This window comes from Heterodontus francisci, unplaced genomic scaffold, assembly GCF_036365525.1.
Source record: "Heterodontus francisci isolate sHetFra1 unplaced genomic scaffold, sHetFra1.hap1 HAP1_SCAFFOLD_561, whole genome shotgun sequence".
Taxonomy (NCBI): domain Eukaryota; kingdom Metazoa; phylum Chordata; class Chondrichthyes; order Heterodontiformes; family Heterodontidae; genus Heterodontus; species Heterodontus francisci.
Window position 1 is genome coordinate 690,282 of NW_027140389.1, and position 72,089 is coordinate 762,370.

Below are 72,089 nucleotides of genomic sequence, written 5' to 3' on the forward strand. Positions count from 1 at the left end.
ACCAATTAACAAAGACATGCACTGACACCAAGTAACAAAGACATGCACTGACACCCAGTAACACAGACATCCAATGACACGAAGTAACAAAGACAAACACTGACACCAAGTAACAAAGACATACACTGACACCCAGTATCACAGACATACACTGACACAAACTAACAAAGACAAACACTAACACTATGTAGCAAATACAAACACTGACACCAAGTAACAAAGACAAACACTGACAACCAGTAACATAGACGCGCACTGATGCCAAGTAACAAAGACATACACTGACACCCAGTAACACAGACACTCACTGACACCAAGTAACAAAGACAGACACTGACACCAGTTAACAAAGACATACCCTGACACCAAGTAACAAAGACAAACACTGACACCAAGTAACAAAGACATACACTGACACCCAGTATCACAGACACACACTGACACCAAGTAACACAGACATACACTGACACCCAGTAACAAAGACACACACTGACACCAAGTAACAAAGACATACACTGACACCAAGTAACAAAGACATACACTGACGCCAAGTAAAACAGATATGCACTGAAACCCAGTAACAAAGACACACACTGACACCAAGTAACAAAGACATACACTGACACCAAGTAACAAAGTCATAAACTGACACCAAGTAACACAGACACACACTGACACCAAGTAACAAAGACAAACACTGACACCCAGGAACACAGACACGCACTGACACCGAGTTACAAAGACATACAGTGACACCAGGTAACACAGACACACACTGACACCAATTAACAAAGACATACACTGACACCAATTAACAAAGACATGCAAATACACCAAGTAGCAAAGACAAACACTGACACCAAGTAACAAAGACATACACTGGCACCCAGTAACAAAGAGAAACACTGACACCAATTAACAAAGACATACACTGACACCAATTAACATAGACATGCACTGACACCAAGTAACAAAGACAAACACTGACACCAAGTAACAAAGACATACAATGACACCAAGTAACAAAGAGAAACACTGACACCAAGTAACAAAGACACACATTGACACAAAGTAACAAAGACATACACTGACACCCAGTAACACAGACATACACTGACACCCAGTATAACAGACACACAATGACACCACGTAACACAGACATACACTGACTCCCTGTAACAAAGACATACACTGACACCAAGTAACACAGACATACACTGACACCCAGTGACAAATTCACACACTGATACAAAGTAACAAAGACATACACTGACACCCAGTAACAAAGACATACACTGACACCAAGTAACACAGACATACACTGACACCAAGTAACAAAGACATACACTGACACCAAGTAAAACAGTCATACACTGACACCCAGTATCACAGACATACACTGACACGAAGTAACTAAGACAAACACTGACACCAAGTAACAAAGACAAACACTGACACCAAGTAAAAAGACATACACTGACACCAAGTAAAAAGACATACACTGACACCCAGTATCACAGACATGCACTGACACGAAGTAATAAAGAAATACACTGACACCAAGTAACAAAGACATGCACTGACACCCAGTATCACAGACATACACTGACACGAAGTAACAAAGACAAACACTGACACCAAGTAACAAAGACATACACTGACACCAAGTAACAAAGACATAAACTGACACCAAGTAACACAGACACACACTGACACCAAGTAACAAAGACAAACACTGACACCCTGGAACTCAGACACGCACTGACACCGACTAACAAAGACATACACTGACACCAGTTAACACAGGCACACACTGACACCAAGTAACAAAGACATGCACTGACACCAATTAACAAAGACATGCACTGACACCAATTAACAAAGACATAAACTGACACCAATTAACAAAGACATGCACTGACAACAAATAACAAAGACATAAACTGACACCAATTAACAAAGACATGCACTGACACCCAGTAACAAAGACAAACACTGACACCAAGTAACAAAGACAAACACTGACACCAAGTAACAAAGACAAACACTGACACCAAGTAACACAGACATACACGGACACGAAGTAACAAAGACAAACACTGACACCAAGTTACAAAGACAAACACTGACACCAAGTAACAAAGACATACAATGACACCCTGTATCACAGACATACAATGACACGAAGTAACAAAGACAAACACTGACACCAAGTAACAAAGACAAACACTGACACCAAGTAAAAAGACATACACTGACACCCAGTATCACAGACATGCACTGACACGAAGTAATAAAGACATGCTCTGACACGAAGTAACAAAGACATGCACTGACACCCAGTATCACAGACATACACTGACACGAAGTAACAAAGACAAACACTGACACCAAGTAACAAAGTCAAACACTGACACCCAGTAACAGACACGCACTGACACCAAGTAACAAATACATATACTTACACCAAGTAATGAAGACATACACTGACACCAAGTAACAAAGACACACACTGACACCAAGTAACAGACAAACACTGACACCAAGTAACACAGACACACACAGACACCAATTAACAAAGACATTCACTGATACCAAGTAACAAAGACAAACGCTGACACCCAGTAACACAGACATGCACTGACACCCAGTAACAAAGACAAACACTGACACCCAGTAACATAGACGCGCACTGACACCAAGTAACAAAGACATACACTGACACCCAGTAACACAGACACTCACTGACACCAAGTAACAAAGACAAACACTGACACCAGTTAACAAAGACATACACTGACACCAAGTAAGAAAGACATACACTGACACCCAGTAACAAAGACAAACACTGACACCAAGTAACAAAGACAAACACTGACACCCAGGATCACAGATATGCACTGACACGAAGTAATAAAGACATGCACTGACACGAAGTAACAAAGACATGCACTGACACCCAGTATCACAGACATACACTGATTCGAAGTAACAAAGACAAACACTGACACCAAGTAACAAAGATAAACACTGACACCCAGTAACACAGACACACACTGACACCAAGTAACAAAGACATATACTAACACCAAGTAATAAAGACAGACACTGACACCAAGTAACAAAGACACACACTGACACCAATTAACAAAGACATTCACTGATACCAAGTAACAAAGACAAACGCTGACACCCAGTAACACAGACATGCACTGACACCCAGTAACAAAGACAAACACTGACACCCAGTAACATAGACGCGCACTGACACCAAGTAACAAAGACATACACTGACACCCAGTAACACAGACACTCACTGACACCAAGTAACAAAGACATACACTGACACCAGTTAACAAAGACATACACTGACACCAAACAAGAAAGACATACACTGACACCCAGTAACAAAGACAAACACTGACAACAAGTAACAAAGACAAACACTGACACCCAGTAACATAGACGCGCACTGACACCAAGTAACAAAGACATCCACTGACACCCAGTAACACAGACACTCACTGACACCAAATAACAAAGACATATACTGACACCAGTTACCAAAGACATACACTGACACCAAGTAACAAAGACATACACTGACACCAAGTAACACAGACATACACTGACACCAAGTAACAAAGACATACACTGACACCCAGTAACACAGACAGACACTGGCACGAAGTAACAAAGACATACACTGACACCAAGTAACAAAGACATACACTGACACCAAGTAACACAGACATACACTGACACCAGGTAACAAAGACATACACTTACACCCAGTAACATAGACACACACTGAAACCAAGTAACACAGACACACACTGACACCAAGTAACACAGACATACACTGACACCCAGTGACAAAGACACACACTGACACCAAGTAACAAAGACAGACACTGACACCAAGTAACACAGACATACACTGACACCCAGTAACAAAGACACACACTGACACCAAGTAACAAAGACATACACTGACAGCAAGTAAAACAGACATACACAGACACCAAGTAACAAAGACACACACTGACACCAAGTAACAAAGACATACACTGACACCAAGTAACAATGACATACACCGACACCCAGTAACAAAGACATACACTGACACCAAGTAACACAGACACACACTGACACCAAGTAACAAAGACAAACACTGACACCCAGGAACACAGACACGCACTGACACCGCGTCACAAAGACATACACTGACACCAAGTAACAAAGACACACACTGACACCAAGTAACAAAGACATACACGGACACCAAGTAACACAGACATACACTGACACCAATTAACAAAGACATACACTGACACCAATTAACAAAGACATACACTGACACCAATTAACAAAGACATGCACTGACACCAAGTAACAAAGACAAACACTGACACCAAGTAACAAAGACATACACTGACACCCAGTAACAAAGACAAACACTGACACCAAGTAACAAAGTACAAACACTGACACCAAGTAACAAAGACAGACACTGACACCCAGTATTACAGACATACACTGACACGAAGTAACAAAGACAAACACTGACACCAAGTAACAAAGACAAACACTGACACCCAGTGACATAGACGCGCAATGACACCAAGTAACAAAGACATACACTGACACCTAGTAACACAGACACTCACTGACACCAAGTAACAAAGAGAAACACTGACACCAAGTAACACAGACATACACTGACACCAAGTAACAAAGACACACACTGACACGAAGTAACAAAGACATACACTGAAACCAAGTAATAACAGACATACACTGACACCAGGTAACAAAGACATACACTGACACCCAGTAACATAGACACACGCTGAAACCAAGTAACACAGACACACACTGACACCAAGTAACACAGACATACACTGACACCCAGTGACAAAGACACACACTGACACCAAGTAACAAAGACATACATTGACACCAAGTAACAAAGACATACACTGAAACCCAGTAACAAAGACATACACTGACACCAAGTAACACAGACATACACTGACACCCAGTAACAAAGACACACACTGACACCAAGTAACAAAGACATACACTGAGAGCAAGTAAAACAGACATACACAGACACCAAGTAACAAAGACACACACTGACACCAAGTAACAAAGACAGACACTGACACCAAGTAACAATGACATACAGCGACACCCAGTAACAAAGACATACACTGACACCAAGTAACACAGACACACACTGACACCAAGTAACAAAGACAAACACTGACACCCAGGAACACAGACACGCACTGACACCGCGTAACAAAGACATACACTGACACCAAGTAACAAAGACACACACTGACACCAAGTAACAGAGGCATACACGGACACCAAGTAACAGAGACATACACGGACACCAATTAACAAAGACATGCACTGACACCAAGTAACAAAGACAAACACTGACACCAAGTAACAAAGACAAACACTGACACCCAGTAACAAAGACAAACACTGACACCAAGTAACAAAGACATACACTGACACCCAGTAACACAGACATCCAATGACACGAAGTAACAAAGACAAACACTGACACCAAGTTACAAAGACAAACACTGACACCAAGTAACAAAGACAGACACTGACACCCAGTATTACAGACATACACTGACACGAAGTAACAAAGACAAACACTGACACCAAGTAACAAAGACAAACACTGACACCCAGTAACATAGACGCGCAATGACACCAAGTAACAAAGACATACACTGACACCTAGTAACACAGACACTCACTGACACCAAGTAACAAAGACATACACTGACACAAGTTAACAAAGACATACACTGACACCAAGTAACAAAGACAAACACTGACACCAAGTAACAAAGACATACACTGACACCCAGTATCACAGACACACAATGACACCAAGTAACACAGACATACACTGACACCCAGTGACAAAGACATACACTGACACCAAGTAACACAGACATAAACTGACACCCAGTAACAAAGACACACACTGACACCAAGTAACAAAGACATACACTGACAACAAGTAAAACAGACATACACTGAAACCCAGTAACAAAGACACACACTGACACCAAGTAACAAAGACATACACTGACACCAAGTAACAAAGTCATAAACTGACACCAAGTAACACAGACACACACTGACACCAATTAACAAAGACATACACTGACACCAATTAACAAAGACATGCACTGACACCAAGTAACAAAGACAAACACTGACACCAAGTAACATGGACATACACTGACACCCAGTAACAAAGACAAACACTGACACCAAGTAACAAAGACATACACTGACACCCAGTATCACAGACACACAATGGCACCAAGTAACACAGACATACACTGACACCCAGTGACAAAGACATACACTGACACCAAGTAACACAGACATACACTGACACCCAGTAACAAAGACACACACTGACACCAAGTAACAAAGTCATACACTGACACCCTGGAACACAGACACGCACTGACACCGAGTAACAAAGACATGCACTGACACCAGGTAACACAGACACACACTGACACCAAGTAACAAAGACATACACTGACACCAATTAACAAAGACATACACTGACACCAATTAACAAAGACATGCACTGACACCAATTAACAAAGACAAACACTGACACCAAGTAACAAGGACATACACTGACACCAAGTAACAAAGACACACACTGAGACCAAGTAACAAAGACAAACACTGACACCAAGTAACACAGACACACACAGACACCAATTAGCAAAGACATTCACTGATACCAAGTAACAAAGACAAACGCTGACACCCAGTAACACAGACATGCACTGACACCCAGTAACAAAGACAAACACTGACACCCAGTAACATAGACGCGCACTGACACCAAGTAACAAAGACATACACTGACACCCAGTAACACAGACACTCACTGACACCAAGTAACAAAGACAAACACTGACACCAGTTAACAAAGACATACACTGACACCAAGTAAGAAAGACATACACTGACACCCAGTAACAAAGACAAACACTGACACCAAGTAACAAAGACAAACACTGACACCCAGGATCACAGATATGCACTGACACGAAGTAATAAAGACATGCACTGACACGAAGTAACAAAGACATGCACTGACACCCAGTATCACAGACATACACTGACACGAAGTAACAAAGACACACACTGACACCAAGTAACAAAGACAAACACTGACACCAAGTAACACAGACACACACTGACACCAATTAACAAAGACATTCACTGATACCAAGTAACAAAGACAAACGCTGACACCCAGTAACAAAGACAAACGCTGACACCCAGTAACAAAGACAAACGCTGACACCCAGTAAAAAAGACAAACACTGACACCCAGTAACAAAGACAAACACTGACACCCAGTAACATAGACGCGCACTGACACCAAGTAACAAAGACATACACTGTCACCCAGTAACACAGACACTCACTGACACCAAGTTACAAAGACATACACTGACACCAGTTAACAAAGACATACACTGACACCAAGTAGCAAAGACATACACTGACACCCAGTAACAAAGACAAACACTGACACCAAGTAACAAAGAGAAACGCTGACACCCAGTAACATAGACGCGCACTGACTCCAAGTAACAAAGACATACACTGACACCCTGTAACAGACACTCACTGACAGCAAGTGACAAAGACATACACTTACACCAAGTAACAAAGACATACTCTGACACCAAGTAACAAAGACACACACTGATACCCAGTAACAAAGACATACACTGACACCAGTTAACAAAGACATGCACTGACACCAAGTAACAAAGACATACACTGACACCAAGTAACACAGACATACACTGAAACCAAGTCGCAAAGACATACACCTACACCAAATAACAAAGACATGCACTGCCACCCAGTAACACAGACAGACACTGGCACCACGTAACAAAGACATACAATTGCACCAAGTAACAAAGACATACACTGACACGAAGTAACAAAGACATACACTGAAACCAAGTAACACAGACACACACTGACACCAAGTAACAAAGACATACACTGCCACCAAGTAACAGACATAAACTGACACCAGGTAACAAAGACATACCCTGACACCCTGTAACAATGACATACACTGACACCAAGTAACACAGACATACATTGACACCAAGTAACAAAGACATACACTGACACCCTGCAACAAAGACAAACACTGACAGCAAGTAACAAAGACTGACACTGACACCCAGTATCACAGACATACACTGACACGAAGTAACAAAGACAAACACTGACACCAAGTAACAAAGACAAACACTGACACCCAGTAACATAGACGCGCACTGACACCAAGTAGCAAAGACATACACTGACACCTAGTAACACAGACACTCACTGACACCAAGTAACAAAGACATACACTGACACCAGTTAACAAAGACATACAATGACACCAAGTAACAAAGACAAACACTGACACCCATTATCACAGACAAACAATGACACCAAGTAACACAGACATACACTGACACCCAGTGACAAAGACATACACTGACACCAAGTAACACAGACATACACTGACACCCAGTAACAAAGACACACACTGACACCAAGTAACAAAGACATACACTGACACCAAGTAAAACAGACATACACTGAAACCCAGTAACAAAGACACACACTGACACCAAGTAACAAAGACATACACTGACACCAAGTAACAAAGTCATAAACTGACACCAAGTAACAAAGTCATAAACTGACACCAATTAACAAAGACATGCACTGACACCAAGTAACAAAGACAAACACTGACACCAATTAACAAAGTCATTCACTGATACCAAGTAACAAAGACAAACGCTGACACCCAGTAACAAAGACAAACACTGACACCAAGTAACAAAGACAAACACTGACACCAATTAACAAAGACATACACTGACACCAGGTAACACAGACACACACTGACACCAAGTAACAAAGACATACACTGACACCAGTTAACAAAGACATACACTGACACCAATTAACAAAGACATGCACTGACACCAAGTAACAAAGACAAACACTGACACCAATTAACAAAGTCATTCACTGATACCAAGTAACAAAGACAAACGCTGACACCCAGTAACAAAGGCAAACACTGACAGCAAGTAACAAAGACAAACACTGACACCCAGTAACATAGACGCGCAGTGAAACCAAGTAACAAAGACAGACACTGACACCAGTTAACAAAGACATACACTGACACCAAGTAACAAAGACATACACTGACACCCAGTAACAAAGACAAACACTGACACCAAGTAACAAAGAGAAACACTGACACCCAGTAACAAAGACATACACTGACACCAAGTAACACAGACATACACTGACACCAAGTAACAAAGAGAAACGCTGACACCCAGTAACATAGTCGCGCACTGACTCCAAGTAACAAAGACATACACTGACACCAAGTAACAAAGACATACACTGACAGCAAGTGACAAAGACATACACTTACACCAAGTAACAAAGACATACTCTGACACCAAGTAACAAAGACACACACTGATACCCAGTAACAAAGACATACACTGACACCAGTTAACAAAGACATGCACTGACACCAAGTAACAAAGACATACACTGACACCAAGTAACACAGACATACACTGAAACCAAGTCGCAAAGACATACACCTACACCAAATAACAAAGACATGCACTGCCACCCAGTAACACAGACAGACACTGGCACCACGTAACAAAGACATACAATTGCACCAAGTAACAAAGACATACACTGACACGAAGTAACAAAGACATACACTGAAACCAAGTAACACAGACACACACTGACACCAAGTAACAAAGACATACACTGACACCAAGTAACACAGACATAAACTGACACCAGGTAACAAAGACATACCCTGACACCCAGTAACAAAGACACACACTGAAACCAAGTAACACAGACAAACACAGACACCAAGTTACAAAGACATACACTGACACCAGTTAACAAAGACATACAATGACACCCAGTGACAAAGACATACACTGACACCAAGTAACACAGACATACACTGACACCCAGTAACAAAGACACACACTGACACCAAGTAACAAAGACATACACTGACACCAAGTAAAACAGACATACACTGAAACCCAGTAACAAAGACACACACTGACACCAAGTAACAAAGACATACAATGACACCAAGTAACAAACTCATAAACTGACACCAAGTAACTCAGACACACACTGACACCAACTAACAAAGACAAACACTGACACCCAGGAACACAGACACGCACTGACACCGAGTAACAAAGACATACACTGACACCAGGTAACACAGACACACACTGACACCAAGTACCAAAGACATACACTGACACCAATTAACAAAGACATGCACTGACACCAAGTAACAAAGACAAACACTGATACCAAGTAACAAAGACAAACGCTGACACCAATTAACAAAGACATACACTGACACCAAGTAACAAAGACAAACACTGACACCAATTAACAAAGACATACACTGACACCAGGTAACACAGACACACACTGACACCAAGTAACACAGACACACACTGACACCAAGTAACAAAGACATACACTGACACCAGTTAACAAAGACATACACTGACACCAATTAACAAAGACATGCACTGACACCAAGTAACACAGACACACACTGACACCAAGTAACAAAGACATACACTGACACCAAGTAACACAGACATAAACTGACACCAGGTAACAAAGACATACCCTGACACCCAGTAACAAAGACACACACTGAAACCAAGTAACACAGACAAACACAGACACCAAGTTACAAAGACATACATTGACACCAAGTAACAAAGACCTACACTGACACCCTGTAACAATGACATACACTGACACCAAGTAACACAGACATACATTGACACCAAGTAACAAAGACATACACTGACACCCTGCAACAAAGACACACACTGACACCAAGTAACAAAGACATGCACTGACAGCAAGTAAAACAGACATACACTGACACCCAGTAACAAAGACACACACTGACACCAAGTAACAAAGACATACACTGACACCAAGTAACAAAGACATACACTGACACCCAGTAACAAAGACATACACTGACACCAAGTAACAAAGACATACACTGACACCCAGTAACAGACATCCAATGACACAAAGTAACAAAGACAAACACTGACACCAAGTTACAAAGACAAACACTGACAGCAAGTAACAAAGACTGACACTGACACCAAGTATCACAGACATACACTGACACGAAGTAACAAAGACAAACACTGACACCAAGTAACAAAGACAAACACTGACACCCAGTAACATAGACGCGCACTGACACCAAGTAACAAAGACATACACTGACACCTAGTAACACAGACACTCACTGACACCAAGTAACAAAGACATACACTGACACCAGTTAACAAAGACATACAATGACACCAAGTAACAAAGACAAACACTGACACCAAGTAACAAAGACATACACTGACACCCAGTGACAAAGACATACACTGACACCAAGTAACACAGACATACACTGACACCCAGTAACAAAGACACACACTGACACCAAGTAACAAAGACATACACTGACACCAAGTAAAACAGACATACATTGAAACCCAGTAACAAAGACACACACTGACACCAAGTAACAAAGACATACAATGACACCAAGTAACAAACTCATAAACTGACACCAAGTAACTCAGACACACACTGACACCAACTAACAAAGACAAACACTGACACCCAGGAACACAGACACGCACTGACACCGAGTAACAAAGACATACACTGACACCAGGTAACAGAGACACACACTGACACCAAGTACCAAAGACATACACTGACACCAATTAACAAAGACATGCACTGACACCAAGTAACAAAGACAAACACTGATACCAAGTAACAAAGACAAACGCTGACACCAATTAACAAAGACAAACACTGACACCAAGTAACAAAGACAAACACTGACACCAATTAACAAAGACATACACTGACACCAGGTAACACAGACACACACTGACACCAAGTAACACAGACACACACTGACACCAAGTAACAAAGACATACACTGACACCAGTTAACAAAGACATACACTGACACCAATTAACAAAGACATGCACTGACACCAAGTAACAAAGACAAACACTGACACCAATTAACAAAGTCATTCACTGATACCAAGTAACAAAGACAAACGCTGACACCCAGTAACAAAGGCAAACACTGACAGCAAGTAACAAAGACATACACTGACACCCAGTAACATAGACGCGCAGTGACACCAAGTAACAAAGACATACATTGACAACAGTTAACAAAGACATACACTGACACCCAGTAACAAAGACAAACACTGACACCAAGTAACAAAGAGAAACACTGACACCCAGTAACAAAGACATACACTGACACCAAGTAACACAGACATACACTGACACCAAGTAACAAAGTCATAAACTGACACCAAGTAACACAGACACACACTGACACCAAGTAACAAAGACAAACACTGACACCCAGGAACACAGACACGCACTGACACCGAGTAACAAAGACATACACTGACACCAGGTAACACAGACACACACTGACACCAAGTAACAAAGACATACACTGACACCAATTAACAAAGACATACACTGACACCAATTAACAAAGACATGCACTGACACCAAGTAACAAAGACAAACACTGACACCAAGTAACAAAGACACACACTGACACCAAGTAACACAGACACGCACTGACACCAAGTAACAAAGACATATACTTACACCAAGTAACAAAGACAAACACTGACACCAAGTAACACAGACACACACTGACACCAATTAACAAAGACATTCACTGATACCAAGTAACAAAGACAAACGCTGACACCCAGTCACAGACATGCACCGACACCCAGTAACAAAGGCAAACACTGACAGCAAGTAACAAAGACAAACACTGACACCCAGTAACATAGACGCGCAGTGACACCAAGTGACAAAGACATACACTGACACCAGTTAACAAAGACATACACTGACACCAAGTAACAAAGACATACACTGACACCCAGTAACAAAGACAAACACTGACACCCAGTAACAAAGACAAACACTGACACCAAGTAACACAGACACACACTGACACCAATTAACAAAGACATTCACTGACACCAAGTAACAAAGACAAACGCTGACACCCAGTAACACAGACATGCACTGACACCCAGTAACAAAGGCAAACACTGACAGCAAGTAACAAAGACAAACACTGACACCCAGTAACATAGACGCGCAGTGACACCAAGTAACAAAGACATACACTGACACCAGTTAACAAAGACATACACTGACACCAAGTAACAAAGACATACACTGACACCCAGTAACAAAGACAAACACTGACACCAAGTAACAAAGAGAAACACTGACACCCAGTAACAAAGACATTCACTGACACCAAGTAACACAGACACACACTGACACCAAGTAACAAAGACATACACTGACGCCAAGTAACAAAGACATGCATTGAAAGCCAGTAACAAAGACACACACTGACACCAAGTAACAAAGTCATACACTGTCACCAAGTAACAAAGACAAACACTGACACCCAGGAACACAGACACGCACTGACAATGAGTAACAAAGACATACACTGACACCAGGTAACACAGACACACACTGACACCAAGTAACAAAGACATACACTGACACCAATTAACAAAGACATGCACTGACACCAATTAACAAAGACATGCACTGACACCAATTAACAAAGACAAACACTGACACCAAGTAACAAAGACACACACTGACACCAAGTAACAAAGACAAACACTGACACGAAGTAATAAAGACAGACACTGACACGAAGTAACAAAGACAAACACTGACACCAAGTAACAAAGACATGCACTGACACCAATTAACAAAGACATGCACTGACACCAATTAACAAAGACAAACACTGACACCAAGTAACAAAGACACACACTGACACCAAGTAACAAAGACAAACACTGACACGAAGTAATAAAGACAGACACTGACACGAAGTAACAAAGACAAACACTGACACCAAGTAACAAAGACAAACACTGACACCCAGTAACACAGACACGCACTGACACCAAGTAACAAAGACATATACTTACACCAAGTAACAAAGACACACACTGACACCAAGTAACAAAGACAAACACTGACACCAAGTAACACAGACACAAACTGACACCAATTAACAAAGACATTCACTGATACCAAGTAACAAAGACAAACGCTGACACCCAGTAACACAGACATGCACTGACACCCAGTAACAAAGGCAAACACTGACAGCAAGTAACAAAGACAAACACTGACACCCAGTAACATAGACGCGCAGTGACACCAAGTAACAAAGACATACACTGACACCAGTTAACAAAGACATGCACTGACACCAAGTAACAAAGACATACACTGACACCCAGGAACACAGACACTCACTGACACCAAGTGACAAAGACACACACTGACACCAGTTAACAAAGACATACACTGACACCAAGTAACAAAGACATACACTGACACCCAGTAACAAAGACATTCACTGACACCAAGTAACACAGACATACACTGACACCAAGTAACACAGACACACACTGACACCAATTAACAAAGACATTCACTGATACCAAGTAACAAAGAAAAACGCTGACACCCAGTAACACAGACATGCACTGACACCCAGTAACAAAGGCAAACACTGACAGCAAGTAACAAAGACAAACACTGACACCCAGTAACATAGACGCGCAGTGACACCAAGTAACAAAGACATACACTGACACCAGTTAACAAAGACATACACTGACACCAAGTAACAAAGACATACACTGACACCCAGTAACAAAGACAAACACTGACACCAAGTAACAAAGAGAAACACTGACACCCAGTAACAAAGACATACACTGACACCAAGTAACACAGACATACACTGACACCAAGTAACAAAGACATACACTGACACCCAGTAACAAAGACATATACTTACACCAAGTAACAAAGACACACACTGACACCAAGTAACAAAGACAAACACTGACACCAAGTAACACAGAGACAAACTGACACCAATTAACAAAGACATTCACTGACACCAAGTAACAAAGACAAACGCTGACACCCAGTAACACAGACATGCACTGACACCAAGTAACAAAGACAAACGCTGACACCCAGTAACACAGACATGCACTGACACCCAGTAACAAAGGCAAACACTGACAGCAAGTAACAAAGGCAAACACTGACACCAAGTAACAAAGACATAACTGACGCCAAGTAAAACAGACATGCATTGAAAGCCAGTAACAAAGACACACACTGACACCAAGTAACAAAGTCATACACTGACACCAAGTAACAAAGTCATAAACTGACACCAAGTAACACAGACACACACTAACACCAAGTAACAAAGACAAACACTGACACCCAGGAACACAGACACGCACTGACAATGAGTAACAAAGACATACACTGACACCAGGTAACACAGACACACACTGACACCAAGTAACAAAGACATACACTGACACCAATTAACAAAGACATACACTGACACCAATTAACAAAGACATGCACTGACACCAAGTAACAAAGACAAACACTGACACCAAGTAACAAAGACACACACTGACACCAAGTAACAAAGACAAACACTGACACGAAGTAATAAAGACAGACACTGACACGAAGTAACAAAGACAAACACTGACACCAAGTAACAAAGACAAACACTGACACCCAGTAACACAGACACGCACTGACACCAAGTAACAAAGACATATACTTACACCAAGTAACAAAGACACACACTGACACCAAGTAACAAAGACAAACACTGACACCAAGTAACACAGACACAAACTGACACCAATTAACAAAGACATTCACTGATACCAAGTAACAAAGGCAAACACTGACAGCAAGTAACAAAGACAAACACTGACACCCAGTAACATAGACGCGCAGTGACACCAAGTAACAAAGACATACACTGACACCCAGGAACACAGACACTCACTGACACCAAGTGACAAAGACACACACTGACACCAGTTAACAAAGACATACACTGACACCAAGTAACAAAGACATACACTGACACCCAGTAACAAAGACAAACACTGACACCAAGTAACACAGACACACACTGACACCAATTAACAAAGACATTCACTGATACCAAGTAACAAAGACAAACGCTGACACCCAGTAACACAGACATGCACTGACACCCAGTAACAAAGGCAAACACTGACAGCAAGTAACAAAGACAAACACTGACACCCAGTAACATAGACGCGCAGTGACACCAAGTAACAAAGACATACACTGACACCCAGGAACACAGACACTCACTGACACCAAGTGACAAAGACACACACTGACACCAGTTAACAAAGACATACACTGACACCAAGTAACAAAGACATACACTGACACCCAGTAACAAAGACAAACACTGACACCAAGTAACAAAGAGAAACACTGACACCCAGTAACAAAGACATACACTGACACCAAGTAACACAGACATACACTGACACCCAGTAACAAAGACAAACACTGACACCAAGTAACAAAGACACACACTGACACCAAGTAACAAAGACAAACACTGACACGAAGTAATAAAGACAGACACTGACACGAAGTAACAAAGACAAACACTGACACCAAGTAACAAAGACAAACACTGACACCCAGTAACACAGACACGCACTGACACCAAGTAACAAAGACATATACTTACACCAAGTAACAAAGACACACACTGACACCAAGTAACAAAGACAAACACTGACACCAAGTAACACAGACACAAACTGACACCAATTAACAAAGACATTCACTGATACCAAGTAACAAAGACAAACGCTGACACCCAGTAACACAGACATGCACTGACACCCAGTAACAAAGGCAAACACTGACAGCAAGTAACAAAGACAAACACTGACACCCAGTAACATAGACGCGCAGTGACACCAAGTAACAAAGACATACACTGACACCCAGGAACACAGACACTCACTGACACCAAGTGACAAAGACACACACTGACACCAGTTAACAAAGACATACACTGACACCAAGTAACAAAGACATACACTGACACCCAGTAACAAAGACAAACACTGACACCAAGTAACACAGACACACACTGACACCAATTAACAAAGACATTCACTGATACCAAGTAACAAAGACAAACGCTGACACCCAGTAACACAGACATGCACTGACACCCAGTAACAAAGGCAAACACTGACAGCAAGTAACAAAGACAAACACTGACACCCAGTAACATAGACGCGCAGTGACACCAAGTAACAAAGACATACACTGACACCAGTTAACAAAGACATACACTGACACCAAGTAACAAAGACATACACTGACACCCAGGAACACAGACACTCACTGACACCAAGTGACAAAGACACACACTGACACCAGTTAACAAAGACATACACTGACACCAAGTAACAAAGACATACACTGACACCCAGTAACAAAGACAACCACTGACACCAAGTAACACAGACACACACTGACACCAATTAACAAAGACATTCACTGATACCAAGTAACAAAGAAAAACGCTGACACCCAGTAACACAGACATGCACTGACACCCAGTAACAAAGGCAAACACTGACAGCAAGTAACAAAGACAAACACTGACACCCAGTAACATAGACGCGCAGTGACACCAAGTAACAAAGACATACACTGACACCAGTTAACAAAGACATACACTGACACCAAGTAACAAAGACATACACTGACACCCAGTAACAAAGACAAACATTGACACCAAGTAACAAAGAGAAACACTGACACCCAGTAGCAAAGACAAACACTGACACCAAGTAACAAAGAGAAACACTGACACCCAGTAACAAAGACATACACTGACACCAAGTAACACAGACATACACTGACACCAAGTAACAAAGACATACACTGACACCCAGTAACAAAGACAAACACTGACACCAAGTAACAAAGACAAACACTGACACCCAGTAACATAGACGCGCACTGACACCAAGTTTCAAAGACATACACTGACACCCATTAACACAGACACTCACTGACACCAAGTAACACAAACACACACTGACACCAATTAACAAAGACATTCACTGATACCAAGTAACAAAGACAAACGCTGACACCCAGTAACACAGACATGCACTGACACCCAGTAACAAAGACAAACACTGACACCAAGTAACAAAGACAAACACTGACACCCAGTAACATAGACGCGCACTGACACCAAGTAACACAGACATACACTGACACCCAGTAACAAAGACATACACTGACACCAAGTAACAGACATACACTGACACCAGTTAACAAAGACATACACTGACACCAAGTAACAAAGACATACACTGACACCCAGTAACAAAGACAAACACTGACACCAAGTAACAAAGAGAAACACTGACACCCAGTAACAAAGACATACACTGACACCAAGTAACACAGACATACACTGACACCAAGTAACAAAGACATACACTGACACCCAGTAACAAAGACAAACACTGACACCCAGTAACATAGACGCGCACTGACACCATTAACAAAGACATACACTGACACCCATTAACACAGACACTCACTGGCACCAAGTAACACAGACACACACTGACACCAATTAACAAAGACATTCACTGATACCAAGTAACAAAGACAAACGCTGACACCCAGTAACACAGACATGCACTGACACCCAGTAACAAAGACAAACACTGACACCAAGTAACACAGACAAACACTGACACCCAGTAACAAAGACACACACTGACACCAAGTAACAAAGACATACACTGACGCCAAGTAAAACAGACATGCACTGAAACCCAGTAACAAAGACACACACTGACACCAAGTAACAAAGACATGCACTGACACCAAGTAACAAAGTCATAAACTGACACCAAGTAACACAGACATACACTGACACCAAGTAACAAAGACAAACACTGACACCCAGGAACACAGACACGCACTGACACCGAGTAACAAAGACATACACTGACACCAGGTAACACAGACACACAGTGACACCAATTAACAAAGACATACACTGACACCAATTAACAAAGACATGCACTGACACCAAGTAACAAAGACAAGCACTGACACCAAGTTACAAAGACACACACTGGCACCAAGTAACAAAGACAAACACTGACACGAAGTAATAAAGACAGACACTGACACGAAGTAACAAAGACAAACACTGATACCAAGTAACAAAGACAAACACTGACACCCAGTAACACAGACACGCACTGACACCCAGTAACAAAGGCAAACACTGACAGCAAGTAACAAAGACAAACACTGACACCCAGTAACATAGACGCGCAGTGACAAAAAGTAACAAAGACATACACTGACACCAGTTAACAAAGACATACACTGACACCAAGTAACAAAGACATGCACTGACACCCAGGAACACAGACACTCACTGACACCAAGTGACAAAGACACACACTGACACCAGTTAACAAAGACATACACTGACACCAAGTAACAAAGACATACACTGACACCCAGTAACAAAGACAAACACTGACACCAAGTAACACAGACACACACTGACAACAATTAACAAAGACATTCACTGATACCAAGTAACAAAGACAAACGCTGACACCCAGTAACACAGACATGCACTGACACCCAGTAACAAAGGCAAACACTGACAGCAAGTAACAAAGACAAACACTGACACCCAGTAACATAGACGCGCAGTGACACCAAGTAACAAAGACATACACTGACACCAGTTAACAAAGACATACACTGACACCAAGTAACAAAGACATACACTGACACCCAGTAACAAAGACAAACACTGACACCAAGTAACAAAGAGAAACACTGACACCCAGTAACAAAGACATACACTGACACCAAGTAACACAGACATACACTGACACCAAGTAACAAAGACATGCACTGACACCCAGTAACGAAGACATACACTGACACCCAGTAACACAGACACTCACTGACACCAAGTAACACAGACACACACTGACACCAATTAACAAATACATTCACTGATACCAAGTAACAAAGACAAACGCTGACACCCAGTAACACAGACATGCACTGACACCCAGTAACAAAGACAAACACTGACACCAAGTAACAAAGACAAACACTGACACCCAGTAACAAAGACATACACTGACACCCAGTAACACAGTCACTCTCTGACACCAAGTAACAAAGACACACACTGACACCAAGTAACAAAGACATACACTGACGCCAAGTAAAACAGACATGCACTGAAACCCAGTAACAAAGACACACACTGACACCAAGTAACAAAGACATACACTGACACCCAGTAACAAAGACAAACACTGACACCAAGTAACAAAGACATGCACTGACACCCAGTAACGAAGACAAACACTGACACCAAGTAACAAAGACAAACACTGACACCCAGTAACATAGACACGCACTGACACCAAGTAACAAAGACATACACTGACACCCAGTAACAAATACATTCACTGATACCAAGTAACAAAGACAAACGCTGACACCCAGTAACACAGACATGCACTGACACCCAGTAACAAAGACAAACACTGACACCAAGTAACACAGACATACACTGACACCCAGTAACAAAGACACACACTGACACCAAGTAACAAAGACATACACTGACACCCAGTAACACAGTCACTCACTGACACCAAGTAACACAGACATACACTGACACCCAGTAACAAAGACATACACTGACACCAAGTAGCACAGACATACACCGACACCCAGTAACAAAGACGCACACTGACACCAAGTAACAAAGACATACACTGACGCCAAGTAAAACAGACATGCACTGAAACCCAGTAACAAAGACACACACTGACACCAAGTAACAAAGACATGCACTGACACCAAGTAACAAAGTCATAAACTGACACCAAGTAACACAGACACACACTGACACCAAGTAACAAAGACAAACACTGACACCCAGGAACACAGACACGCACTGACACCGAGTAACAAAGACATACACTGACACCAGGTAACACAGACACACACTGACACCAATTAACAAAGACATACACTGACACCAATTAACAAAGACATACACTGACACCAATTAACAAAGACATGCAATGACACCAAGTAACAAAGACAAGCACTGACACCAAGTTACAAAGACACACACTGGCACCAAGTAACAAAGACAAACACTGACACGAAGTAATAAAGACAGACACTGACACGAAGTAACAAAGACAAACACTGACACCAAGTAACAAAGACAAACAATGACACCCAGTAACACAGACACGCACTGGCACCAAGTAACAAAGACAAACACTGACACCAAGTAACACAGACACACACTGACACCAATTAACAAAGACATTCACTGATACCAAGTAACAAAGACAAACGCTGACACCCAGTAACACAGACATGCACTGACAGCAAGTAACAAAGACAAACACTGACACCCAGTAACATAGACGCGCAGTGACACCAAGTAACAAAGACATACACTGACACCCAGTAACACAGACACTCACTGACACCAAGTGACAAAGACATACACTGACACCAGTTAACAAAGACATGCACTGACACCAAGTAACAAAGACATACACTGACACCCAGTAACACAGACACGCACTGGCACCAAGTAACAAAGACAAACACTGACACCAAGTAACACAGACACACACTGACACCAATTAACAAAGACATTCACTGATACCAAGTAACAAAGACAAACACTGACACCCAGGAACAAAGACAAACACTGACAGCAAGTAACAAAGACAAACACTGACACCCAGTAACATAGACGCGCAGTGACACCAAGTAACAAAGACATACACTGACACCCAGTAACACAGACACTCACTGACACCAAGTGACAAAGACATACACTGACACCAGTTAACAAAGACATGCACTGACACCAAGTAACAAAGACATACACTGACACCCAGTAACAAAGACAAATACTGACACCAAGTAACAAAGACAAACACTGACACCCAGTAACATAGACGCGCACTGACACCAAGTAACAAAGACATACACTGACACCCAGTAACACAGACACTCACTGACACCAAGTAACAAAGACATACACTGACACCAGTTAACAAAGACATACACTGACACCAAGTAACAAAGACATACACTGACACCCAGTAACAAAGACAAACACTGACACCAAGTAACAAAGAGAAACACTGACAACCAGTAACAAAGACATACAGTGACACCCAGTAACAAAGACAAACACTGACACCAAGTAACAAAGAGAAACACTGACACCCAGTAACATAGACGCGCACTGACACCAAGTAACAAAGACATACACTGACACCCAGTAACACAGACACTCACTGAAACCAAGTAACAAAGACATATACTTACACCAAGTTAGAAAGACACACACTGACACCAAGTAACAAAGACAAACACTGACACCCAGTAACAAAGACAAACACTGACACCAAGTAACACAGACACACACTGACACCAATTAACAAAGACAAACGCTGACACCCAGTAACACAGACATGCACTGACACCCAGTAACAAAGGCAAACACTGACAGCAAGTAATAAAGACAAACACTGACACCCAGTAACATAGACGCGCAGTGACACCAAGTAACAAAGACATACACTGACACCCAGTAACACAGACACTCACTGACACCAAGTGACAAAGACATACACTGATACCAAGTAACAAAGACAAACGCTGACACCCATTAACACAGACATGCACTGACACCCAGTAACAAAGACAAACACTGACACCAAGTAACAAAGACAAACACTGACACCCAGTAACATAGACGCGCACTGACACCAAGTAACAAATACATACACTGACACCCAGTAACACAGTCACTCACTGACACCAAGTAACACAGACATACACTGACACCCAGTAACAAAGACATACACTGACACCAAGTAACACAGACATACACTGACACCCAGTAAAAAAGACACACACTGACACCAAGTAACAAAGACATACACTGACGCCAAGTAAAACAGACATGCACTGAAACCCAGTAACAAAGACACACACTGACACCAAGTAACAAAGACATGCACTGACACCAAGTAACAAAGTCATAAACTGACACCAAGTAACACAGACACACACTGACACCAAGTAACAAAGACAAACACTGACACCCAGGAACACAGACACGCACTGACACCGAGTAACAAAGACATACACTGACACCAGGTAACACAGACACACACTGACACCAATTAACAAAGACATACACTGACACCAATTAACAAAGACATGCTCTGACACCAAGTAACAAAGACAAGCACTGACACCAAGTTACAAAGACACACACTGGCACCAAGTAACAAAGACAAACACTGACACGAAGTAATAAAGACAGACACTGACACTAAGTAACAAAGACAAACACTGACACCAAGTAACAAAGACAAACACTGACACCCAGTAACACAGACACGCACTGACATCAAGTAACAAAGACATATACTTACACCAAGTAACAAAGACACACACTGACACCAAGTAACAAAGACAAACACTGACACCAAGTAACACAGACACACACTGACACCAATTAACAAAGACATTCACTGATACCAAGTAACAAAGACAAACGCTGACACCCAGTAACACAGACATGCACTGACACTCAGTAACAAAGACAAACACTGACACCCAGTAACAAAGACAAACACTGACACCCAGTAACACAGACGCGCAGTGACACCAAGTAACAAAGACATACACTGACACCCAGTAACACAGACACTCACTGACACCAAGTGACAAAGACATACACTGACACCAGTTAACTAAGACATACACTGACACCAAGTAACAAAGACATACACTGACACCCAGTAACAAAGACAAACACTGACACCAAGTAACAAAGACAAACACTGACACCCAGTAGCATAGACGCGCAAAGACACCAAGTAACAAAGACATACACTGACACCCAGTAACAGAGACACTCACTGACACCAAGTAACAAAGACATACACTGACACCAGTTAACAAAGACACACACTGACACCAAGTAACAAAGACAAACACTGACACCCAGTAACAAAGACAAACACTGACACCAAGTAACACAGACACACACTGACACCAATTAACAAAGACATTCACTGATACCAAGTAACAAAGACAAACGCTGACACCCAGTAACACAGACATGCACTGACACCCAGTAACACAGACATGCACTGACACCCAGTAACAAAGACAAACACTGACACCCAGTAACATAGACGCGCACTGACACTAAGTAACAAATACATACACTGACACCCAGTAACACAGTCACTCACTGACACCAAGTAACACAGACATACACTGACACCCAGTAACAAAGACATACACTGACACCAAGTAACACAGACATACACTGACACCCAGTAAAAAAGACACACACTGACACCAAGTAACAAAGACATACACTGACGCCAAGTAAAACAGACATGCACTGAAACCCAGTAACAAAGACACACACTGACACCAAGTAACAAAGACATGCACTGACACCAAGTAACAAAGTCATAAACTGACACCAAGTAACACAGACACACACTGACACCAAGTAACAAAGACAAACACTGACACCAGGTAACACAGACACACACTGACACCAATTAACAAAGACATACACTGACACCAATTAACAAAGACATGCTCTGACACCAAGTAACAAAGACAAGCACTGACACCAAGTTACAAAGACACACACTGGCACCAAGTAACAAAGACAAACACTGCCACGAAGTAATAAAGACAGACACTGACACTAAGTAACAAAGACAAACACTGACACCAAGTAACAAAGACAAACACTGACACCCAGTAACACAGACACGCACTGACATCAAGTAACAAAGACATATACTTACACCAAGTAACAAAGACACACACTGACACCAAGTAACAAAGACAAACACTGACACCAAGTAACACAGACACACACTGACACCAATTAACAAAGACATTCACTGACACCCAGTAATAAAGACAAACACTGACACCCAGTAACAAAGACAAACACTGACAGCAAGTAACAAAGACAAACACTGACACCCAGTAACACAGACGCGCAGTGACACCAAGTAACAAAGACATACACTGACACCCAGTAACACAGACACTCACTGACACCAAGTGACAAAGACATACACTGACACCAGTTAACTAAGACATACACTGACACCAAGTAACAAAGACATACACTGACACCCAGTAACAAAGACAAACACTGACACCAAGTAACAAAGACAAACACTGACACCCAGTAGCATAGACGCGCACTGACACCAAGTAACAAAGACATACACTGACACCCAGTAACACAGACACTCACTGACACCAAGTAACAAAGACATACACTGACACCAGTTAACAAAGACATACACTGTCACCAAGTAACAAAGACATACACTGACACCCAGTAACAAAGACAAACACTGACACCAAGTAACAAAGAGAAACACTGACACCCAGTAACACAGACACGCACTGACACCAAGTAACAAAGACATATACTTTCACCAAGTAACAAAGACACACACTGACACCAAGTAACAAAGACAAACACTGACACCCAGTAACACAGACACGCACTGACATCAAGTAACAAAGACATATACTTACACCAAGTAACAAAGACACACACTGACACCAAGTAACAAAGACAAACACTGACACCAAGTAACACAGACACACACTGACACCAATTAACAAAGACATTCACTGATACCAAGTAACAAAGACAAACGCTGACACCCAGTAACACAGACATACACTGACACTCAGTAACAAAGACAAACACTGACACCCAGTAACAAAGACAAACACTGACACCCAGTAACAAAGACAAACACTGACAGCAAGTAACAAAGACAAACACTGACACCCAGTAACACAGACGCGCAGTGACACCAAGTAACAAAGACATACACTGACACCCAGTAACACAGACACTCACTGACACCAAGTAACAAAGACATACACTGACACCAGTTAACAAAGACATACACTGTCACCAAGTAACAAAGACATACACTGACACCCAGTAACAAAGACAAACACTGACACCAAGTAACAAAGAGAAACACTGACACCCAGTAACACAGACACGCACTGACACCAAGTAACAAAGACATATACTTTCACCAAGTAACAAAGACACACACTGACACCAAGTAACAAAGACAAACACTGACACCCAGTAACAAAGATAAACACTGACACCAAGTAACACAGACACACACTGACACCAATTAACAAAGACATTCACTGATACCAAGTAACAAAGACAAACGCTGACACCCAGTAACACAGACATGCACTGACACCCAGTAACAAAGGCAAACACTGACAGCAAGTAACAAAGACAAACACTGACACCCAGTAACATAGACGCGCAGAGACACCAAGTAACAAAGACATACACTGACACCCAGTAACACAGACACTCACTGACAGCAAGTGACAAAGACATACACTGACACCAGTTAACAAAGACATACACTGACACCAAGGTACAAAGACATACACTGACACCCAGTAACAAAGACAAACACTGACACCAAGTAACAAAGAGAAACACTGACACCAAGTAACAAAGAGAAACACTGACACCAAGTAACAAAGACATACACTGACACCAAGTAACAAAGACATACACTGACACCCAGTAACAAAGACAAACACTGACAACAAGTAAGAAAGACATACACTGACACCCAGTAACATAGACACTCGCTGACACCAAGTAACACAGACACACACTGACACCAATTAACAAAGACATTCACTGATACCAAGTAACAAAGACAAACGCTGACACCCAGTAACACAGACATGCACGGACACCCAGTAACAAAGACAAACACTGACACCAAGTAACAAAGACAAACACTGACACCCAGTAACACAGACACTCACTGACACCAAGTAAAACAGACATACACTGACACCAAGTAACACAGACATACACTGACACCCAGTAACAAAGACATACACTGACACCAAGTAACACAGACATATACTGACACCCAGTAACAAAGACACACACTGACACCAAGTAACAAAGACATACACTGACGCCAAGTAACACAGACATATACTGACACCCAGTAACAAAGACACACACTGACACCAAGTAACAAAGACATACACTGACGCCAAGTAAAACAGTCATGCACTGAAACCCAGTAACAAAGACACACACTGACACCAAGTAACAAAGACATACACTGACACCAAGTAACAAAGTCATAAACTGACACCAAGTAACACAGACACACACTGACACCAAGTAACAAAGACAAGCACTGACACCAAGTTACAAAGACACACACTGGCACCCAGTAACAAAGGCAAACACTGACAGCAAGTAATAAAGACAAACACTGACACCCAGTAACATAGACGCGCAGTGACACCAAGTAACAAAGACATACACTGACACCCAGTAACACAGACACTCACTGACACCAAGTGACAAAGACATACACTGATACCAAGTAACAAAGACAAACGCTGACACCCATTAACACAGACATGCACTGACACCCAGTAACAAAGACAAACACTGACACCAAGTAACAAAGACAAACACTGACACCCAGTAACATAGACGCGCACTGACACCAAGTAACAAATACATACACTGACACCCAGTAACACAGTCACTCACTGACACCAAGTAACACAGACATACACTGACACCCAGTAACAAAGACATACACTGACACCAAGTAACACAGACATACACTGACACCCAGTAAAAAAGACACACACTGACACCAAGTAACAAAGACATACACTGACGCCAAGTAAAACAGACATGCACTGAAACCCAGTAACAAAGACACACACTGACACCAAGTAACAAAGACATGCACTGACACCAAGTAACAAAGTCATAAACTGACACCAAGTAACACAGACACACACTGACACCAAGTAACAAAGACAAACACTGACACCCAGGAACACAGACACGCACTGACACCGAGTAACAAAGACATACACTGACACCAGGTAACACAGACACACACTGACACCAATTAACAAAGACATACACTGACACCAATTAACAAAGACATGCTCTGACACCAAGTAACAAAGACAAGCACTGACACCAAGTTACAAAGACACACACTGGCACCAAGTAACAAAGACAAACACTGACACGAAGTAATAAAGACAGACACTGACACTAAGTAACAAAGACAAACACTGACACCAAGTAACAAAGACAAACACTGACACCCAGTAACACAGACACGCACTGACATCAAGTAACAAAGACATATACTTACACCAAGTAACAAAGACACACACTGACACCAAGTAACAAAGACAAACACTGACACCAAGTAACACAGACACACACTGACACCAATTAACAAAGACATTCACTGATACCAAGTAACAAAGACAAACGCTGACACCCAGTAACACAGACATGCACTGACACTCAGTAACAAAGACAAACACTGACACCCAGTAACAAAGACAAACACTGACACCCAGTAACACAGACGCGCAGTGACACCAAGTAACAAAGACATACACTGACACCCAGTAACACAGACACTCACTGACACCAAGTGACAAAGACATACACTGACACCAGTTAACTAAGACATACACTGACACCAAGTAACAAAGACATACACTGACACCCAGTAACAAAGACAAACACTGACACCAAGTAACAAAGACAAACACTGACACCCAGTAGCATAGACGCGCAAAGACACCAAGTAACAAAGACATACACTGACACCCAGTAACAGAGACACTCACTGACACCAAGTAACAAAGACATACACTGACACCAGTTAACAAAGACACACACTGACACCAAGTAACAAAGACAAACACTGACACCCAGTAACAAAGACAAACACTGACACCAAGTAACACAGACACACACTGACACCAATTAACAAAGACATTCACTGATACCAAGTAACAAAGACAAACGCTGACACCCAGTAACACAGACATGCACTGACACCCAGTAACACAGACATGCACTGACACCCAGTAACAAAGACAAACACTGACACCCAGTAACATAGACGCGCACTGACACTAAGTAACAAATACATACACTGACACCCAGTAACACAGTCACTCACTGACACCAAGTAACACAGACATACACTGACACCCAGTAACAAAGACATACACTGACACCAAGTAACACAGACATACACTGACACCCAGTAAAAAAGACACACACTGACACCAAGTAACAAAGACATACACTGACGCCAAGTAAAACAGACATGCACTGAAACCCAGTAACAAAGACACACACTGACACCAAGTAACAAAGACATGCACTGACACCAAGTAACAAAGTCATAAACTGACACCAAGTAACACAGACACACACTGACACCAAGTAACAAAGACAAACACTGACACCAGGTAACACAGACACACACTGACACCAATTAACAAAGACATACACTGGCACCAATTAACAAAGACATGCTCTGACACCAAGTAACAAAGACAAGCACTGACACCAAGTTACAAAGACACACACTGGCACCAAGTAACAAAGACAAACACTGACACGAAGTAATAAAGACAGACACTGACACTAAGTAACAAAGACAAACACTGACACCAAGTAACAAAGACAAACACTGACACCCAGTAACACAGACACGCACTGACATCAAGTAACAAAGACATATACTTACACCAAGTAACAAAGACACACACTGACACCAAGTAACAAAGACAAACACTGACACCAAGTAACACAGACACACACTGACACCAATTAACAAAGACATTCACTGACACCCAGTAATAAAGACAAACACTGACACCCAGTAACAAAGACAAACACTGACAGCAAGTAACAAAGACAAACACTGACACCCAGTAACACAGACGCGCAGTGACACCAAGTAACAAAGACATACACTGACACCCAGTAACACAGACACTCACTGACACCAAGTGACAAAGACATACACTGACACCAGTTAACTAAGACATACACTGACACCAAGTAACAAAGACATACACTGACACCCAGTAACAAAGACAAACACTGACACCAAGTAACAAAGACAAACACTGACACCCAGTAGCATAGACGCGCACTGACACCAAGTAACAAAGACATACACTGACACCCAGTAACACAGACACTCACTGACACCAAGTAACAAAGACATACACTGACACCAGTTAACAAAGACATACACTGTCACCAAGTAACAAAGACATACACTGACACCCAGTAACAAAGACAAACACTGACACCAAGTAACAAAGAGAAACACTGACACCCAGTAACACAGACACGCACTGACACCAAGTAACAAAGACATATACTTTCACCAAGTAACAAAGACACACACTGACACCAAGTAACAAAGACAAACACTGACACCCAGTAACACAGACACGCACTGACATCAAGTAACAAAGACATATACTTACACCAAGTAACAAAGACACACACTGACACCAAGTAACAAAGACAAACACTGACACCAAGTAACACAGACACACACTGACACCAATTAACAAAGACATTCACTGATACCAAGTAACAAAGACAAACGCTGACACCCAGTAACACAGACATACACTGACACTCAGTAACAAAGACAAACACTGACACCCAGTAACAAAGACAAACACTGACACCCAGTAACAAAGACAAACACTGACAGCAAGTAACAAAGACAAACACTGACACCCAGTAACACAGACGCGCAGTGACACCAAGTAACAAAGACATACACTGACACCCAGTAACACAGACACTCACTGACACCAAGTAACAAAGACATACACTGACACCAGTTAACAAAGACATACACTGTCACCAAGTAACAAAGACATACACTGACACCCAGTAACAAAGACAAACACTGACACCAAGTAACAAAGAGAAACACTGACACCCAGTAACACAGACACGCACTGACACCAAGTAACAAAGACATATACTTTCACCAAGTAACAAAGACACACACTGACACCAAGTAACAAAGACAAACACTGACACCCAGTAACAAAGATAAACACTGACACCAAGTAACACAGACACACACTGACACCAATTAACAAAGACATTCACTGATACCAAGTAACAAAGACAAACGCTGACACCCAGTAACACAGACATGCACTGACACCCAGTAACAAAGGCAAACACTGACAGCAAGTAACAAAGACAAACACTGACACCCAGTAACATAGACGCGCAGAGACACCAAGTAACAAAGACATACACTGACACCCAGTAACACAGACACTCACTGACAGCAAGTGACAAAGACATACACTGACACCAGTTAACAAAGACATACACTGACACCAAGGTACAAAGACATACACTGACACCCAGTAACAAAGACAAACACTGACACCAAGTAACAAAGAGAAACACTGACACCAAGTAACAAAGAGAAACACTGACACCAAGTAACAAAGACATACACTGACACCAAGTAACAAAGACATACACTGACACCCAGTAACAAAGACAAACACTGACAACAAGTAAGAAAGACATACACTGACACCCAGTAACATAGACACTCGCTGACACCAAGTAACACAGACACACACTGACACCAATTAACAAAGACATTCACTGATACCAAGTAACAAAGACAAACGCTGACACCCAGTAACACAGACATGCACGGACACCCAGTAACAAAGACAAACACTGACACCAAGTAACAAAGACAAACACTGACACCCAGTAACACAGACACTCACTGACACCAAGTAAAACAGACATACACTGACACCAAGTAACACAGACATACACTGACACCCAGTAACAAAGACATACACTGACACCAAGTAACACAGACATATACTGACACCCAGTAACAAAGACACACACTGACACCAAGTAACAAAGACATACACTGACGCCAAGTAACACAGACATATACTGACACCCAGTAACAAAGACACACACTGACACCAAGTAACAAAGACATACACTGACGCCAAGTAAAACAGTCATGCACTGAAACCCAGTAACAAAGACACACACTGACACCAAGTAACAAAGACATACACTGACACCAAGTAACAAAGTCATAAACTGACACCAAGTAACACAGACACACACTGACACCAAGTAACAAAGACAAGCACTGACACCAAGTTACAAAGACACACACTGGCACCAAGTAACAAAGACAAACACTGACACGAAGTAATAAAGACAGACACTGACACGAAGTAACAAAGACATACACTGACACCAGGTAACACAGACACACACTGACAACAAGTAACAAAGACATACACTGACACCAATTAACAAAGACATACGCTGACACCAATTAACAAAGACATGCACTGACACCAAGTAACAAAGACAAACACTGACACCAAGTAACAAAGACAAACACAGGCACCCAGTAACATAGACGCGCACTGACACCAAGTAACAAAGACATACACTGACACCCAGTAACATAGACGCGCAGTGACACCAAGTAACAAAGACATACACTGACACCAGTTAACAAAGACATACACTGACACCAAGTAACAAAGACATACACTGACACCCAGTAACAAAGACAAACACTGACACCAAGTAACAAAGAGAAACACTGACACCCAGTAACAAAGACATACACTGACACCAAGTAACACAGACATACACTGACACCAAGTAACAAAGACATACACTGACACCCAGTAACAAAGACAAACACTGACACCAAGTAACAAAGACAAACACTGACACCCAGTAACATAGACGCGCACTGACACCAAGTAACAAAGACATACACTGACACGCAGTAACATAGACGCGCACTGACACCAAGTAACAAAGACATACACTGACACGCAGTAACACAGACACTCACTGACACCAAGTAACACAGACACACACTGACACCAATTAACAAAGACATTCACTGATACCAAGTAACAAAGACAAACGCTGACACCCAGTAACACAAACATGCACTGACACCCAGTAACAAAGACAAACACTGACACCAAGGAACAAAGACAAACACTGACACCCAGTAACATAGGCGCGCACTGACACCAAGTAACAAATACATACACTGACACCCAGTAACACAGTCAATCACTGACACCAAGTAACACAGACATACACTGACACCCAGTAACAAAGACATACACTGACACCAAGTAACACAGACATACACTGACACCCAGTAACAAAGACACACACTGACACCAAGTAACAAAGACATACACTGACGCCAAGTAAAACAGACATGCACTGAAACCCAGTAACAAAGACACACACTGACACCAAGTAACAAAGACATGCACTGACACCAAGTAACAAAGTCATAAACTGACACCAAGTAACACAGACACACACTGACACCAAGTAACAAAGCCAAACACTGACACCCAGGAACACAGACACGCACTGACACCGAGCAACAAAGACATACACTGACACCCAGTAACACAGACACTCACTGACACCAAGTAACACAGACACACACTGACACCAATTAACAAAGACATTCACTGATACCAAGTAACAAAGACAAACGCTGACACACAGTAACACAGACATGCACTGACACCCAGTAACAAAGACAAACACTGACACCAAGTAACAAAGACAAACACTGACACCCAGTAACATAGACGCGCACTGACACCAAGTAACAAATACATACACTGACACCCAGTAACACAGTCACTCACTGACACCAAGTAACACAGACATACACTGACACCCAGTAACAAAGACATACACTGACACCAAGTAACACAGACATACACTGACACCCAGTAACAAAGACAAACACTGACACCAAGTAACAAAGACATGCACTGACACCAAGTAACAAAGTCATAAACTGACACCAAGTAACACAGACACACACTGACACCAAGTAACAAAGACAACCACTGACACCCAGGAACACAGACACGCACTGACACCGAGTAACAAAGACATACACTGACACCAGGTAACACAGACACACACTGACACCAATTAACAAAGACATGCACTGACACCAAGTAACAAAGACAAGCACTGACACCAAGTTACAAAGACACACACTGGCACCAAGTAACAAAGACAAACACTGACACGAAGTAATAAAGACAGACACTGACACGAAGTAACAAAGACAAACACTGACACCAAGTAACAAAGACAAACACTGACACCCAGTAACACAGACACGCACTGACATCAAGTAACAAAGACATATACTTACACCAAGTAACAAAGACACACACTGACACCAAGTAACAAAGACAAACACTGACACCAAGTAACACAGACACACACTGACACCCAGTAACACAGACATGCACTGACACTCAGTAACAAAGACAAACACTGACACCCAGTAACAAAGACAAACACTGACAGCAAGTAACAAAGACAAACACTGACACCCAGTAACATAGACGCGCAGTGACACCAAGTAACAAAGACATACACTGACACCCAGTAACACAGACACTCACTGACACCAAGTAACAAAGACATACACTGACACCAGTTAACAAAGACATACACTGACACCAAGTAACAAAGACATACACTGACACCAAGTAACAAAGACATACACTGAAACCCAGTAACAAAGACAAACACTGACACCAAGTAACAAAGACAAACACTGACACCCAGTAACATAGACGCGCACTGACACCAAGTAACAAAGACATACACTGACACCCAGTAACACAGACAATCACTGACACCAAGTAACAAAGACATACACTGACACCAGTTAACAAAGACATACACTGACACCAAGTAACAAAGACAAACACTGACACCCAGTAACATAGACGCGCACTGACACCAAGTAACAAAGAGAAACACTGACACCCAGTAACAAAGACATACAGTGACACCAAGTAACACAGACACGCACTGACACCAAGTAACAAAGACATATACTTACACCAAGTAACAAAGACACACACTGACACCAAGTAACAAAGACAAACACTGACACCCAGTAACAAAGACAAACACTGACACCCAGTAACAAAGACAAACACTGACACCAAGTAACAAAGACAAACACTGACACCAAGTAACACAGACACACACTGACACCAATTAACAAAGACATTCACTGATACCAAGTAACACAGACATACACTGACACCAAGTAACAAAGACATACACTGACACCCAGTAACAAAGACAAACACTGACAACAAGTAACAAAGGCAAACACTGACACCCAGTAACATAGACGCGCACTGACACCAAGTAACAAAGACATACACTGACACCCAGTAACACAGAAATACACTGACACCAAGTAACAAAGACAAACACTGACACCAAGTTACAAAGACAAACACTGACACCAAGTAACAAAGACATACACTGACACCCAGTATCACAGATATACACTGACACGAGGTAACAAAGACAAACACTGACACCCAGTAACAAAGACAAACACTGACACCAAGTAACAAAGACAAACACTGACACCCAGTAACATAGACGCGCACTGACACCAAGTAACAAAGACATACACTGACACCCAGTAACACAGACACTCACTGACACCAAGTAACACAGACACACACTGACACCAATTAACAAAGACATTCACTGATACCAAGTAACAAAGACAAACGCTGACACCCAGTAACACAAACATGCACTGACACCCAGTAACAAAGACAAACACTGACACCAAGTAACAAAGACAAACACTGACACCCAGTAACATAGACGCGCACTGACACCAAGTAACAAATACATACACTGACACCCAGTAACACAGTCACTCACTGACACCAAGTAACACAGACATACACTGACACCCAGTAACAAAGACATACACTGACACCAAGTAACACAGACATACACTGACACCCAGTAACAAAGACACACACTGACACCAAGTAACAAAGACATACACTGACGCCAAGTAAAACAGACATGCACTGAAACCCAGTAACAAAGACACACACTGACACCAAGTAACAAAGACATGCACTGACACCAAGTAACAAAGTCATAAACTGACACCGAGTAACACAGACACACACTGACACCAAGTAACAAAGCCAAACACTGACACCCAGGAACACAGACACGCACTGACACCGAGTAACAAAGACATACACTGACACCAGGTAACACAGACACACACTGACACCAAGTAACAAATACATACACTGACACCCAGTAACACAGTCACTCACTGACACCAAGTAACACAGACATACACTGACACCCAGTAACAAAGACATACACTGACACCAAGTAACACAGACATACACTGACACCCAGTAACAAAGACACACACTGACACCAAGTAACAAAGACATGCACTGACACCAAGTAACAAAGTCATAAACTGACACCAAGTAACACAGACACACACTGACACCAAGTAACAAAGACAAACACTGACACCCAGGAACACAGACACGCACTGACACCGAGTAACAAAGACATACACTGACACCAGGTAACACAGACACACACTGACACCAATTAACAAAGACATACACTGACACCAATTAACAAAGACATGCACTGACACCAAGTAACAAAGACAAGCACGGACACCAAGTTACAAAGACACACACTGGCACCAAGTAACAAAGACAAACACTGACACGAAGTAATAAAGACAAACACTGACACCAAGTAACAAAGACAAACACTGACACCCAGTAACACAGACACGCACTGACATCAGTAACAAAGACATATACTTACACCAAGTAACAAAGACACACACTGACACCAAGTAACAAAGACAAACACTGATACCAAGTAACAAAGACAAACGCTGACACCCAGTAACACAGACATGCACTGACACTCAGTAACAAAGACAAACACTGACACCCAGTAACAAAGACAAGCACTGACAGCAAGTAACAAAGACAAACACTGTCACCCAGTAACATAGACGCGCAGTGACACCAAGTAACAAAGACATACACTGACACCCAGTAACACAGACACTCACTGACACCAAGTAACAAAGACATACACTGACACCAGTTAACAAAGACATACACTGACACCAAGTGACAAAGACATACACTGACACCAGTTAACAAAGACATACACTGACACCAAGTAACAAAGACATACACTGACACCCAGTAACAAAGACAAACACTGACACCAAGTAACAAAGACATACACTGACACCCAGTAACACAGACAATCACTGACACCAAGTAACAAAGACATACACTGACACCAGTTAACAAAGACATACACTGACACCAGTTAACAAAGACATACACTGACACCAAGTAACAAAGACATACACTGACACCCAGTAACAAAGACAAACACTGACACCAAGTAACAAAGAGAAACACTGACACCCAGTAACAAAGACATACAGTGACACCAAGTAACACAGACACGCACTGACACCAAGTAACAAAGACATATACTTACACCAAGTAACAAAGACACACACTGACACCAAGTAACAAAGACAAACACTGACACCCAGTAACAAAGACAAACACTGACACCAAGTAGCACAGACACACACTGACACCAATTAACAAAGACATTCACTGATACCAAGTAACAAAGACAAACGCTGACACCCAGTAACACAGACATGCACTGACACCCAGTAACAAAGGCAAACACTGACAGCAAGTAACAAAGACAAACACTGACATCCAGTAACATAGACGCGCAGTGACACCAAGTAACAAAGACATACACTGACACCAGTTAACACAGACACTCACTGACACCAAGTGACAAAGACATACACTGACACCAGTTAACAAAGACAAACACTGACACCAAGTAACAAAGAGAAACACTGACACCCAGTAACAAAGACATACACTGACACCAAGTAACAAAGACATACACTGACACCCAGTAACAAAGACAAAGAATGACAACAAGTAACAAAGGCAAACACTGACACCAAGTAACATAGACGCGCACTGACACCAAGTAACAAAGACATACACTGACACCCAGTAACACAGACACTCACTGACACCAAGTAACAAAGACACACATTGACACCAAGTAACAAAGACATACACTGACACCAAGTTACAAAGACAAACACTGACACCAAGTAACAAAGACATACACTGACACCCAGTATCACAGATATACACTGACACGAGGTAACAAAGACAAACACTGACACCAAGTAACAAAGACAAACACTGACACCAAGTATCAAAGACACACACTGACACCAAGTAACAAAGACATATACTTACACCAAGTAACAAAGAAATACACTGACACCAAGTAACACAGACACACACTGACACCAAGTAACAAAGACAAACACTGACAAGTAATACAGCCACACACTGACACCAAGTAACACAGACACACACTGACACCAAGTAACAAAGACAAACACTGACACGAAGTAATAAAGACAGACACTGACACGAAGTAACATAGACAAACACTGACACCCAGTAACACAGACACGCACTGACACCAAGTAACAAAGACATATACTTACACCAAGTAACAAAGACACACACTGACACCAAGCAACAAAGACAAACACTGACACCAAGTAACACAGACACTCACTGACACCAATTAACAAAGACATTCACTGATACCAAGTAACAAAGACAAACGCTGACACCCAGTAACACAGACATGCACTGACACCCAGTAACAAAGGCAAGCACTGACAGCAAGTAACAAGGACAAACAATGACACCCAGTAACATAGACGCGCAGTGACACCAATTAACAAAGACATACACTGACACCCAGTAACACAGACACTCACTGACACCAAGTGACAAAGACATACACTGACACCAGTTAACAAAGACATACACTGACACCAAGGTACAAAGACACACACTGACACCCAGTAACAAAGGCAAGCACTGACAGCAAGTAACAAAGACAAACACTGACATCCAGTAACATAGACGCGCAGTGACACCAAGTAACAAAGACATACACTGACACCAGTTAACACAGACACTCACTGACACCAAGTAACAAAGACATATACTTACACCAAGTAACAAAGACACACACTGACACCAAGCAACAAAGACAAACACTGACACCAAGTAACACAGACACTCACTGACACCAATTAACAAAGACATTCACTGATACCAAGTAACAAAGACAAACGCTGACACCCAGTTACACAGACATGCACTGACACCCAGTAACAAAGGCAAGCACTGACAGCAAGTAACAAAGACAAACACTGACACCCAGTAACATGGACGCGCAGTGACACCAAGTAACAAAGACATACACTGACACCCAGTAACACAGACACTCACTGACACCAAGTGACAAAGACATACACTGACACCAGTTAACTAAGACATACACTGACACCAAGTAACAAAGACATACACTGACACCCAGTAACAAAGACAAACACTGACACCAAGTAACAAAGACAAACACTGACACCCAGTAACATAGACGCGCACTGACACCAAGTAACAAAGACATACACTGAAACCCAGTAACACAGACACTCACTGACACCAAGTAACAAAGACATACACTGACACCAGTTAACAAAGACATACACTGACACCAAGTAACAAAGACATACACTGACACCCAGTAACAAAGAGAAACACTGACACCCAGTAACATAGTCGCGAACTGACACCAAGTAACAAAGACATACGCTGACACCCAGGAACACAGACACTCACTGACACCAAGTAACAAAGACACACACTTACACCCAGTAACAAAGACATACACTGACACCAAGTAACAAAGACAAACATTGATACCCATTAACAAAGACATACACTGACACCAGTTAACAAAGACATACACTGACACCAAGTAACAAAGACATACACTGACACCAAGTAACACAGACATACACTGAAACCAAGTCGCAAATACATACACCTACACCAAATAACAAAGACATGCACTGCCACCCAGTAACACAGACAGACACTGGCACCAAGTAACAAAGACATACACTGAGACCAAGTAACACAGACACACACTGACACCAAGTAACAAAGACATACACTGACACCCAGTAACAAAGACACACACTGACACCCAGTAACAAAGACACACACTGACACCAAGTAACAAAGACATACACTGACACCCAGTAACACAGACATACACTGACACCCAGTAACACAGACATACACTGACACCAAGAAACACAGACACACACTGACACCAAGGAACAAAGACATAAACTGACACCAAGTAACACAGACATACACTGACACCAATTAACAAAGACATACACTGACACCAATTAACAAAGACATGCACTGACACCAAGTAACAAAGACAAACACTGACACCAAGTAACAAAGACATACACTGACACCCAGTAACAAAGACAAACACTGACACCCAGTAACAAAGACAAACACTGACACCAAGTAACAAAGACATACACTGACACCCAGTAACACAGACATACACTGACACGAAGTAACAAAGACAAACACTGACACCAAGTTACAAAGACATACACTGACACCAAGTAACAAAGACAAACACTGACACCAAGTAAAAAGACATACACTGACACCCAGTATCACAGACATGCACTGACACGAAGTAATAAAGACAGACACTGACACCAAGTAATAAAGACATACACTGACACCAAGTAACAAAGACACACACTGACACCAAGTAACACAGACACACACTGACACCAAGTAACAAAGACATTCACTGATACCAAGTAACAAAGACAAACGCTGACACCCAGTAACACAGACATGCACTGACACCCAGTAACAAAGACATGCACTGACACCCAGTAACAAAGACATACACTGACACCCAGTAACATAGACGCGCACTGACACCAAGTAACAAAGACATACACTGACACCCTGTAACACAGACACTCACTGACACCAAGTAACAAAGACAAACACTGACACCAGTTAACAAAGACATACACTGACACCAAATAAGAAAGACATACACTGACAGCCAGTAACAAAGACAAACACTGACACCAAGTAACAAAGACAAACACTGACACCCAGTAACAAAGACATACACTGACACCCAGTAACACAGACACTCACTGACACCAATTAACAAAGACATACACTGACACCAGTTACCAAAGACATACACTGAAACCAAGTAACAAAGACATACGCTGACACCAAGTAACACAGACATACACTGAAACAAAGGCACAAAGACATACACCTACATCAAATAACAAAGACATGCACTGCCACCCAGTAACACAGACAGACACCGGCACCAAGTAACAAAGACATACACTTGCACCAAGTAACAAAGACATACACTGACACGAAGTAACAAAGACATACACTGACACCAGGTAACAAAGACATACACTGACACCCAGTAACATAGACACACACTGAAACCAAGTTACAAAGACATACACTGACACCAAGTAACAAAGACAAACACTGACACCAAGTAAAAAGACATACACTGACACCCAGTATCACAGACATGCACTGACACGAAGTAATAAAGACAGACACTGACACCAAGTAATAAAGACATACACTGACACCAAGTAACAAAGACACACACTGACACCAAGTAACAAAGACAAACACTGACACCAAGTAACACAGACACACACTGAAACCAATTAACAAAGACATTCACTGATACCAAGTAACAAAGACAAACGCTGACACCCAGTAACACAGACATGCACTGACACCCAGTAACAAAGACATACACTGACACCCAGTAACATAGACACACACTGAAACCAAGTAACACAGACACACACTGACACCAAGTAACACAGACATACACTGACACCCAGTGACAAAGACACACACTGACACCAAGTAACAAAGACATACATTGACACCAAGTAACAAAGACATACACTGACACCCAGTAACAAAGACACACACTGACACCAAGTAACAAAGACATACACTGACACCAAGTAACAATGACATGCACCGACACCCAGTAACAAAGACATACACTGACACCAAGTAACACAGACACACACTGACACCAAGTAACAAAGACAAACACTGACACCCAGGAACACAGACACGCACTGACACCGCGTAACAAAGACATACACTGACACCAAGTAACAAAGGCACACACTGACACCAAGTAACAAAGACATACACTGACACCAAGTAACACAGACATACACTGACACCAATTAACAAAGACATACACTGACACCAATTAACAAAGACATGCACTGACACCAAGTAACAAAGACATACACTGACACCCAGTAACACAGACATCCAATGACACGAAGTAACAAAGACAAACACTGACACGAAGTAACAAAGACAAACACTGACGCCAAGTAACAAAGACAAACACTGACGCCAAGTAACATAGACGCGCACTGACACCAAGTAACAAAGACATACACTGACACCTAGTAACACAGACACTCACTGACACCAAGTAACAAAGACAAACACTGACACCAAGTAACAAAGACATACACTGACACCCAGTATCACAGACACAAAATGACACCAAGTAACACAGACATACACTGAAACAAAGGCACAAAGATATACACCTACATCAAATAACAAAGACATGCACTGCCACCCAGTAACACAGACAGACACCGGCACCAAGTAACAAAGACATACACTTGCACCAAGTAACAAAGACATACACTGACACGAAGTAACAAAGACATACACTGAAACCAAGTAACACAGACACACACTGACACCAAGTAACAAAGACATACACTGACACCAAGTAACACAGACATACACTGACACCAGGTAACAAAGACATACACTGACACCCAGTAACATAGACACACACTGAAACCAAGTAACACAGACACACACTGACACCAAGTAACACAGACATACACTGACACCCAGTGACAAAGACACACACTGACACCGAGTAACAAAGACATACACTGACACCAGGTAACACAGACACACACTGACACCAAGTAACAAAGACATACACTGACACCAATTAACAAAGACATACACTGACACCAATTAACAAAGACATGCACTGACACAAAGTAACAAAGACAAACACTGACACCAAGTAACAAAGACATACACTGACACCCAGTAACAAAGACAAACACTGACACCAAGCAACAAAGACATACACTGACACCCAGTAACAAAGACATACACTGACACCAAGTAACAAAGACAAACACTGACACCAAGCAACAAAGACATACACTGACACCCAGTAACACAGACATACACTGACACCAAGTAACAAAGACAAACACTGACACCAAGTTACAAAGACAAACACTGACACCAAGTAACAAAGACATACACTGACACCCAGTATCACAGATATACACTGACACGAGGTAACAAAGACAAACACTGACACCAAGTAACAAAGACAAACACTGACACCAAGTAACAAAGACAAACACTGACACCCAGTAACACAGACACGCACTGACACCAAGTAACAAAGACATACACTGACACCCAGTATCACAGACATACACTGACACCAAATAACAAAGACATGCACTGCCACCCAGTAACACAGACAGACACTGGCACCATGTAACAAAGACATACACTTGCACAAAGTAACAAAGACACAAACTGAAACCAAGTAACACAGACAAACACTGACACCAAGTAACAAAGACATACATTGACACCAAGTAACAAAAACATACACTGACACCCTGTAACAAAGACATACACTGACACCAGGTAACACAGACATACATTGACACCAAGTAACAAAGACATACACTGACACCCTGTAACAAAGACACACACTGACACCAGGTATAAAAGACATGCACTGACAGCAAGTAAAACAGACATACACTGACACCCAGTAACAAAGACACACACTGACACCAAGTAACAAAGACATACACTTACACCCAGAAACAAAGACATACACTGACACCAAGTAACAAAGACAAACACTGACACCAAGTAACAAAGACAAACACTGACACCCAGGAACACAGACACGCACTGACACCGAGTAACAAAGACATACACTGACACCAAGTAACACAGAGACACACTGACACCAAGTAGCAAAGACATACACTGACACCAAGTAACACAGACATGCACTGACACCAATTAACAAAGACAGACACTGACACAAATTAACAAAGACATGCAGTGACACCAAGTAGCAAAGACAAACACTGACACCAAGTAACAAAGACATACACTGACACCCAGTAACAAAGACAAACACTGACACCAAGTAACAAAGACAAACACTGACACCAAGTAACAAAGACATGCACTGACCCCCAGTAACAAAGACATACACTGACACGAAGTAACAAAGACATACACTGACACCAAGTTACAAAGACATACACTGACACCAAGTACCAATGACATACACCGACACCCAGTAACAAAGACATGCACTGACACCAATTAACAAAGACATGCACTGACACCAAGTAACAAAGACAAACACTGACACCAAGTAACAAAGACATGCACTGACACCCAGTAACAAAGACAAACACTGACACCAAGTAACAAAGACATACACTGACAACCAGTAACACAGACATCCAATGACACGAAGTAACAAAGACAAACACTGACACCAAGTTACAAAGACAAACACTGACACCAAGTAACAAAGACATACACTGACACCAAGTATCACAGACATACACTGACACGAACTAACAAAGACAAACACTGACACTAAGTAGCAAAGACAAACACTGACACCAAGTAACAAAGACAAACACTGACAACCAGTAACATAGACGCGCACTGATACCATTAACAAAGACATGCACTGACACCCAGTAACACAGACACTCACTGACACCAAGTAACAAAGACAGACACTGACACCAGTTAAGAAAGACATACCCTGACACCAAGTAACAAAGACAAACACTGACACCAAGTAACAAAGACATACACAGACACCCAGTAACAAGACATACACTGACACCAAGTAACACAGACATACACTGACACCCAGTAACAAAGACACACACTGACACCAAGTAACAAAGACATACACTGACGCCAAGTAAAACAGATATGCACAGAAACCCAGTAACAAAGACACACACTGACACCAAGTAACAAAGACATACATTGACACCAAGTAACAAAGTCATAAACTGACACCAAGTAACACAGACACACACTGACACCAAGAAACAAAGACAAACACTGACACCCAGGAACTCAGACACGCACTGACACCGAGTAACAAAGACATACACTGACACCAGGTAACACAGACACACACTGACACCAAGTAACAAAGACATAATCTGACACCAATTAACAAAGACATGCACTGAAAACAAGTAACAAAGACAAACACTGACACCAAGTAACAAAGACATACACTGACACCAAGTAACAAAGACAAACACTGACACCAAGTAACAAAGACATACACTGACACCCAGTAACAAAGACATACAATGAAACCAATTAATTAAGACATAAACTGACACCAATTAACAAAGACATGCACTGACACCAAGTAACAAAGACAAACACTGACACCAAGTTACACAGACATACACTGACGCCCAGTAACAAAGACAAACACTGACACCAAGTAACAGAGACAAACACTGACACCAAGTAACAAAGACATACACTGACACCCAGTAACACAGACATACACTGAGACGAAGTAACAAAGACATACACTGACACCAAGTAAAAAGACATACACTGACACCCAGTATCACAGACATACACTGACACGAAGTAACAAAGACAAACACTGACACCAAGTAAAAAGACATACACTGACACCCAGTATCACAGACATACACTGACACGAAGTAACAAAGACAAAAACTGACACCAAGTAACAAAGACAAACACTGACACCCAGTAACACAGACACGCACTGACACCAAGTAACAAAGACATATACTTACACCAAGTAATAAAGACATACACTGACACCACGTAACAAAGACAAACACTGACACCAAGTAACAAAGACATACACTGACACCCAGTAACAAAGACATACAATGAAACCAATTAATTAAGACATAAACTGACACCAATTAACAAAGACATGCACTGACACCAAGTAACAAAGACAAACACTGACACCAAGTTACACAGACATACACTGACGCCCAGTAACAAAGACAAACACTGACACCAAGTTAAAAAGACAAACACTGACACCAAGTAACAAAGACATACACTGACACCAAGTAACAAAGACATACACTGACACCAAGTAAAAAGACATACACTGACACCCAGTATCACAGACATACACTGACACGAAGTAACAAAGACAAACACTGACACCAAGTAAAAAGACATACACTGACACCCAGTATCACAGACATACACTGACACGAAGTAACAAAGACAAAAACTGACACCAAGTAACAAAGACAAACACTGACACCCAGTAACACAGACACGCACTGACACCAAGTAACAAAGACATATACTTACACCAAGTAATAAAGACATACACTGACACCACGTAACAAAGACACACACTGACACCAAGTAACAAAGACAAACACTGACACCAATTAACAAAGACATTCACTGATACCAAGTAACAAAGACAAACGCTGACACCCAGTAACACAGACATGCACTGACACCCAGTAACAAAGACAAACACTGACACCAGTTAACAAAGACAGACACTGACACCAAGTAAGAAAGACATACACTGACACCCAGTAACAAAGACAAACACTGACACCAAGTAACAAAGACAAACACTGACACCCAGTAACATAGACGCGCACTGACACCAAGTAACAAAGACATACACTGACACCCAGTAACACAGACATGCACTGACACGAAGTTATAAAGACATGCACTGACACGAAGTTATAAAGACATGCACTGACACGAAGTAACAAAGACAAACACTGACACCAAGTAACAAAGACATACACTGACACCAAGTAACAAAGAAATATACTTACACCAAGTAATAAAGACATACACTGACACCAAGTAACAAAGACACACACTGACACCAAGTAACAAAGACAAACACTGACACCAAGTAACACAGACACACACTGAAACCAATTAACAAAGACATTCACTGATACCAAGTAACAAAGACAAACGCTGACACCCAGTAACACAGGCATGCACTGACACCCAGTAACAAAGACAAACACTGACACCCAGTAACATAGACGCGCACTGACACCAAGTAACAAAGACATACACTGACACCCAGTAACACAGACACTCACTGACACCAAGTAACAAAGACAAACACTGACACCAGTTAACAAAGACATACACTGACACCAAATCAGAAAGACATACACTGACACCCAGTAACAAAGACAAACACTGACACCAAGTAACAAAGACAAACACTGACACCCAGTAACAAAGACATACACTGACACCCAGTAACACAGACACTCACTGACACCAATTAACAAAGACATACACTGACACCAGTTACCAAAGACATACACTGACACCAGTTACCAAAGACATACACTGACACCAAGTAACAAAGACATCCACTGACACCAAGTAACACAGACATACACTGAAACAAAGGCATGAAGACATACACCAACATCAAATAACAAAGACATGCACTGCCACCCAGTAACACAGACAGACACCGGCACCAAGTAACAAAGGCATACACTGACACGAAGTAACAAAGACATACACTGAAACCAAGTAACACAGACACACACTGACACCAAGTAACAAAGACATACACTGACACCAAGTAACACAGACATACACTGACACCAGGTAACAAAGACATACACAGACACCCAGTAACATAGACACACACAGACACCCAGTAACACAGACACACACTGACACCAAGTAACACAGACACACACTGACACCAAGTAACACAGACATACACTGACACCCAGTGACAAAGACACACACTGACACCAAGTAACAAAGACATACATTGACACCAAGTAACAAAGACATACACTGAAACCCAGTAACAAAGACATACACTGATACCAAGTAACACAGACATACACTGACACCCAGTAACAAAGACACACACTGACACCAAGTAACAAAGACATACACTGACAGCGAGTAAAACAGACATACACTGACACCCAGTAACAAAGACACACACTGACACCATGTAACAAAGACATACACTGACACCAAGTAACACAGACACACACTGACACCAAGTAACAAAGACAAACACTGACACCCAGGAACAGAGACACGCACTGACACCGCGTAACAAAGACATACACTGACACCAAGTAACAAAGACACACACTGACACCAAGTAACAAAGACATACACTGACACCAAGTTACACAGACATACACTGACACCAATTAACAAAGACATACACTGACACCAATTAACAAAGACATACACTGACACCAATTAACAAAGACATGCACTGACACCAAGTAACAAAGACAAACACTGACACCAAGTAACAAAGACATACACTGACACCCAGTAACAAAGACAAACACTGACACCCAGTAACAAAGACAAACACTGACACCAAGTAACAAAGACATACACTGACACCCAGTAACACAGACATCCAATGACACGAAGTAACAAAGACAAACACTGACACGAAGTTACAAAGACAAACACTGACACCAAGTAACAAAGACAGACACTGACACCCAGTATCACAGACATACACTGACACGAAGTAACAAAGACAAACACTGACACCAAGTAACAAAGACATACACTGACACCCAGTAACATAGACGCGCACTGACACCAAGTAACAAAGACATACACTGACACCTAGTAACACAGACACTCACTGACACCAAGTAACAAAGACATACACTGACACCAGTTAACAAAGACATACACTGACACCAAGTAACAAAGACAAACACTGACACCAAGTAACAAAGACATACACTGACACCCAGTATCACAGACACACAATAACACCAAGTAACACAGACATGCACTGACACCCAGTGACAAAGACATACACTGACACCAAGTAACACAGTCATACACTGACACCCAGTAACAAAGACACACACTGACACCAAGTAACAAAGACATACACTGACACCAAGTAAAACAGACATACACTGAAACCCAGTAACAAAGACACACACTGACACCAAGTAACAAATACATACACCGACACCAGGTAACAAAGTCATAAACTGACACCAAGTAACACAGACACACAATGACACCAAGTAACAAAGACAAACACTGACACCCAGGAACACAGACACGCACTGACACCGAGTAACAAAGACATACACTGACACCAGGTAACACAGACACACACTGACACCAAGTAACAAAGACATACACTGACACCAATTAACAAAGACATACACTGACACCAATTAACAAAGACATACACTGACACCAAGTAACAAAGACATACACTGACACCCAGTAACAAAGACATACACTGGCACCCAGTAACAAAGACATACACTGACACCAAGTAACAAAGACAAACACTGACACCAAGTTACAAAGACAAACACTGAAACCAAGTAACAAAGACAAACACTGACACCAGTTAACAAAGACAGACACTGACACCAAGTAAAAAAGACATACACTGACACCCAGTAACAAAGACAAACACTGACACCAAGTAACAAAGACAAACATTGACACCCAGTAACATAGACGCGCACTGACACCAAGTAACAAAGACATACACTGACACCCAGTAACACAGACATGCACTGACACGAAGTAATAAAGACATGCACTGACACGAAGTAACAAAGACATGCACTGACACCCAGTATCACAGACATACACTGACACGAGCTAACAAACACAAACACTGACACTAAGTAGCAAAGACAAACACTGACACCAAGTAACAAAGACAAACACTGACAACCAGCAACATAGAGGCGCACTGATACCAAGTAACAAAGACAAACACTGACACCAAGTTACAAAGACAAACACTGAAACCAAGTAACAAAGACAAACACTGACACCAGTTAACAAAGACAGACACTGACACCAAGTAAAAAAGACATACACTGACACCCAGTAACAAAGACAAACACTGACACCAAGTAACAAAGACAAACATTGACACCCAGTAACATAGACGCGCACTGACACCAAGTAACAAAGACATACACTGACACCCAGTAACACAGACATGCACTGACACGAAGTAATAAAGACATGCACTGACACGAAGTAACAAAGACATGCACTGACACCCAGTATCACAGACATACACTGACACGAGCTAACAAACACAAACACTGACACTAAGTAGCAAAGACAAACACTGACACCAAGTAACAAAGACAAACACTGACAACCAGCAACATAGAGGCGCACTGATACCAAGTAACAAAGACATACACTGACACCCAGTAACACAGACACTCACTGACACCAAGTAACAGAGACAGACACTGACACCCAGTAACACAGACATCCAATGACACGAAGTAACAAAGACAAACACTGACACGAAGTTACAAAGACAAACACTGACACCAAGTAACAAAGACAGACACTGACACCAAGTAACAAAGACAGACACTGACACCCAGTATCACAGACGCGCACTGACACCAAGTAACAAAGACATACACTGACACCTAGTAACACAGACACTCACTGACACCAAGTAACAAAGACATACACTGACACCAGTTAACAAAGACATACACTGACACCAAGTAACAAAGACAAACACTGACACCAAGTAACAAAGACATACACTGACACCAAGTATCACAGACACACAATGACACCAAGTAACACAGACATGCACTGACACCCAGTGACAAAGACATACACTGACACCAAGTAACACAGTCATACACTGACACCCAGTAACAAAGACACACACTGACACCAAGTAACAAAGACATACACTGACACCAAGTAAAACAGACATACACTGAAACCCAGTAACACAGACATGCACTGACACGAAGTAATAAAGACATGCACTGACACGAAGTAACAAAGACATGCACTGACACGAAGTAACAAAGACATGCACTGACACGAAGTAACAAAGACATACACTGACACGAGCTAACAAACACAAACACTGACATTAAGTAGCAAAGACAAGCACTGACACCAAGTAACAAAGACAAACACTGACAACCAGTTACATAGACGCGCACTGATACCAAGTAACAAAGACATACACTGACACCCAGTAACAAAGACATACACTGACACCCAGTAACACAGACATGCACTGACACGAAGTAATAAAGACATGCACTGACACGAAGTAACAAAGACATGCACTGACACGAAGTAACAAAGACATGCACTGACACGAAGTAACAAAGACATACACTGACACGAGCTAACAAACACAAACACTGACATTAAGTAGCAAAGACAAGCACTGACACCAAGTAACAAAGACAAACACTGACAACCAGTTACATAGACGCGCACTGATACCAAGTAACAAAGACATACACTGACACACAGTAACAAAGACAAACACTGACACCAAGTAACACAGACACACACTGAAACCAATTAACAAAGACATTCACTGATACCAAGTAACAAAGACAAACGCTGACACCCAGTAACACAGGCATGCACTGACACCCAGTAACAAAGACAAACACTGACACCCAGTAACATAGACGCGCACTGACACCAAGTAACAAAGACATACACTGACACCCAGTAACACAGACACTCACTGACACCAAGTAACAAAGACAAACACTGACACCAGTTAACAAAGACATACACTGACACCAAATCAGAAAGACATACACTGACACCCAGTAACAAAGACAAACACTGACACCAAGTAACAAAGACAAACACTGACACCCAGTAACAAAGACATACACTGACACCCAGTAACACAGACACTCACTGACACCAATTAACAAAGACATACACTGACACCAGTTACCAAAGACATACACTGACACCAGTTACCAAAGACATACACTGACACCAAGTAACAAAGACATCCACTGACACCAAGTAACACAGACATACACTGAAACAAAGGCATGAAGACATACACCAACATCAAATAACAAAGACATGCACTGCCACCCAGTAACACAGACAGACACCGGCACCAAGTAACAAAGGCATACACTGACACGAAGTAACAAAGACATACACTGAAACCAAGTAACACAGACACACACTGACACCAAGTAACAAAGACATACACTGACACCAAGTAACACAGACATACACTGACACCAGGTAACAAAGACATACACAGACACCCAGTAACATAGACACACACTGAAACCAAGTAACACAGACACACACTGACACCAGGTAACACAGACACACACTGACACCAAGTAACACAGACATACACTGACACCCAGTGACAAAGGCACACACTGACACCAAGTAACAAAGACATACATTGACACCAAGTAACAAAGACATACACTGAAACCCAGTAACAAAGACATACACTGATACCAAGTAACACAGACATACACTGACACCCAGTAACAAAGACACACACTGACACCAAGTAACAAAGACATACACTGACAGCGAGTAAAACAGACATACACTGACACCCAGTAACAAAGACACACACTGACACCATGTAACAAAGACATACACTGACACCAAGTAACACAGACACACACTGACACCAAGTAACAAAGACAAACACTGACACCCAGGAACAGAGACACGCACTGACACCGCGTAACAAAGACATACACTGACACCAAGTAACAAAGACACACACTGACACCAAGTAACAAAGACATACACTGACACCAAGTTACACAGACATACACTGACACCAATTAACAAAGACATACACTGACACCAATTAACAAAGACATGCACTGACACCAAGTAACAAAGACAAACACTGACACCAAGTAACAAAGACATACACTGACACCCAGTAACAAAGACAAACACTGACACCCAGTAACAAAGACAAACACTGACACCCAGTAACAAAGACAAACACTGACACCAAGTAACAAAGACATACACTGACACCCAGTAACACAGACATCCAATGACACGAAGTAACAAAGACAAACACTGACACGAAGTTACAAAGACAAACACTGACACCAAGTAACAAAGACAGACACTGACACCCAGTATCACAGACATACACTGACACGAAGTAACAAAGACAAACACTGACACCAAGTAACAAAGACATACACTGACACCCAGTAACATAGACGCGCACTGACACCAAGTAACAAAGACATACACTGACACCTAGTAACACAGACACTCACTGACACCAAGTAACAAAGACATACACTGACACCAGTTAACAAAGACATACACTGACACCAAGTAACAAAGACAAACACTGACACCAAGTAACAAAGACATACACTGACACCCAGTATCACAGACACACAATGACACCAAGTAACACAGACATGCACTGACACCCAGTGACAAAGACATACACTGACACCAAGTAACACAGTCATACACTGACACCAAGTAACAAATACATACACCGACACCAGGTAACAAAGTCATAAACTGACACCAAGTAACACAGACACACAATGACACCAAGTAACAAAGACAAACACTGACACCCAGGAACACAGACACGCACTGACACCGAGTAACAAAGACATACACTGACACCAGGTAACACAGACACACACTGACACCAAGTAACAAAGACATACACTGACACCAATTAACAAAGACATACACTGACACCAAGTAACAAAGACAAACACTGACACCAAGTAACAAAGACATACACTGACACCCAGTAACAAAGACATACACTGACACCCAGTAACAAAGACATACACTGACACCAAGTAACAAAGACAAACACTGACACCAAGTTACAAAGACAAACACTGAAACCAAGTAACAAAGACAAACACTGAAACCAAGTAACAAAGACAAACACTGACACCAGTTAACAAAGACAGACACTGACACCAAGTAAAAAAGACATACACTGACACCCAGTAACAAAGACAAACACTGACACCAAGTAACAAAGACAAACATTGACACCCAGTAACATAGACGCGCACTGACACCAAGTAACAAAGACATACACTGACACCCAGTAACACAGACATGCACTGACACGAAGTAATAAAGACATGCACTGACACGAAGTAACAAAGACATGCACTGACACCCAGTATCACAGACATACACTGACACGAGCTAACAAACACAAACACTGACACTAAGTAGCAAAGACAAACACTGACACCAAGTAACAAAGACAAACACTGACAACCAGCAACATAGAGGCGCACTGATACCAAGTAACAAAGACATACACTGACACCCAGTAACACAGACACTCACTGACACCAAGTAACAAAGACAGACACTGACACCCAGTAACACAGACATCCAATGACACGAAGTAACAAAGACAAACACTGACACGAAGTTACAAAGACAAACACTGACACCAAGTAACAAAGACAGACACTGACACCCAGTATCACAGACATACACTGACACGAAGTAACAAAGACAAACACTGACACCAAGTAACAAAGACATACACTGACACCCAGTAACATAGACGCGCACTGACACCAAGTAACAAAGACATACACTGACACCTAGTAACACAGACACTCACTGACACCAAGTAACAAAGACATACACTGACACCAGTTAACAAAGACAGACACTGACACCAAGTAACAAAGACAAACACTGACACCAAGTAACAAAGACATACACTGACACCAAGTATCACAGACACACAATGACACCAAGTAACACAGACATGCACTGACACCCAGTGACAAAGACATACACTGACACCAAGTAACACAGTCATACACTGACACCCAGTAACAAAGACACACACTGACACCAAGTAACAAAGACATACACTGACACCAAGTAAAACAGACATACACTGAAACCCAGTAACAAAGACACACACTGACACCAAGTAACAAAGACATACACTGAAACCAATTAACAAAGACAGACACTGACACCAATTAACAAAGACATGCACTGACACCAAGTAACAAAGACAAACACTGTCACCAAGTAACAAAGACATACACTGACACCCAGTAACAAAGACATACACTGACACCAAGTAACAAAGACAAACACTGACACCAAGTAACAAAGACATACACTGACACCCAGTAACACAGACATACACTGACACCAAGTAACAAAGACAGACACTGACACCAAGTAAGAAAGACATACACTGACACCCAGTAACAAAGACAAACACTGACACCAAGTAACAAAGACAAACACTGACACCCAGTAACATAGACGCGCACTGACACACTGTAACAAAGACATACACTGACACCCAGTAACACAGACATGCACTGACACGAAGTAATAAAGACATGCACTGACACGAAGTAACAAAGACATGCACTGACACGAAGTAACAAAGACATGCACTGACACCCAGTATCACACACATACACTGACACGAGCTAACAAACAGAAACACTGACATTAAGTAGCAAAGACAAGCACTGACACCAAGTAACAAAGACAAACACTGACAACCAGTTACATAGACGCGCACTGATACCAAGTAACAAAGACATACACTGACACCCAGTAACACAGACACTCACTGACACCAAGTAACAAAGACAGACACTGACACCAGTTAACAAAGACATACCCTGACACCAAGTAACAAAGACATACCCTGACACCAAGTAACAAAGACATACACAGACACCCAGTATCACAGACACACAATGACACCAAGTATCACAGACATACACTGACACCCAGTAACAAGACATACACTGACACCAAGTAACACAGACATACACTGACACCAAGTAACAAAGACACACACTGACACCAAGTAACAAAGACATACACTGACGCCAAGTAAAACAGATATGCACTGAAACCCAGTAACAAAGACACACACTGACACCAAGTAACAAAGACATACATTGACACCAAGTAACAAAGTCATAAACTGACACCAAGTAACACAGACACACACTGACACCAAGTAACAAAGACAAATACTGACACCCAGGAACTCAGACACGCACTGACACCGAGTAACAAAGACATACACTGACACCAATTAACAAAGACATAAACTGACACCAATTAACAAAGACATGCACTGACAACAAGTAACAAAGACATACACTGACACCCAGTAACAAAGACATACACTGACACCAATTAACAAAGACATACACTGACACCAATTAACAAAGACATGCACTGACACCCAGTAACAAAGACAAACACTGACACCAAGTAACAAAGACAAACACTGACACCAAGTAACAAAGACATACACTGACACCAAGTAACAAAGACATACAATGACACGAAGTAACAAAGACAAACACTGACACCAAGTTACAAAGACAAACACTGTCACCAAGTAACAAAGACATACACTGACACCCTGTATCACAGACATACAATGACACGAAGTAACAAAGACAAACACTGACACCAAGTAACAAAGACAAACACTGACACCAAGTAAAAAGACATACACTGACACCAAGTAACAAAGACATGCACTGACACGAAGTAACAAAGACATACACTGACACGAAGTAACAAAGACAAAAACTGACACCAAGTAACAAAGACAAACACTGACACCCAGTAACAGAGACACGCACTGACACCAAGTAACAAAGACATATACTTACACCAAGTAATAAAGACATACACTGACACCACGTAACAAAGACACACACTGACACCAAGTAACACAGACACACACTGACACCAATTAACAAAGACATTCACTGATACCAAGTAACACAGACAAACGCTGACACCCAGTAACACAGACATGCACTGACACCCAGTAACAAAGACAAACACTGACACCCAGTAACATAGACGCGCACTGACACCAAGTAACAAAGACATACACTGACACCCAGTAACACAGACACTCACTGACACCAAGTAACAAAGACAAACACTGACACCCAGTAACAAAGACACACATTGACACCAAGTAACAAAGACACACATTGACACCCAGTAACACAGACATACACTGACACCAAGTAACAAAGACAAACACTGACACCAAGTAACAAAGACATACACTGACACCAAGTAAAACAGTCACACACTGACACCAAGTAACAAAGACATACACTGACACCCAGTATAACAGACACACAATGACACCAAGTAACACAGCCATACACTGACACCCAGTAACAAAGACATACACTGACACCAAGTAACACAGACACACACTGACACCAATTAACAAAGACATACACTGACACCAAGTGACAAAGTCACACACTGATACCAAGTAACAAAGACATGCACTGACACCAAGTAACAAAGACATACACTGACACCCAGTAACAAAGACATACACTGACACCAAGTGACACAGACATACAATGACACCAAGTAACAAAGACATACACTGACACCAAGTAAAACAGTCATACACTGACACCCAGTATCACAGACATACACTGACACGAAGTAACAAATACAAACACTGACACCAAGTAACAAAGACAAACACTGACACCAAGTAAAAAGACATACACTGACACCCAGTATCACAGTCATGCACTGACACGAAGTAATAAAGACATACACTGACACCAAGTAACAAAGACATGCACTGACACCCAGTATCACAAACATACACTGACACGAAGTAACAAAGACAAACACTGACACCAAGTAACAAAGACATACACTGACACCAAGTAACAAAGACATAAACTGACACCAAGTAACAAAGACATAAACTGACACCAAGTAACACAGACACACACTGACACCAAGTAACAAAGACAAACACTGACACTATGGAACTCAGACACGCACTGACACCCTGTAACAAAGACATACACTGACACCAGGTAACACAGACACACACTAACACCAAGTAACAAAGACATACACTGACACCAATTAACAAAGACATAAACTGACACCAATTAACAAAGACATGCACTGACAACAAGTAACAAAGACAAACACTGACACCAAGTAACAAAGACATACACTGACACCCAGTAACAAAGACAAACACTGACACCAAGTAACAAAGACATACATTGACACCAAGTAACAAAGTCATAAACTGACACCAAGTAACACAGACACACACTGACACCAAGTAACAAAGACATACACTGACACCCAGTAACAAAGGCATACACTGACACCAATTAACAAAGACATAAACTGACAACAATTAACAAAGACATGCATTGACACCAAGTAACAAAGACAAACTGACACCAAGTAACACAGACATACACTGACACCCAGTAACAAAGACAAACACTGACACGAAGTAACAAAGACAAACACTGACACCAAGTTGCAAAGACAAACACTGACACCAAGTAAAAAGACATACACTGACACCCAGTATCACAGACATGCACTGACACGAAGTAATAAAGACATGCACTGACACGAAGTAACAAAGACATGCACTGACACGCAGTATCACAGACATACACTGACACGAACTAACAAAGACAAAAACTGACACCAAGTAACAAAGACAAACACTGACACCCAGTAACAAAGACATACACTGACACCCAGGAACACAGACATGCACTGACACGAAGTAATAAAGACATGCACTGACACGAAGTAACAAAGACATGCACTGACAACCAGTATCACAGACATACACTGACACGAAGTAACAAAGGCAAACACTGACACCAAGTAACAAAGACAAACACTGACACCCAGTAACACAGACACGCACTGACACCAATTAACAGAGACATTCACTGATACCAAGTAACAAAGACCAGCGCTGACACCGAGTAACACAGACATGCACTGACACCCAGTAACAAATACAAACACTGACACCCAGTAACATAGACGCGCACTGACACCAAGTAACAAAGACATACACTGACAGCCAGTAACACAGACACTCACTGACACCAAGTAACAAAGACAAACACTGACACCAGTTAACAAAGACATACACTGACACCAGTTAACAAAGACACACACTGACACCAAGTAACAAAGACATGCACTGCCACCCAGTAACACAGACAGACACTGGCACCAAGTAACAAAGACATACACTTGCACCAAGTAACAAAGTCATACACTGACACCAAGTAACACAGACATACACTGACACCCAGTAACAAAGACACACACTGACACCAAGTAACAAAGACATACACTGACAGCAAGTAAAACAGACATACAATGACACCCAGTAACAAAGACACACACTGACACCAAGTAACAAAGACATACACTGACACCAAGTAACAATGACATACACCGACACCCAATAACAGACATACACTGACACCCAGGAACACAGACACACACTGACACCGCGTAACAAAGACATACACTGACACCAAGTAACAAAGACACACACTGACACCAAGTAACAAAGACATACACGGACACCAAGTAACACAGACATACACTGACACCAATTAACAAAGACATACACTGACACCAATTAACAAAGACATGCACTGACACCAAGTAACAAAGACAAACACTGACACCAAGTAACAAAGACATACACTGACACCCAGTAACAAAGACATACACTGACACCAAGTAACAAAGACAAACACTGACACCAAGTAACAAAGACAAACACTGACACCAAGTAACAAAGACATACACTGACACCCAGTAACACAGACATCCAATGACACGAAGTAACAAAGACAAACACTGACACCAAGTTTCAAAGACAAACACTGACACCAAGTAACAAAGACATACACTGACACCCAGTATCACAGACACACAATGACACCAAGTAACACAGACATACACTGACACCCAGTGACAAAGACAAACACTGACACCAAGTAACACAGACATACACTGACACCCAGTAACAAAGACATACACTGACACCAAGTAACAAAGACATACACTGACACCAAGTAACAAAGACATACACTGACACCAAGTAACAAAGTCATAAACTGACACCAAGTAACACAGACACACACTGACACCAATTAACAAAGACAAACACTGACACCCAGGAACACAGACACGCACTGATACCAAGTAACAAAGACATGCACTGACACCAGGTAACACAGACATACACTGACACCAATTAACAAAGACATACACTGACACCAAGTAACAAAGACAAACACTGACACCAAGTAACAAGGACATACACTGACACCCAGTAACAAAGACAAACACTGACACCAAGTAACAAAGACAAACACTGACACCAAGTAACAAAGACATACACTGACAACCAGCAACACAGACATAGACTGACACCAAGTAACGAAGACAAACACTGACACCAAGTTACAAAGACAAACACTGACACCAAGTAACAAAGACATACACTGACACCCAGTATCACAGATATACACTGACACGAGGTAACAAAGACAAACACTGCCACCAAGTAACAAAGACAAATACTGACACCAAGTAACAAAGACATACACTGACACCCAGTATCACAGACATACACTGACACGAAGTAACAAAGACAAACACTGACACCAAGTAACAAAGACATACACTGACACCAAGTAACACAGACACGCACTGACAACAAGTAACAAAGACATACATTGACACCCAGTATCACAGATATACACCGACACGAGGTAACAAAGACAAACACTGCCACCAAGTAACAAAGACAAATACTGACACCCAGTAACACAGACATGCACTGACACCCAGTAACAAAGACAAACACTGACACCAAGTAACAAAGACAAACACTGACACCAAGTAACAAAGACAAACACTGACACCCAGTAACATAGACGCGCAGTGACACCAAGTAACAAAGATATACACTGACACCCAGTAACACAGACACTCACTGACACCAAGTGACAAAGACATACACTGACACCATTTAACAAAGACATTCACTGATACCAAGTAACAAAGACAAACGCTCACACCCAGTAACAAAGACAAACACTGACACCAAGTAACAAAGACAAAAACTGACACCCAGTAACAAAGACAAACACTGACACCCAGTAACAAAGACAAACACTGACACCCAGTAACATAGATGCGCACTGACACCAAGTAACAAAGACATACACTGACACTCAGTAACACAGACACTCACTGAAACCAAGTTACAAAGACATACACTGACACCAGTTAACAAAGACATACACTGACACCAAGTAGCAAAGACATACACTGACACCCAGTAGCAAAGACAAACACTGCCACGAAGTAACAAAGACAAACACTGACACCAAGAAACAAAGACAAACACTGACACCCAGTAACAAAGGCATATACTTACACCAAGTAACAAAGACATACACTGACACCAAGTAACACAGACACACACTGACACCAAGTAACAAAGACAAACACTGACACCCAGTAACACAGACACTCACTGACACCAAGTAACAAAGACATATACTTACACCAAGTAACAAAGACAGACACTGACACCAAGTAACACAGACAAACACTGACACCAAGTAACAAAGACATACACTGACACCCAGTATCACAGACATACACTGACACGAAGTAACAAAGACAAACACTGACATCAAGTAACAAAGACAAACGCAGACACCCAGTAACACAGACATGCAATGACACCCAGTAACAAAGACAAACACTGACACCAAGTAACAAAGACAAATACTGACACCAAGTAACAAAGACATACACTGACACACAGAATCACAGACATACACTGACACGAAGTAACAAAGACAAACACTGACATCAAGTAACAAAGACAAATACTGACACCAAGTAACAAAGACATACACTGACACCAAGTAACAAAGACATACACTGACACCCAGTAACAAAGACAAACACTGACACCAAGTAACAAAGACAAACACTGACACCCAGTAACATAGACGCGCAGTGACACCAAGTAACAAAGACATACACTGACACCCAGTAACACAGACACTCACTGACACCAAGTGACAAAGACATACACTGACACCAGTTAACAAAGACATTCACTGATACCAAGTAACAAAGACAAACGCTGACACCCAGTAACAAAGACAAACACTGACACCAAGTAACAAAGACAAACACTGACACCCAGTATCACAGATATACACTGACACGAGGTAACAAAGACAAACACTGCCACGAAGTAACAAAGACAAACACTGACACCAAGTAACAAAGACAAACACTGACACCAAGTAACACAGACACACACTGACACCAAGTAACAAAGACAAACACTGACACCCAGGAACATAGACACGCACTGACACCCAGGAACATAGACATACACTGACACCAAGTAAGAAAGACACACACTGACACCAAGTAACAAAGACACACACTGACACCAAGTAACAAAGACAAACACTGACACCAAGTAACAAAGACATACACTGACACCCAGTAACAAAGACATGCACTGACACCAAGTAACAACGACAAACACTGACACCAAGTAACACAGACATCCAATGACACGAAGTAACAAAGACAAACACTGACACCAAGTAACAAAGGCAGACACTGACACCCAGTATTACAGACATACACTGACACCCAGTAACATAGACGCGCACTGACACCAAGTAACAAAGACATACACTGACACCTAGTAACACAGACACTCACTAACACCAAGTAACAAAGACATACACTGACACCAGTTAACAAAGACATACACTGACACCAAGTAACAAAGACAAACACTGACACCAAGTAACAAAGACATACACTGACACCCAGTATCACAGACACACAATGACACCAAGTAACACAGACATACACTGACACCCAGTAACAAAGACATACACTGACACCAAGTAACAAAGACATACACTGACAACAAGTAAAACAGACATACACTGAAACCTAGTAACAAAGACATACACTGACACCAAGTAGCAAAGTCATAAACTGACACCAAGTAACACAGACACACACTGACACCAATTAACAAAGACAAACACTGACACCCAGTAACATAGACGCGCAGTGACACCAAGTAACAAAGACATACACTGACACCCAGTAACACAGACATTCACTGATACCAAGTAACAAAGACAAACGCTGACACCAAGTAACAAAGACAAAGGCAGACACCCAGTAACACAGACATGCAATGACACCCAGTAACAAAGACAAACACTGACACCAAGTAACAAAGACAAACACTGACACCCAGTAACATAGACGCGCAGTGACACCAAGTGACAAAGACATACACTGACACCAGTTAACAAAGACATTCACTGATACCAAGTAACAAAGACAAACGCTGACACCCAGTAACAAAGACAAACACTGACACCAAGTAACAAAGACAAACACTGACACCCAGTAACAAAGACAAACACTGACACCCAGTAACATAGACGCGCACTGACACCAAGTAACAAAGACATACACTGACACCCAGTAACACAGACACTCACTGACACCAAGTTACAAAGACACTCACTGACACCAGTTAACAAAGACATACACTGACACCAAGTAGCAAAGACATACACTGACACCCAGTAACAAAGAGAAACACTGACACCCAGTAACATAGACGCGCACTGACACCAAGTAACAAAGACATACACTGACACCCTGTAACACAGACACTCACTGACAGCAAGTGACAAAGACACACACTTACACCAAGTAACAAAGACATACTCTGACACCAAGTAACAAAGACACACACTGATACCCAGTAACAAAGACATACACTTACACGAGTTAACAAAGTCATGCACTGACACCAAGTAACAAAGACATACACTGACACCAAGTAACAAAGACATACACTGACACCCAGTATCACAGACATACACTGACACGAAGTAACATAGACGCGCACTGACACCAAGCAACAAAGACATACACTGACACCCTGTAACACAGACACTCACTGACAGCAAGTGACAAAGACACACACTTACACCAAGTAACAAAGACATACTCTGACACCAAGTAACAAAGACATACACTGACACCAGTTAACAAAGACATACACCTACACCAAATAACAAAGACATGCACTGGCACCATGTAACAAAGACATACACTTGCACCAAGTAACAAAGACATACACTTGCACCAAGTAACAAAGACATACCCTGACACCCAGTAACAAAGAAACACACTGAAACCATTTAACACAGACAGACACTGACACCAAGTAACAAAGACATACATTGACTCCAGGTAACAAAGACATACACTGACACCCTGTAACAATGACATACACTGACACCCTGTAACAAAGACATGCACTGACAGCAAGTAAAACAGACATTCACTGACACCCAGTAACAAAGACACACACTGACACCAAGTAACAAAGACATACACTGACACCAAGTAACAGAGACATACACTGACACCCAGTAACAAAGACATACACTGACACCAAGTAACAAAGACATACACTGACACCAAGTAACAGAGACATACACTGACACCCAGTAACAAAGACATACACTGACACCAAGTAACAAAGACAAACACTGACACCAAGTAACAAAGACAAACACTGACACCCAGGAACACAGACACGCACTGACACCGAGTAACAAAGACATACACTGACACCAAGTAACACAGACACACACTGACACCAAGTAACAAAGACATACACTGACACCAAGTAACAAAGACATACACTGACACCAAGTAACAAAGACATACACTGACACCAATTAACAAAGACATACACTGACACCAATTAACAAAGACAGACACTGACACCAATTAACAAAGACATGCACTGACACCAAGTAACAAAGACATACACTGACACCAAGTAACAAAGACATACACTGACACCCAGTAACAAAGACAAACACTGACACCCAGTAACACAGACATACACTGACACGAAGTAACAAAGACAAACACTGACACCAAGTACAAAGACATACACTGACACCAAGTAACAATGACATACACCGACACCCAGTAACAAAGACATACACTGACACCAAGTAACAGAGACACACACTGACACCAAGTAACAAAGACAAACATTGACACCCAGGAACACAGCCACGCACTGACACCGCGGAACAAAGACATACACTGACACCAAGTAACACAGACACACACTGACACCATGTAACAAAGACATACACTGACACCAAGTAACACAGACATACACTGACACCAATTAACAAAGACATACACTGACACCAATTAACAAAGACATGCACTGACACCAATTAACAAAGACATGCACTGACACCAAGTAACAAAGACATACACTGACATCCAGTAACAAAGACAAACACTGACACAAAGTAACAAAGACAAACACTGACACAAAGTAACAAAGACATACACTGACACCCAGTAACACAGACATCCAATGACACGAAGTAACAAAGACAAACACTGACACCAAGTTACAAAGACAAACACTGACACCAAGTAACAAAGACATACACTGACACCCAGTATCACAGACATGCACTGACACGAACTAACAAAGACAAACACTGACACTAAGTTTCAAAGACAAACACTGACACCAAGTAACAAAGACAAATACTGACACCCAGTAACATAGATGCGCAATGACACCAAGTAACAAAGACATACACTGACACCCAGTAACACAGACACTCACTGACACCAAGTAACAAAGACATACACTGACACCAGTTAACAAAGACATACACTGACACAAAGTAACAAAGACAAACACTGACACCAAGTGACAAAGACATACACTGACACCCAGTATCACAGACACACAATGACACCAAGTAACAGACATACACTGACACCCAGTAACAAAGACATACACTGACACCAAGTAACACAGACATACACTGACAACCAGTAACAAAGACACACACTGACACCAAGTAACAAAGACATACTCTGACGCCAAGCAAAACAGACATGCACTGAAACCCAGTAACAAAGACACACACTGACACCAAGTAACAAAGACATACACTGACACCAAGTAACAAAGTCATAAACTGACACCAAGTAACACAGACACACACTGACACCAAGTAACAAAGACAAACACTGACACCAAGTAACAAAGACAGACACTGACACCCAGTAACAAAGAGAAACACTGACACCAAGTAACAAAGACACACATTGACACCAAGTAACAAAGACATACACTGACACCCAGTAACACAGACATACACTGACACCAAGTAACACAGACATACACTGACACCAAGTAACAAAGACAAACACTGACACCAAGTTACAAAGACAAACACTGACACCAAGTAACAAAGACATACACTGACACACAGTATCACAGATATACACTGACACGAGGTAACAAAGACATATACTTACACCAAGTAACAAAGAAATACACTGACACCAAGTAACACAGACACACACTGACACCAAGTAACAAAGACAAACACTGACAACAAGTAACACAGACACACACTGACACCAAGTAACACAGACACACACTGACACCAAGTAACAAAGACAAACACTGACACCAAGTAACAAAGACAAACACTGACACGAAGTAATAAAGACAGACACTGACACGAAGTAATAAAGACAGACACTGACACGAAGTAATAAAGACAGACACTGACACGAAGTAACAAAGACAAACACTGACACGAAGTAACAAAGACACGCTCTGACACCTAGTAACAAAGACATATAATTACACCAAGTAACAAAGACACACACTGACACCAAGTAACAAAGACAAACGCTGACACCCAGTAACACAGACATGCACTGACACCAAGTAACAAAGACAACCACTGACACCAAGTAACAAAGACAAACACTGACACCAAGTAACACAGACACACACTGACACCAAGTAACAAAGACAAACACTGACACGAAGTAATAAAGACAAACACTGACACGAAGTAATAAAGACAAACACTGACACGAAGTAACAATGACAAACACTGACACCAAGTAACAAAGACAAACACTGACACACAGTAACACAGACACGCACTGACACCAAGTAACAAAGACATATAATTACACCAAGTAACAAAGACAAACACTGACACCAAGTAACACAGACACACACTGACACCAATTAACAAAGACATTCACTGATACCAAGTAACAAAGACAAACGCTGACACCCAGTAACACAGACATGCACTGACACCCAGTAACATAGACGCGCAGTGACAACAAGTAACAAGGACATACACTGACACCCAGTAACACAGACACTCACTGACACCAAGTGACAAAGACATACACTGACACCAGTTAACAAAGACATACACTGACAACAAGTAACAAAGACATACACTGACAACAAGTAACAAAGACATACACTGACACCCAGTAACAAAGACAAACACTAACACCAAGGAACAAAGACAAACACTGACACCCAGTAACATAGACGCGCACTGACACCAAGTAACAAAGACATACACTGACACCCAGTAACACAGACACTCACTGACACCAAGTAACACAGACACTCACTGACACCAAGTAACAAAGACATTCACTGATCCCAAGTAACAAAGACAAACGCTGACACCAATTAACAAAGACAAACACTGACACAAAGTAACAAGACATGCACTGACACCAAGTAACAAAGACATACACTGACACCCAGTAACAAAGACATACACTGACACCCAGTAACACAGACATCCAATGACACGAAGTAACAATGACAAACACTGACACCAAGTTACAAAGACAAACACTGACACCAAGTAACAAAGACATACACTGACACCAAGTAACAAAGACATACACTGACACGAACTAACAAAGACAAACACTGACACGAACTAACAAAGACAAACACTGACACTAAGTAGCAAAGACAAACACTGACACCAAGTAACAAAGACAAATACTGACACCCAGTAACATAGATGCGCAATGACACCAAGTAACAAAGACATACACTGACACCCAGTAACACAGACACTCACTGACACCAAGTAACAAAGACATATACTGACACCAGTTAACAAAGACCTACACTGACACAAAGTAACAAAGACAAACACTGACACCAAGTGACAAAGACATACACTGACACCCAGTATCACAGACACACAATGACACCAAGTAACACAGACATACACTGACACCCAGTAACAAAGACATACACTGACACCAAGTAACACAGTCATACACTGACACCCAGTAACAAAGACACACACTGACACCAAGTAACAAAGACATACACTGACGCCAAGTAAAACAGACATGCACTGAAACCCAGTAACAAAGACACACACTGACACCAAGTAACAAAGACATACACTGACACCAAGTAACAAAGTCATAAACTGACACCAAGTAACACAGACACACACTGACACCAAGTAACAAAGACATACACTGACACCCAGGAACAGACACGCACTGACACCGAGCAACAAAGACATACACTGACACCAGGTAACACAGACACACACTGACACCAAGTAACAAAGACATACACTGACACCAATTAACAAAGACATGCACTGACACCAAGTAACAAAGACAAACACTGACACCAAGTAACAAAGACAGACACTGACACCCAGTAACAAAGAGAAACACTGACACCAAGTAACAAAGACACACATTGACACCAAGTAACAAAGACATACACTGACACCCAGTAACACAGACATACACTGACACCAAGTAACAAAGACAAACACTGACACCAAGTTACAAAGACAAACACTGACACCAAGTTACAAAGACATACACTGACACACAGTATCACAGACATACACTGACACGAGGTAACAAAGACAAACACTGACACCAAGTAACAAAGACAAACACTGACACCAAGTAAAAAGACATACACTGACACACAGTATCACAGACACACACTGACACCAAGTAACAAAGACATATACTTACACCAAGTAACAAAGAAATACACTGACACCAAGCAACACAGACACACACTGACACCAAGTAACAAAGACAACCACTGACACCAAGTAACAAAGACAACCACTGACAACAAGTAACACAGACACACACTGACACCAAGTAACACAGACACACACTGACACCAAGTAACAAAGACAAACACTGACACGAAGTAATAAAGACAAACACTGACACCAAGTAACAAAGACAAACACTGACACCAAGTAACAAAGACAAACACTGACACCCAGTAACACAGACACGCACTGACACCAAGTAACAAAGACATATAATTACACCAAGTAACAAAGACACACACTGACACCAAGTAACAAAGACAAACACTGACACCAAGTAACACAGACACACACTGACACCAATTAACAAAGACATGCACTGACACCAAGTAACAAAGACAACCACTGACACCAAGTAACAAAGACAACCACTGACACCAAGTAACACAGACACACACTGACACCAAGTAACAAAGACAAACACTGACACGAAGTAATAAAGACAGACACTGACACGAAGTAACAAAGACAAACACTGACACCAAGTAACAAAGACAAACACTGACACCCAGTAACACAGACACGCACTGACACCAAGTAACAAAGACATATAATTACACCAAGTAAAAAAGACACACACTGACACCAAGTAACAAAGACCAACACTGACACCAAGTAACACAGACACACACTGACACCAATTAACAAAGACATTCACTGATACCAAGTAACAAAGACAAACGCTGACACCCAGTAACACAGACATGCACTGACACCCAGTAACAAAGAAAAACACTGACACCCAGTAACAAAGGCAAACACTGACAGCAAGTAACAAAGACAAACACTGACAGCAAGTAACAAAGACGCGCAGTGACACCAAGTGACAAAGACATACACTGACACCAGTTAACAAAGACATGCACTGACAACAAGTAACAAAGACATGCACTGACAACAAGTAACAAAGACATGCACTGACAACAAGTAACAAAGACATGCACTGACACCCAGTAACAAAGACAAACACTGACACCAAGTAACAAAGACAAACACTGACTCCCAGTAACATAGACGCGCACTGACACCAAGTAACAAAGACAGGCACTGACACCCAGTAACACAGACAAACACTGACACCAAGTAACAAAGAGAAACACTGACACCAAGTAACAAAGAGAAACACTGACACCCAGTAACACAGACACGCACTGACACCAAGTAACAAAGACATATACTTACACCAAGTAACAAGGACACACACTGACACCAAGTCACAAAGACAGACACTGACACCAAGTAACACAGACACACACTGACACCAATTAACAAAGACATTCACTGATACCAAGTAACAAAGACAAACGCTGACACCCAGTAACACAGACATGCACTGACACCCAGTAACAAGGCAAACACTGACAGCAAGTAACAAAGACATACACTGACACCAGTTAACAAAGACATACACTGACACCAGTTAACAAAGACATACACTGACACCAGTTAACAAAGACATACACTGACACCAAGTAACAAAGACATACACTGACACCAAGTAACAAAGACATACACTGACACCAAGTAACAAAGACATACACTGACACCAAGTAACACAGTCATGCACTGACACCCAGTAACAAAGACAAACACTGACAACAAGTAACAAAGACAAACACTGACACCCAGTAACACAGACACTCACTGACACCAAGTAACACAGACATACACTGACACCCAGTAACAAAGACATACACTGACACCAAGTAACACAGACATACACTGACACCCAGTAACAAAGACACACACTGACACCAAGTAACAAAGACATACACTGACGCCAAGTAAAACAGACATGCACTGAAACCCAGTAACAAAGACACACACTGACACCAAGTAACAAAGACAAACACTGACACCCACGGACACAGACACGCACTGACACCGAGTAACAAAGACGTACACTGACACCAGGTAACACAGACACACACTGACACCAAGTAACAAAGACATACACTGACACCAAGTAACAAAGACATACACTGACACCAAGTAACAAAGACAAACACTGACACCAAGTAACAAAGACAAACACTGACACCAAGTAACAAAGACAAACACTGACACCCAGTAACACAGACACGCACTGACACCAAGAAACAAAGACATATACTTACACCAAGTAACAAAGACATACACTGACACGAAGTAACAAAGGCAAACACTGACACCAAGTAACAAAGACATACACTGACACCAAGTAACAAAGACATACACTGACACCAAGTAACAAAGACATACACTGACACCAAGTAACACAGACACACACTGACACCAATTAACAAAGACATTCACTGATACCAAGTGACAAAGACATTCACTGATACCAAGTGACACAGACATGCACTGACACCCAGGAACAAAGGCAAACACTGACAGCAAGTAACAAAGACAAACACTGACACCAAGTAACAAAGACAAACACTGACACCAAGTAACACAGACACACACTGACACCAAGTAACACAGACACACACTGACACCAATTAACAAAGACATTCACTGATACCAAGTAACAAAGACAAACGCTGACACCCAGTAACACAGACATGCACTGACACCCAGAAACAATGGCAAACACTGACAGCAAGTAACAAAGACAAACACTGACACCCAGTAACATAGACGCGCAGTGACACCAAGTAACAAAGACATACACTGACACCCAGTAACAAAGAGAAATCCTGACACCCAGTAACAAAGACATACACTGACACCAAGTAACACAGACAGACACTGACACCAAGTAACAAAGGCAAACACTGACACCCAGTAACACAGAGAAATCCTGACACCCAGTAACAAAGACATACACTTGCACCCAGTAACAAAGACAAACACTGACACCAAGTAACAAAGACAAACACTGACACCCAGTAACATAGACGCGCACTGACACCAAGTAAC